The sequence below is a fragment of the Sprattus sprattus genome (assembly GCF_963457725.1).
Source record: "Sprattus sprattus genome assembly, chromosome: 2".
Classification (NCBI taxonomy): Eukaryota; Metazoa; Chordata; class Actinopteri; order Clupeiformes; family Clupeidae; genus Sprattus; species Sprattus sprattus.
This window is the reverse complement of record NC_137921.1, coordinates 40,273,242-40,345,330: the sequence shown is the minus strand read 5'-3', so window position 1 is coordinate 40,345,330 and position 72,089 is coordinate 40,273,242. Positions and strand designations below refer to the sequence as shown.

At 42.4% G+C, this 72,089-nt stretch overlaps 4 protein-coding genes across 8 annotated transcripts; 2 read left to right on the top strand and 2 right to left on the bottom strand.

Moving 5' to 3' along the window:
• Positions 1–15,670: 15,670 nt before the first annotated feature.
• On the bottom strand, positions 15,671–43,401 carry fyco1a (FYVE and coiled-coil domain autophagy adaptor 1a). Of its 4 annotated transcripts, none has more exons than XM_080832846.1 (19): positions 43,360–43,401; positions 42,058–42,167; positions 41,145–41,251; positions 35,529–35,654; positions 34,113–34,219; positions 33,270–33,413; positions 32,992–33,085; positions 30,727–31,785; positions 29,144–29,929; positions 28,402–28,494; positions 26,796–26,914; positions 24,940–25,107; positions 21,984–22,136; positions 21,314–21,516; positions 20,330–20,477; positions 19,659–19,766; positions 18,749–18,959; positions 18,439–18,548; positions 15,671–18,260 (listed from the first exon to the last, which is right to left on the bottom strand). In XM_080832846.1, exons 2-19 carry the CDS (start codon positions 42,116–42,118, stop codon positions 18,182–18,184), a joined length of 3,876 nt encoding a protein of 1,291 aa, XP_080688972.1. In that variant the 5' UTR covers positions 42,119–42,167; positions 43,360–43,401; the 3' UTR covers positions 15,671–18,181. The 4 variants fall into 4 exon arrangements, with proteins under 4 accessions (XP_080688972.1, XP_080688973.1, XP_080688971.1 ...); XM_080832847.1 differs by having other exon boundaries at positions 42,058–42,164; positions 43,360–43,386; XM_080832845.1 differs by lacking the exon at positions 43,360–43,401 and adding an exon at positions 43,271–43,343 and having other exon boundaries at positions 42,058–42,164.
• Positions 43,402–43,757: 356 nt separating this feature from the next.
• Positions 43,758–46,185, top strand: cwc15 (CWC15 spliceosome associated protein homolog). Of its 2 annotated transcripts, none has more exons than XM_080833566.1 (7): positions 43,758–43,829; positions 44,517–44,658; positions 44,883–44,995; positions 45,079–45,176; positions 45,292–45,399; positions 45,575–45,702; positions 45,973–46,185. In XM_080833566.1, exons 2-7 carry the CDS (start codon positions 44,528–44,530, stop codon positions 46,100–46,102), a joined length of 708 nt encoding a protein of 235 aa, XP_080689692.1. In that variant the 5' UTR covers positions 43,758–43,829; positions 44,517–44,527; the 3' UTR covers positions 46,103–46,185. The 2 variants fall into 2 exon arrangements, with proteins under 2 accessions (XP_080689692.1, XP_080689691.1); XM_080833565.1 differs by lacking the exon at positions 43,758–43,829 and adding an exon at positions 44,150–44,218.
• A 4,381-nt stretch (positions 46,186–50,566) lies between these two features.
• On the top strand, positions 50,567–51,568 carry xcr1a.1 (chemokine (C motif) receptor 1a, duplicate 1; the record flags this gene model as incomplete). The annotated part of the gene is made up of 1 exon (XM_080832738.1): positions 50,567–51,568. One exon carries the CDS (start codon positions 50,567–50,569, stop codon positions 51,566–51,568), a length of 1,002 nt encoding a protein of 333 aa, XP_080688864.1.
• A 2,570-nt stretch (positions 51,569–54,138) lies between these two features.
• On the bottom strand, positions 54,139–56,525 carry LOC308382475 (neoverrucotoxin subunit beta-like; the record flags this gene model as incomplete). Its single annotated transcript, XM_080860206.1, has 2 exons — positions 54,139–55,892; positions 56,435–56,525. 2 exons carry the CDS (start codon positions 56,523–56,525, stop codon positions 54,139–54,141), a joined length of 1,845 nt encoding a protein of 614 aa, XP_080716332.1.
• Positions 56,526–72,089: the final 15,564 nt, after the last annotated feature.

Sequence of the window (72,089 nt, the reverse complement as noted above, 5' to 3'; positions counted from 1 at the left end):
TGTTTCAGCCCTGAAAAAATGAGGGTAGGTAGGTAGGGATTATCTTTTTTTTTTTTAACAATTGACCCTTCCGCAAACTCCGCCCCCCTTAGCAACGGTTGCTTTATCAGTCAAGCATTCACGTTTCCCAGGTTCTCAGCATTGGTATGAATGGCGTGGCAACATGTCTTCAACCGTGTCAATTTCAGCTCTACCCAAAGAAATCACAAGCAATTTTTGGAAAAACGGCAAGATCTCAGATCGAAGCAGGCAAAAGGGTCTGCAATATGCTTATGAAGGCTACAACCAGGACATTACATGCCGTGTTTGTAGACAGTCAAATGCTAAGGCTAACAGGTTCATTGCAGTTATATTCATGTGTTCTATTATCTACACAGTCGCCGCTACGCAAACATGTAAGGTGGTAAAACTGACTCGTATTTTACGCAAGGGTTTTCTCACGTTTTCGATGCAGTGGGCAGATTTTAGCGACATAGCGTCTTGGAACAAACGTAGGTGCTTCTGTTTATGTTGCTGACATTCAGCTGATGGGGGGGTCGTCCACATTGTTTGATCCACAGCAGGCATTTCTCTCTCTGGGTCTTGGGTTTCGGGAAGGGATCAAATTTTACCCCTCCCTCCAGCCTTTTTGGATATCGGATGTCAGAATTACACACTCCATAAGCGCAACGTTTCATTTTCTCTTCTCGAGCAGACGTCTCTCTCATAGACTTCCATTCATCGAAATGGCTCGTTTGACTGAGGTCCCGAGCTTAGTAACCGTTGCTATGCTATGATTGATCAGTTACCGTTTTGGGGGAGTGGTCGTGGAAGGGTCAATTGTGACGAACCAAGCCTCCGGTAACCATCTATCCGTGGGTATGGCCACAAGCTCAGAGTCAGAGTAAAGTTTTCCAGGGTTTTTTTGGTTTATTATTTTTCAAAAGTTCAAGTATCCAAAAGTAATTTCACAAACTCATTAATTCCATTCCATCAGGCATTCACAAATCTCACAAAGAACATTCTATTTAAACTTCATGTGCTATAGGCTACCTTTATATCCAGCAGCTGATTATGGCAGATTTCACTAGCTTGGGTCGGACAGTCGCTCCAAGTCTGTTTACTAAACGTTATCACCGTCTGTCTGCACGCTCGCGAGGCTCACTCACTTACGACCAAACAGAGCTGTGAGCTTGCGACCATAGACTCAAACAGGCGGGATTGTAAGGTGTGAATTTGACGATCTCAAAATAAAAACAAAGGCGAATAGGGCTAGTGACGCCACTGTCCACAATGAAGTGCACCTGTTGACATTACAAAATGACGGAAGAAAATGTTATGAACGCCTCAGTCTTCACATATGAAGGAAAAAAACAGCCTGTGTCACTGTGATCTCTCGTCATTTCTGCCGTTCTCATTCTATGCTTGTCAATCTGTTTTGCTATCTTTGTTAATTTATTTTATCCGTAAAGGTGTTGATGTTGTTCAATTTCATATATTAATTTAAAGTTGCCAAATTTCAAGTCATCCATTCTTCAACACTAGCTGCGACCTTTTCTTCAAACCGAAAGTAACGTGTGTACATCGGGCCGAACTCCGCCTTGCGCGATACAGAGAGCAGAGGACACGCGCGATCATCTAGAGACAAAAATGACATCCCGTTGTGTGAATAAGATAAATAACACAAGGCTTTTTATATAGTTTAATAAAAGAACAAACTATATACCTGTTCTATAGGAAAGGTAACCTTAAATGACTTCCGTTGTGATCTGGTGCTTTATAGAAAATAAAATGGAGCAAAATTAACTTGACCTTCCAGGGGGGGCGGGGACACACTGGTTCAGAGATATTTTCTGACTATGGTCTTCCGAAGTCCATAAGAAAACAGCTCGAAAATGAAACTGATTTTTTTTTTTGGAGATCGACAGGGAAACGCGGCCCACCCTAAAAAAAAGTCTAGGGTCGGCAGTTTTTTTTAGGGTCGGTCGGGAACCAGGAAACACATTTTTTTTCCTAGGCCTTAAAAGCCTTTCATAGCAGCACCACATGAGGACTTTCATGCCCAGTGTTTCTGGAGGAAACTGTTAAAGTGGTCCATCAGAAGTCACATACTGTACATCTTTCCCAAATATCTTTATTGATTTACATACTGTACATCTGACGCGTTTTATGTCGGTTCATCCATAACTTTAAAATTACAATTACTGCTCTTATTATGGTAGCCATGTGGTTTAAATAAGTTGGTGGAATAGGAAAAATCGTGGACGTACTGTTTGTTACCAGCAGTGGATACTCCGCTTTTTAGAGCGTGTCAGAGAGTGGACAGTTCCTGTGCATTCCGAATCTGTAGTGGAGGGGTCTTTCAATCCTGCTCTTGTGCGGGATGGTCCCAAGAGAGCACCCGCTCTAGATCAGCATTGCCAGAGACAGACTACTTGCTGTCTTGCTGGATGGGTGGCAGAGCTGTGCTGATGGGAAAAAGAGTAATTCTACCCCATGCTGAGGGATCCTTCCCCCTCCACCCGGCATGCCTGAGGTGTTAGTGTTCTTCACCATTGTCCCATGAGGATTAGTAGGGACTTTTTTAGCAAGAACAACTTGGAGTCACAGATGTAGCCACGCAAAAAGAAGGATATGTTTCAGCTACTTAAATTGGCTCATCGCATTCTTTAATGTATTCACATCCTCTACCCAAAGGTATGACTCCTAATTGAAAGAAGATTTTTTAATCAACCACTGAGGCTAAGTGAAACCAAACTGGGAAGCACAATCTACCCCCATTTGAATAATGAGGCATTTTTGTGATTCAGTGCAGATTAAGCCCTGCATTTAGTTTGTATGGCCCACGCAGTCCTCTCTAAATTGTTTGGTGTGCATCTTTGAGGTGCCAAATGAAAGATTCTAAAGCGGTCAAACCCTGCTGATTAAATAACACTGGATTACCTCCACTGTTGGTAGCGATGGTTTAGCACATACAATAGATGCTTGGAGATTATTCTGGATGCCAGTCTGATCAATGAGCTGCAATTTATGTTTTGTCATTTGTAAGCATAAATACAATGATGTAAAACAGATAAAATATGAAGACTCTTCTTGGACAGTGCGGATGTAAACTAACAGCTACAGTATCTGTGGGATGTTACGTTGTCACAATCTACAAGAGCCGAAAAACAACCTTCATTCAAGTTGCAGCATGATCTTTTCATTTCTTCAAATCAACATTATGCTTTCTGTTTCTCCCTCCTTTATATTTCTATGGGGAATGAATCTCTGTGATGTCTGGTGAGGCATCCATGGAAATGTGTGTTGATGCAGTGTTTAAATAAAGAATACCACGTAGTACCACTCTCTGCAAAAAATGTGGAGCAGTGAATCAGAGAAGAGCAGAGTGAGCCGTGAGACCCTTTACAACGAGCCCATCATTTCCTCCATCAGAGCTCTTATTTCAAAAGAGGGCTGGTGGGTAGCAAGTGGAACACATGTGTAAGAATAAGCAGGAATAAAGGAAGAAGAAAAAGAGAGAGAGAGAGAAATGGGATGAAGCTCTGTTTGCGCTGAGACGACCACTTCAAGCCATACACCTGTCTTTGGCGGAAGCAGGTGGCGACGAGCTGAGGTCGCTGAGGTTGCCACTGGCAGACATAACAGATCCATCCCAGAGGACTGTAAACATCCATTATCTGTGGCCCAACCAATCGTGGACCAAAAAGATTGTTGGACAGATGGGCTCTAGCGTAGCTCACTTCGCCCCCCCTTCCCTGCCCCCCTCCCCCCAACCCCTCTTTAAATAAAAGCGATTTTTGTGCAGTTGCCAAGGTGATGCATTATGGATACACATACACGCAAACACACACACACACACACACACACACACAAACAGGTACCCGTGCACACACAATATAAACATTAGAGCTCAATCAATCCCATGCAGGTAACACATCTCAAAGCACAAGCTCATTCACACAGGTGTGAGGTGGGGGAAACAAAATGTATGTACAGCTGCACAATCTGGAGAGAGGGAAGAGAAAGAATAAAGATGGAATAAAGGAGAGGCTTAAAGGAAGAGGTGAGAGGAGAGCACAGAGAGGATAGTGGGACGGAGTGGGATCTGAGAGGGTCACTACTTTGGGAACCACCAAATCACATGTCAACTGGCTCATTTTGTTTTTATTTATTCATATTATTTATTAACCGCAGTGTTCCTGGATAACACAGATATTTTAAAAACTATCCTGGAATAAGGCCTCTCCCTCTACCGCCCTATAGATGACCAGAAACTCCATCATAAGCTTACGGAGTGATTATGTCTCAATTAACAACTTGAATCGGAATCATCTGCACTAGGCTCATCATGAGCTGTGCACATAGACATGAGTTCTAACATATGTGCAAGAGCATACGTGTAAGAAGATTATGCAATGATTGTGTTTCAGAGAGTTAAACAAGGGGGTTATTCATAACTATCAGGGTGTGCATATGTAGGACCAAATTGGCAATGATTTGCATAGACTCCAAATCTCCACTTTATAGCAAGATTGTTTATGCATAATTGGGCCTGTTTGGTTTGTGAGCGTATAATAAGCCTAATGGATTTTCCCTCATGAAAAAATTTAAATCCTGTACAGAGATTGCTTCAACAGTCTCTCTCTCCCTCTCTCGTTCACACTCTCCCCCATTGTTTTATTAACCACAAAACAAATGTCATGGATTGTTAGTTTGTGAGTTTATTTCTGCTGTGGGAAGAATGTACATGCATTTCATATCCTCATGTTAGAATAGTGCTCCCCAAGGATCTGCAAACATAATCTGGCTTTGAGTTACGGCTGCTCCTCCACAACAGACACACTGGAGTTATATTTGATCACCTAGCCTGTCTCTTTCTCATTACTCATTTCAGACAACATATTTCACTGCACGCTCAATCTTTATATAGCTTGTTGATTAATGTTCACAACTTCACTTGGCCCAACACTAGTATTAAAACATTACAAATCTGCACAAAATAAATAAATGTATTCTATGTGACATAGTTAATGAACGATTCATTAGCAAACACACAGATTAAACAGTGAGTGACAGAAAGGAGCAAATTAAAAACTCACCACTATGTGAAGAACTCACTTCATTATGTATCTATTAATTAGAATACATTATTTTGGAATAGTTTTTAAAATATCTGTGTTATCCAGGAACACTGCGGTTAATAAATAATATGAATAAATAAAAACAAAATGAGCCAGTTGATGTTTGATCTAGAAGAGCAGCTCAATCTGTGCCATACATCTCCACCCATTCCTGAAGATGCTGAAGTGGAGGGTATCTGACACTCAGAGGTGATCGAAAGCTCATCTCACCTGTCACCCCACTCAGAGGTGATCGAAAGCTCATCTCACCTACACCCCAACCGACTCATCAAAGCAGGCTTAATATGAGGAAGTGTTGTGTGTGTGTGTGTGTGTGTGTGTGTGTGTGTGTGTGTGTGTGTGTGTGTGTGTTTGTGTGTGTTTGTGTGTGTGTGTGTGTTCCTGAGACCACAACAGCGCTATTTGACCACACTACTGATGCGCTGTGGGTAATCTTGCTAGGCCTGTTCTCTCAAGAGCATGCACAAGTGTCATTGAGGACCTCTCAGCACTCTGTGTCTCTGGGAGATGATAGGAGCTCACCAAGAGCTCATCATATGGCTCCCATCTTACATATTAACTCTCAGGACTGAGCCGGGCATTAGTGGACCAATGGAGGTCAGGACTTCACCGGGCTGCATGGAGGCCACTGTCCGCATATCATTTAGTAGAGTATTTACCGAGGCATTAACCTTTGTGTAGGCTTCAGCTTTATGATGCAATATTACTGGTAGGATTAATTTTCCTTGCAGGCATTAGTTTGACTGACACAAATGTAGTGTGCCTCCCGACTCAAGTAGCCTACAAAAACGACAGTGCCCATTCCATACGAGGACCCTCCTCATGGTGCAGTAACGACACATCTGTGATGACTAATACTGTAGTAAGGTGCCCAACCATCTCTTTGTGGAGTTACATAGACTGATAGGTAACATTTATAAAGCTTATCAGGGCTCCCGATGTTAACTAAACTCAATCATATTGGTCGGCAGCGCTGCAGTTTAAGGCCAGTAGCTTTCGACGCATGCACTACTACTGTTTTGAGCAGAAGTTTTGAAGTTTAACTAAGCGATAAAATAGTTTGAATAAGGCCAATATAATAAATCGTTTCGACCTGTTCATTATTTCCAGTCAATCTGTGATATTCATTTTCAAGGCATGTAGATATTTTGTCTAGGTAAATGTAGATAAACTAGCCTAGTTAAAGGTCAATTCCGCCTGTCAAAGACGTTGAATTGCTGTCTGTGTGTGTGCGCTAAAAAAACGTAGGTGTTTTTCCAGTCCTGGCTCCGTAAATTGGAAACCACCATGTGATTGGCTATTTATAATACATGGCAGGATTTCCAGTTACAAATCTTCCATGTTTAGCGCTACAGATTGCCCCAGATTCCCCATTACTTTCCTCGTCACTGATGTCTCCTCCCTTATAATGCCTCTCATGCCACTCAATCCCAGTGACGTGAGGTTCGTAGCTGGTGAGGCACAGAAACCGGAAGTGATTACGTCATTTCGATCTCTAGTTGTTAAAAAAAAAATTATGAATATAAACATGTATATACATGTCTATGGCTTAAAAATTGTCATCTGCCCAGAACTGAAAAAAGTTACGTTTTGTTGTCTAATACCATTACTTTAAACGATCGTTTTTTTTTTATTATGATAATTATGCGGCTCAATACTCAACTGACTTGTTAACCATCCTTTTACGAGGCTATAGTACGGTGGCCGAGAGGTGCAAACCAACATTACAAAATCTGAAACAATTTAACAAAGCTTGAGACAAATTAACATTTCGGAAAACATTTTAACATATCATAAAACAAAATAACATTACCACAACACATTAACAAGTCCCGAAACAAATTTACATTTCAGAAAACAAATTAACAAGACGCGAAACACTTTAACAAGTCCCGAAACACATTAACAAGTGGCGAAACACATTAACAAATTACCTTAAACGGAAAGGGAATGTACAAACTCCGGGATTGACGTGGAAGTGATAACGGAAGCGCTCAATTTAAGTTGATGGAGTTTATGGTAAACCAAGATTAACAGCAATATAGTGGGGTTTTGCCAATTAACAAGATTTTGTTTTTCGTGACATGACATCATGACATCATGTCCACGATTACAGCGTACGAGTGTCCCTCATTAAGTCTGGTCAGCTACGCCATTTAAAAACTCCAAAGACCAACCACACCAAAAACAAAATCTTGTTAATTGGCTCACATGTTTGCAACAAAACGGGCAAAACTCGTTGTCCATCTTGGTTTACCATGAACTCCATCAACTTAAATTGAGCGCTTCCGTTATCACTTCACGTCAATCACGGAGTTGGTATATTCCCTTTCCGTTCTTCCACTCCAAGTTAAAGAAATTAAATTCTTTTTTGTATTCTTGATATTTGAAGGAAAACCTTGGGACGCCGCATTTCTTAAGCACGTCCTCACCGCATCCTACTGGCAGACGCAACAGCCTGTCATTATGCTTTTACCCGCCAACGGAGTCTTCTAGCGTGCTTATTGTACATCCCCACATATCCCTTTGAACTGGTTTACCTTGGCTGGCATGTGTGGAAGCAAAGGGTTGCACACCTATCACCAACACCACGCCATACATTTCACTACACACTCATATTTACTGTTGTTCAAAATCTCTGTTTTATTGTTTCAATATTTTTCCATCAAATCACTGTCATTCCGTTCTTCCTATATTAGGAAGTGCGCTCCATTCCGGGGACGCATTTATGGTTTGGGCAGGTTCACTAGGAACGTGGTTTCGCCCTCGCAAAATCAATCAATCAAAGAAGTTATTAGGTTTTCAGTTGTGATTGTGACTTATAACTACCGTCATCAATATTGTGAAGGCCTGGTTGAGTTATCATTACAGTGCATGAAATGCCCTGTATTGTTATTCCTAGGCTTCTTCTTCTTCTTCTTCTTCTTCTTATTCTTGTTACCTTTTTCTGCGATTAATTCAGCCCGAACCGCTTAACGTAGAAACTTCATTCAAACTTTGTCGCGTAGGTCTTGTAAACGACACTTATGCTATGTATTTTTCACTTTTCTAAACTTTATACTTTTTAAGATATTAAAGAAAAACGAATATAAATTTCTCCCATTGACTTACATTGGGCCATTATGACATCATAATAGGGTCTTTAAACTGGCTTGCACCTGTGCTTTACTGACACCTGTGCCAAATCCAATGTCCCTCTCAATTTAACTGTAACTAGGAACATTAAGACACCATCCATTCTTTATTTTTTTTCTCTCCATCTCTCCATCTTTCTCTCTCAGTCAACTTTCTCTCACACTCAATCTCTCTTCTTCACTCCATTTTTATCTCCTTTTTTCAATATTTTCACTCTCTCTTTATCTCTTCATCCAGAGCCACTCTTGTTTGAACACTCTTCTTTCCTTCTTCCACTCTTCTTTCCTTTCTTATTTTCTTCTTCCATTTTTCTTTCCTTCTTCCACTCTTCTTGCCTTTCTTTTTTCCTTCATCCACTCTTCTTTCCTTCTTCCACTTTTCTTTCCTTTCTTCACTCTTCTTTCCTTCTTACACTCTTCTTTCCTTTCTTCTTTCCTTCTTTCACTCTTCTTTCTTTTCTTCTTTCCTTCTTCCACTCTTCTTTCTTTTCTTTTTCCTCTCTTCTCTCCTTTCTTCACTCTTCTTTCCTTCTTCCACTCTTCTTTCTTTTCTTCTTTTCTTTCTTTCACTATTCTTTCCTTTCTTCTTTCATTATTTCACTCTTCTTTCTTTTGTTCTTTCCTTCTTCCACTCTTCTTTCTTTCCTTCTTCCACTCTTCTTTCTTTTCTTCTTTTCTTTCTTTCACTATTCTTTCCTTTCTTCTTTCATTATTTCACTCTTCTTTCTTTTCTTCTTTCCTTCTTCTCTTCTTTCCTTCTTCCACTCTTCCTTCTTTTCTTCTTTCACTCTTCTTTCCTTTCTTCTTTCCTTCTTCCTCTCTTCTCTCCTTTCTTCACTCTTCTTTCCTTTCTTCTTTCCTTCTTCCACTCTTCTTTCCTTTCTTATTTCCTTCTTTCACTTTTCTTTTTCCTTTCTTAACTTTTGCATTTCATGCACTGGTATTTCCTTCAGGAAATGCATTTTCTAGTTATGATTGGTACCATTTTAACTCTGTTTAATGGGCAAAATGTCCCCCTGTGCTGTGAGCCTATGGTGGTATGGGCCAATTAAGGGTAGTTAAGCTACCCGTTAAAAGGGTGTGCGAAGTAGTTGTTGGGAGGCTTCCTGGACGAGAGTTTGTTAGTGAGCTAGTTTATGCTCTTCTCTAGCGGCTTCAGAAGCGTGAAGTTGAGATCAGTGTACTATCGGAATTTAAAAGAGGTGATAATGTATACACATATACAGCTGCTTGTAAATCTCTTTTTGTTCTTATTTATTTCAGTCTTTTTGTTTATATCTTTCATCCCTTTGGATTATGCACTGGGTGGAGGATAAATACGTTTATGAGCTTGTCTCACTGCTGCCTTTTGTGCCTTCACTAAAAGACTCTTGACAAGGATACCCTTTGACAAAACTTTTTTGTGTTGAGCTGACATGATGATGCAACACTTCATATTGCACATCTACCATATGTTGCAAAAATGAGTAACCATTTTGTATGTATTTCATCATATCCCACTGATATTGTTGCCACACAATTACCTTGCAATATCATGATTTTATTTTTAGGTAATATGCCCCATCACCACTAAGGGGGGCTTTGATAGGCAAGCGAAAGGAAGCACCAGACCAAACTCAACACAGAAACTAAGCAACATGTGTTTGTCTGGAGCCCTGCTTACATAAATCCATAAGAAGTCTTTCTTACCAAAGACACAGTACCATACAGATGTGTTCATAATTGTTTTAGGAAAGTACATCAAATTTTACACATTTACACAACATTCTACACATTTTTATAGTTTACGTAGGTATCGCACACAATGCATGTGTGAATTATGGAGTGTGTTAACCTTTTCAAGCCTTATTTTGTTTGAGGTCGCCAAGAAATCAAAGAAGCTCCAACTCGCCTGCATAATACTCAGGGCAATACCGCAAAACGTCAGAGTATTAACAGTCCCAAAATGAATCACTCAAAACACTGTTCTTATCATGTAATTAAATTGTGAGTGTGATTATGAAAACGTGCACAGACACTTATACCATCAATGATGCCACACTCTGGGGAAAGAGATAATTTACCAGCATAGAGATTGCCAATTAAATATTAGCCTACTTCTATACACCCCAGGCTCTTTAGCAAGGAGCATGCAGGTGATGTATCATGTTACAATGCTATGGTTTATCAATGGACTTCCTTCTCTCTCAGTGAGAGAGCAAGCAGAAGAAAGAGAGAGAGACAGAGATGCACAAACATTACTTGTTCAAAGACAGACTGGTAACACATTCATTATTTTGTTAACTACATATTGCCAAATGAGGTCTTCTGTGCTCGTGCCTGATATAGTATCCACTGCACAGACTGACAACCCTTAATGGTCTTTAGAATGGCTGTGACTCAGGTATGTCATCCAAGTTGATCCAGACTATACAGAGCCCAAACTCAGGGTCAAATCACAATTAAACACTACGACCACAACACACTAATTTCAACAACAGGAAACTAGTCATGGGCATGGAAACTATTTCGACCGCAAACAAAAGGAGTGGCAGAATATATATGGACATAACTGAAGATGAGTCTTAATCATATAGGGTGCATAGCAGGAGGCACATCGAAACTTACGCTTATAGTAGCCTGCTGACATTGACATGTCCAAAGCTCAAAATAAATCAATGAAATAAAACGAAAATACAAATTCAAAGACACACCACGTTAGATTAAAACATTGTTTTATCTTTGTAGCGGTATTATGTCAAATCTGTTCAAACAGTAGCCTATATTATGCTCGGAAGTTATCTGAGCAAATTTAAAGATTCTGTGTGTGACTGGCAGAAACTCTTTTTAGAATTAACATAGACATAAATATTAGCACACAAATGCAAGTGAAACAGTCAACTGAGGCTATATGTGGTGATCACAGTAGCACGTGCCTCAAAATTATTATTTATTTTAATCGAAAGCAGAAGCATAGTGATATTATAGCCATCCCACTCTACCATTCAAATGTGTCGTCAATTCATCGCGGTGCTGTAGAAGTAGGCTTGACACTAATCGGTCTGTCATCCAATGTTGTTATTTGGTATTGTACACTTGGGTTAAATGATGTTTAAGAATGTAATTTACAATGTTTTGCTGTTTGTCACAATGTTGTTTTCAAATAGAGGCTCAAATATATTTAGCAAGCTCCATCAAACAAACAAAAAACTTATGAATACAGTCACTCAATGAAGCCGATTAACAAAATGAATGCATTGTACACAGTCTACATCAACTAATCTCCGTGAGAGAAAAGCTGCATCTGTGATATAACTATTTGAATCCATCATGTTCTACAGACATTATTTCTGTATTAACCTATATGATATACCAGGAGAGTATTACCATTAATATTGTACTTGATAACTTCGCGTTACTTACCGCTGTTGTCAGGAAAGCAGCGCTCAGTATAATCTTACAGAGGACCCTCATCTTCACCTCGCGCGGACGCACTGGAGTGACCACTCTCGTGAGAATCCAGTGTCCTCTAAACAGACAAAACAGCTCTTTAATATCGGTCTTGTACGTGGGAAAGCATTTAAGACCGTGACGTACCCAAGGGAGGGTGAGAGAAGCCTTAATACATTCAAGGAGAGATTAATTCCGCAAAAGATAATGAAGTTCGTGTATGTCTTCGTTTGCATCTCGCACAGGTTAAAGGCACCCCATCGCTTCAGTACTTCGCACTTCGAGTGGCTGCCAGAGCTGCGCTGATTGTCTTATTCTGGAATAACAGTGGAAGGATGAAGGAGTTCATTTGATCTAGACAGTATTACCTTTGATATAAGAAAAAACATTGTACATCACAATGCGTTTAAGGTGGACCACGCAATTTGCATGCTGAAGTGACTTTGATCTGCTAGTGTCTCAGCATTCTCCCTCAAAGATCATCATCGGCTGTTTTCAAGTAGATGAAGCAATTTATGCTGGGATGTGGCACCCTAGCAAGTAATCTATAACAAAGGTGATTTCTATAAAAGTTATTTTTTTTTATAGCAACTGACTCCCAGATTCAAAATGAGATATTCCCCGCTGTCCCCACTTTCCAAGGCGTAAACACACAGGCACACACACAATCATACACAAACATCTGCAGGCTTTTGGATAAGAGACATGCTCATACAGCAGGTGCTGACAGACATTTATTTCTTTTACAAAAAGATGATAAAAGTCCCATTACTAGTTTTACCTCCAAGCAATATACTATCCCAATCCAAGGGTGTCAGGGGGACACTGTATTACTGATGGAACATGGAGATACAACACATTCTATTCCGAACCACCATTTTTGATGGCTTCCATATTTCCTATCTCTTTGGCTTGCTCTCAGTGCACACATAGTTATACAGTTGTAATTTTAGAGCACAGTATTGCAAAGCAAAGGGCAGTAATCAGCTGAACCTTATGACCTCACTTAACTGACCTCTAAAAAAAATCCATCTTGGGGTTGTCAGCGGTCAGCCCTTAATTATGGCATTTTCAACCTCAAATGAGGTTATACTGTCACTGTCTTTTGGTCCTCAGCAAAATGGCAAGGCAAAACAGTGCCCTATAATAGCTAACCACAGATGTGTATCTAATCAGATATAAGCGAATAAACTCTGTCAAATCTGTATGGAGATGAAGAGCCCAAATCAATTCAAGTGCTGCATAAGATACCTGACTCTCTTAACAATCTCTTAATCATTACATCAGTACAGGAAATGGCCCACTTAAACCCCTCTGTGACATCCTGACATGGCAGTCTTTGCAGATTGCTGCAGGTTGGTAGGCCATGGGGCCAATGTGAGCTGGGTTGATTTGATTTGTGATGGCACTGCCTGATGTTCCCTCTCATGGCACCAGGACAAGTGGCAGAAGATGGCAGACATCTGTCATTGTATAAAGTAGCCTATAGTCCCTTAATTACACTGCATGTAATGTAAATCAGCAGTAAGGTCGAAGACTAGCAATCTAACTGCAGAAAAGGCATGCAGAATACTTAAATGCCAACAACAGCACAGTTGGCAGTAATAACAGGTATACTAGCAACTCTTATAGCGATATAGTTGGCTATGTTGTGCTGTTAAAGGTTTTTTTTTTTTTTTTTTTAACATTTTCGGACCATGGAGCTGCATAGTTCATAGCCTAGTTGGAACAGTTGGTGTGTTTATCTGTCCTTCACATGAGTATATAAATGTTGATTCAACAGTAATACTGACAGCACAGCTGGACCTTGTTGAGAGAGAGTCTTATGACTGCCGCGCGATAGGTTTAGGTTTAGTCGTAGTTTTTTTTCTTTTCTTTTTCTGTTTGCCGATTTTCTGTCAACGATTTCCGGGACACTGAAACATCCGGGTGCACGGAATTGGGTGGGCATGTAGCCGTACTAGATGAGCGTGGAACCACTGATTTTCGTTTTGATCCGTTGCACCCCCGTCGGACTGGACCCGTTTTAAAGAGGGTGGGGCGATTCAGTTTTCTGTGAATAAGTCGAAAACCGTAGGGCTTAGGAGGACCACATTTTTTTTGTATGTTGGTCTTAAGAGGCCACGTCAACCATTCCACTACACTTATTTCATGTATAGCGCCACCTAGTTACAAATGAAAAAGCAAAAATGGAGTGTTGTAAAACATTTTAATTGTAAGTTGACAAGGTCAGAACTGCACAAAATCGGAGGTGTGGGATAATTATGACACCTTCTGATTGCACGTTAAGTTTCGTGGAATTCCGTTCATGGGGGGCATATATGATTATACACCAACTGGCCTATAGGTGGCGCGACACAGTTTTCTTCGAATATCCCGAGAACGGTTGGGCCTTGGAGGGCCAAATTGTTCTTCTATGTTTGTGTTAAGGGGCCATATCAACCCATACTATAACCAGTCATTACATGTATAGCGCCACCTAGTTACAAATTAAAAAGCGAGGTGTTTTAATCGAATATATGTCAAAGTGCTCAAAAAATGACCAACTTTGCCAGGGACATCAAGCCTGTAACCGTCCATCTTCGGTAGAGTTTTTGTCCATGGATGAAGCAAAATGGCTCTGTAGCGCCCCCTAGAACACTGCAAAAAACCCTGCTCATTGGGGTTATTTTGGCGTAGCTTGACGGAATTCGGTACACATCTTCATCATGCTTGGACGCACTATAAAGTCTCTTGACGCCATGGTGGCAGGTCCACAAGAAGTCAGCAATTTTGAGTGGAAGAGTTTTGAGTTTTGAGTTTGCACACCTCGCATCTGATCGAACTCCTCCGACAAATGTAATGGTAACGCCTTGAAAATGTGGTCAGGTTACTCTTCAGCCATGGGCTGTTATATAAGATTTTCTCATTAGCGGAAGGTGTGGGCGTGGCAGACCCTCAAACTTTGCCAACTTGCCAGTGCTTGCAACAAAACACAAAGTCTCTTATAACTCTTGTGTACATTGTTTGATCCAGAGAAAATGTCTTAGGGTGGACGCTGGATCCAGCCCAAACGCCTACATATGCCTGACTGATATCACCTATAGCGCCACCTGTTGGTGGTTGGAAACTTCACTTTGTTTCCACACCTCTTTATTTGACCTGTTTTAACAAACTACATTGCAAAAGAAAAATATACCAAAACAATCCACAAAAAAGTAGTACACAAAACATTACATAACCAAATCCTCAAAATCTATCACAAATAATTCCTTTAATACATAAAAATGAAACACAAACCAATTTACACACAAAACACACAAACACACTGAGGTCTCGTTCTATATCGTTTAAGATTGTTGTCTCTTTAACATCTCAGCCAGTGCAGTTCAATTGAAAGACTGAACTTTTCTCCTTTCATGCCTCCAGGCTGCTAGTCCATCTGGTTACATGTTGACAAATTATACATCACAGTACCCTGATAGCAAAAGGCCAGTGGACCGCTGTTGGCCCATTGTGGGCAGAGCTGGTGGTCCGCTGGCCTTCTGCTCATCAGTTTTCAGACAGTCCTCTGGTGAGTTACTGACAAATGGCCGATCATTTTGTCAATTGCTTTCATTTATTTTTTCTTTAATACATCTTGTCATTTTCCCCAAACCTTAACATTGTTATAGATGTTACCAGTGAGTAACATTAGTCTGATTTTAAGGCATTTGAGTTTTCAGCAGCTGATATTTTAAATAGACTACGCCAAGGACAGAGATTCCAGGAACTGGCACACAACCACCAGAGGAGTGCTGACCAAAATCCACCAATGGACTGCTATATGCTTGCTATCTGGATAGTCACCCCCTGACCATATTTCATGCTTGGGGGTCTTATTTGCCAATATGGTAGTCACATTATTCCTCTTTAGCCTTCATGCCAGTTTTGTTAGGCAGGACAGGTGAGTAGGACTGCTGTGTATGTAATCGAATTGTGAAAAACTACACAAGACAAATGAAACTGTCTTTACAGAGTTTATTGCTCTGACCAAAAGCAAGATACATGCAGCATGTGACCAGTAACCATTCAACAGTAATGCTGACAGCACAGCTGAACCTTGTTCAGAGAGAGTCTTATTCTATATCATTTTAGATTCAGGGCTTCACTCATTTTCTACACAAAGTGTGGTCCAGAGTCATGAACTACCTCTGGAAGAGAACAGGACCTGCACTTCACATATAATCAGCTTCAGGAGGTTCTGCTTCTCTAAGAGGCTCTGAGACACATTTGTTGACATGGGTGCATGTTCCAGGCACACGGCAATTTCTCATCTAGAGTTGAAGGACTATGCAACACATCTTCAAAAGATTCTTTACTCACAATCAATCAGTAAAAAGCCCTAATGGACACCAACTCCAAAATTGTGAGCAACTGTTATAAAATCATTTATCTCCTTTTTTTTTTTTTTTTTTTTAAAAGAAATGTGTTTCTTTTCAAAAGTGCAAAACTGTGCTGAAAATATATAGTGTTCATATTTTTCTCATCTTTTGTTTCTATCAATTACAAAATAGATGAAAGAGATATAAAACGTTTATATATAAATATAGAACTGTATCTCAATATAAGCAGTACCTACTTAAGTGATTGTGGCTTTTAGAGCATTCATTAGTAATATAAATATTATGATGTTCCCCCTGAATAGAAGTGACTGATTGCATACAGACCTTCACTTGATTCCTATGACAATATGAGTGACATAAATTCATATTACAGATGTAACCAAATAGATTGGTTCCACAAATGGCATAATACTCCACCTGATTCCACTGACCACTCCAGATCATTGTAAAATTATTATAAAACCATTATCTTAATATAAAGGGACTAAAGCAGACCAAACTGGAAACACTAAACTAAAAAAAGACTTATCACCTGGGAACGGTATTTGTCTTGGTGTTGCTTTGCAGCTCTTAAATCTCCTTTCAGCTGAACACATGGGCTTTAGGAGCTAGAACTGGAACTGAGCCCGTTCAGTCTCTGCGTGTCTTTTAAAGCGCAGGTACTTCAAAAGTATTCCATGAGTATGTCTGTCACACACATAACAGTCCCTACCAGGACCTTTATCAGTGTCACAGAGCAGTCACCATTAACTACACTGGTCACCAGTTCTCCCTCAATGAACTCGTACCCATCAGCCACTCAATCCCATCAAAGCCTCCATGTAATCTCCTATTATAGAACCCTAAAAACCACATACAGAACACACCTTGGCTATGGCCTCTCCAGTGAGACCACTGGCCAGAGACTTTTCTTCTGCACAGAGACCTAAAAACCCCTTAAGAATAAAAGCCCTGCCTGACTCGAGAGGGATGTGGTCTCGTTCCCTGAGTTTAGGCATCGCCGCTAAAAATAAATTCCCAAATTGTTTCTGGAGCTTGTGGGGATTTGGCTTGGATTCCTGCAAGCTGATTACCTGTGTCTATGAAAGCCTTTTGGGACTTTTTCATCAATCTCACTTCTGTTTACAAAAAAAACTCTCATACAGGAAGCATACTATAGTGTACATAAGAGAATACATTGTATATGAGCCAAAGGGAGGAGAAGACCCCATGAATAATATTTCGTATTCCATAAACTTGGATAGGCTCCTATTTGTATTTTAGTAGGAGAAATATACTTGGGGTCTAAAAGCTGCCGGTGCATTTTGACAGCCAAATATGACACAAAGTTACTAGTTTTTAAGCACTGTCTGACTGTATATCAGACAAGGTGTGCAACTGCTCCAGTTATTTAGCATTCTTTAGTGATCGCCACTAAAAGGAAAAAAACTTAAAACTTTTCTACACGGATTTGCAATACACATAATCTTTTCCTTTTGTGCTTGTAGTATTTAGGCAACAAACCAGCTGGAGGAAGAGTGGGGTATCTGCCTATGAAATGGGCTTGAACAGTAAATGGCATTAAAAATAACCCACAGACAAAATGCCAGTGTTTGTCTATGACAAAGAAAAAGATCAATATTACAAATCTGAAATATGTTAAAAAACAATGCCAGACCATTAGAAACACGAGTACTATACACACGTACACACACACACACAGACACACACACACACACACACACACACACACCCACACCCTCACACACCCTTTATACTTGGCACAGGGTCACAAGTGTAGGTTAAAAGGATTAAAATTAATTAAAATAAATGTAATATCCACCCATACCCTCCCTGAGTCCCTAGTTCCTTATGATTGACAAAGCGATTTTTACAAAAGATGTCAACTGGTCCATACCACCAGAGGGACTTGATTCTAAATGATCCATGAAGCATTTGGGACGGTGATAACTTAAGAAGTCAGTCATTTCTCAATGGTGGAAGGTCAGAGATATGACAGACAAAACAATTCATGACTATCCTAAGTGTTACAAGGATGTTATACAATCCAGGCCCTTGGCAGTACAGTAACAGTAAGACCTGACAAGCCAGTTTCTGGTCAGCACCCAGTAACTTTTCTAGGTAGAGACCATCATTGTGTGCAGTCACTACCATCATAAATGACGGGCTTCTCCACTGTCAGGTGGTACAGCACCTTCTTTGAGATGAACCTGCAGAAAGAGAAACCACACCCCCACGTCACTACAGCTTCCTGTGCACCTAGTTATGGAGACATACTATACATACTGTTCTATACTTCACCACACAAGACACCCTTCATATGTCTAACACACACACACACACACACACAGATATCTATAAAGGCCCACATAATATAGCAAAGCATACCTTGAGAATGAGTTGTCAAAGACAAGTGTGTAGATCCCAGGGTTCCGCACCTTCAGCTGTCCCTGGATGGTCTCTTTGTGCGAGTTACAGCGAGTCAAAGGAATCAGAACCTGCAAAACACACACACACACACACACACACACACACACACACACACACACGTATATGAACTGACTGTCTGAGTAACACAATAAGTATATGAGTTTTATAATCACAGGGTGTACAAAAACAAAAAGGACCCTGCATTTCTCAGTGGTTCTTTGAAGACACACACACACACACACACACACACACACACACACACACAAACCTTTGATTGCTCCAGGGGTGTGTGTGTGTCCTCTCTGAAGACCACGCTGAAGGAGATACTCTTGGGCTCAGATGAAAACACCCAGCTGATGGTGGGGCCGTGGTCGCCCACGCTGATGGGTACTAGGCTGTAGCTGCTGGCCTTGATTTGGAGCTCTCGTGACGCGTCCCCGAACCCACAGATCTCCTCCAGACTCAGGCAAACTGACTCACTGCCAAAACACCACAGCCATGTTCATCTTCAACATCACTCAACAACAACGGCGATGATCCCTGCCCACTCATCATCACATGTGTAATCAGTGCCATCACATTCACTACGACATTTTCACATAACTGTTATTTTTACTGTGATAACCATTTTTGTCTCCGAAAAACAGATTCATCTGACTAGTGATTACAATAAGCAGATGTTCTACTGTATTCATTACCCTTACACTGCTAATTCAGTGGTTAGCTCTTCCTAAGAGTTTGTCAGTATGGAGTGTCTGTGTGTGTCCATGTTGATCTCTAATTAGTCTTATGCGGTTGGTCATTAGCTGTGTCTAGTCTAACAATGTGTGTGTGTGTGTGTGTGTGTGTGTGTCTGTGTGTGTGTGTGTGTGTGTCTGTGTGTGTGTGACATATGGCCGTAACCTTTACTGACAAACTAACCAAGTACCAGCCCTTGCGTAGCAAAAAAAAATCAATGAGGTTCCAAATGTACGCTGGTTCAGAAATGGCCTTTGATTAGCAGGCCTACCTGAGAAAAAGTTTTCTGTACCCTTAAGTACCAAAGTGTATATTATCTCCAGAAATATTTGAATCCCTTCTGTTGTAAATGTGATTGGCTGATTCAAATAAATAATTAAAGTGTGTGTGTGTGTGTGTGTGTGTGTGTGTGTGTATGTGTGTGTGTGACCAGGCCTCACCTTAACTCTCCTGACTGGAGCAGGTTAATCTCGGCATCCTGCACTGTGGCCACGGCCTCTTCCTGCTCTTCAGGGGTGGTGTCCCCAGTCCTTCTGTCCTCAGCATCCCTAGAGAGGAGAGAGGAGCACATTCACACTGACATCCTAAAGATCCCCCAAGAGAAGAGAAATGGATATTTGTCACGGCTCGTGAGTGCGTGGAGATTGTCAATGAATACATTTACAATCATCTGAGCCTCACTACATGTTCAGACTTGGGCTGTCATTTACAAACACACACTATCGAAAGTGGTCCAGTATTGAGTTACAAGGCTATAACCAGTAACTGCACAATGGCTATACAATGTAATTCCAAGGTGCAAGCATCTGCATAAGTAAACCTCTTGTTTTCGCCAATAACAGGCTTAAAATGTTATTATGAGTTTCTGAAAGCTTATAAGTGAAAAGAATCCCTATAGAGATAGACATGTGTCTGTTTACCTCAATAACTGTAGAAACAGTTTTTGTCAGCATGTTTGTATAGAAGACATTTTTATATGTCTCAGTGTTTCTATACAGAAATATTAATGCATTACAGTATATGTGTATGTGTACGTTTACGTTTGTGATTTCTTGTCTTTGAGTGATGCACGTGTGTATTTTTTTGTGTGTGTGTGTTAGTGTGTGCTCACAGGTCAGTGGGTGCCCTGGCCTCACTATCCCCCTCCTGTGAGCCAGTTGTTGTGTGTGAGAGCGAATCGCTGTCATAGATGCCGTTCACTTCGTCCTCGGTGATGATGTCATATACTGCATCATCCTGTTTGGTAGCCGGATCCGTCACTAGGTAACAACAGACAGGAAGTTAGCAATAACCGAGAAAAGGGAAAAGGTCAAAATTAAGTAACTGAGCACTTCTTAAACTGTTCCATGACTCATCACGTACTGGTACCAATTCAGTGGTTTAAAGAACACCTTTGTGAAAAAGTCCTACTCTACTTCAATGTTTGTCAGAAAATCCCACAAAACATTGGTTGAAGAACAGCTAATTTAAAAAAAAAAAATGTAACATATGTGATGTTATTGTTGTCCTATTGTTCTTTGGTTGGTTTAAGTTAGCCCTTTTTATGTAAAGCCTTTTTTTTGCCGTGTATTTTTTCCTAAATGATGCCTAGTGAACGTCATCTACTTCTTCTTGAACATATTTCAGCTATCATTATGAGCATTCATAATGACTCAAAGATACACTATTTCATCCTTGGCTGTTTGTCTTTTTTTATAATTTTCACACCAGCCCTTTTTATAGACTCTCAAGTTCATTGTAATACAGCTTGACTGGGCAAGCTTGGCGATGTCCCAACGTGCCTTTGCATTGATTTTATTATGGCACATCTCTGGACTATGCCTCTTGAGTTCACACATACACACAGCTTGTGTTAGTGGGTATTATTGGGTTTCTTTACTTCCGGTCTCTGACGTAGCATCCCATTCAGTGCCTGTGGTTGATTAACACAATTGGGGGCAGTTCTCTCATTAAAAATTAGAAGTAATCGACTATTGAATAGCTGATTTCTGGTTGCTAGTTTTAGCGTTCTAATGAGTTTTCCTTTAAAGGTCTTAGTTAGCCATGATAGTTAGTCAGAGTTCACTGACGTAGTGACAATGAAATAGATCCTCACCAGTCACCCTGGGTGTGGGTTTGTAGGGGGCTGGCTGGACGTGTGGATGTGAGGGGTGTGTGTCGAGCTCGGCTGGCGTGAACCTCTCCACCACGGCACTGTGCTCTGTGTAACACTCACGGCAGCAGCGCTCCTTCTTAGTACTGTGCTTAGTCATCACAAAGTTATGACTGCAATAGTAGCAGAAGATGCGCCCACACAACCTACAACACACACACACACACACACACACACACACACACACACACACACACACACACACACACACACACACACACACACACACACACACACACACACACACACACACACACACACACACACACACACACAGCAGTATTACTACCACAACAGTGTCATAAAGAAAACTGGAATACATGAAAGTGATGATTACGAAGATGCAACCTTGTCTGATATCTTCTTCTATCTCATACCTACTCACAGAATTCAACGAGGGCTAGCTAGAAACACTGGGGGCTATCGATGCATGGGCAATGATGTCGGTTTATGTGTGTGTGTGTGTGTGTGTGTGTGTGTGTGTGAGACAAGGGTGTGTAGATTGATGAATGCCCAAATGGGTGCATGTCTCTGATTGTGTATGAGACTTCTTTTCTAATAAATGTATAATGTAAATGTGTACGCATGTGTGTGTTTGTGTGTGTGCGCACACCTGCAGTGGTGACGCCGCAGGTACCAGGTGAACTGGCCCTTGCAGTCCAAGCAGCGAGCGGCCTCCTTGTCCACCAGCCACCACTGCTCTTCAGCCCGCAGCTTCTGCTCGAACTCCAGAGCGTCAGACTTCTGCCACAGCGCATCCTTATCCCTACACATCCAGCAAGGGAGGGAGAGAGAGCGAGAGAGAGAGAGAAAGAAAGAGAGAGAGGAAGAGAAAGAAAGAAAGAAAGAGAGAGAAGGGGGCTTCATATGCATGTCATTTATAATAAAAATCCGCTGTTATTGGTATTTGTTCCAGTTCGAGCTGATTAGTCTGCTGTGGGGTGTTTAGAAAAGAACAGTGCACAACGCATACACACACACTTCAGATGGTTATGACCTTTCTCTCTCTCTCTCTCTCCCTCTCTCTCTCGCTGTGTACACGTGTGTGCCTGTTTGATAAAGGCATCCTTCTGCTTTTTAGAGAATCTGTTTTACATGCACAATACCTGTCTAAACATGGGAGGAATTTACGGAGGATGCGTCAGAATCTATGTCCTCCTGCTGCTGCTTGGGTGCTTACTGCCGGTCATCCGTCATCCTTCTCGTCTGCCAATCTGCCATTCCGTTTCTTTAGATGGACATCCATCTGCCAGTATTCTATTGCTCTCCATCATGCTGTGTTTGCTAGGATAACTGTCCATCTGTCTGTCCTTCTCCCTATGTCAGCCCCTTTTCTCCCCAAGTCCTCATGCCTAACTGTTCACACGTACACGTTCCCCTACCTAATCTTCTCAGGCAGTGGACTGTGTTCCTGCAGACTGGTCTGTCTCACTGTGTCTGTCTACTGAGATATGTGCCTTAAATATATTCTAACACCCGTAGGGAGGTAGTTTTGCAGTGGCTCTGAAGTTGCCCTCTGGGTGTGATTGTTTTTGCTATATTACCGTAAGATTCCGCTCTCATTATGTTGTCTGTGTCTGAGAAATGTCAGCCCCCCCTATGGAGCAAAGTCCAATAGATATGCTCTTGCTCACAAACACACACACACACACACACACACACACACAGCCTACAAACAGAAGTCACAGATTTACAAACACAGATAGATATTTTCACACACGCACAAAATATAGATAAGCCTACATGGTTTCACACACACATAAAGCGACTACTCCCGCTCTGGTATTTGTACCGGCTGTGTCTGTTTCGTGTGACCCATCTCTGTCAGGTTGAATGGAGAGTCAGCTTTGTTCTTGTTTTCTGTCTTGTAAAGCTACTAATAAGCTGAGGAGACTGTAGAGGGTTTTCAATGTGGAGCAGTGGGTGTGGAGTATGCACTTGGAGAGCACTACACTCACACATACACACACAAATCCATAGAGGAACACTCACAAGCACACACATCCATATGTAAATATGTTAAGGTACGTCAGACATTTGCACACACACACACACACACACACACACACACAAACACGAGCAATACACTCACACGTACACACAAATCCACGAAGAAACACACTCAAATGCACACACATTCATATATAAATAATAGTGCTGTCAAATGATTAAAATGTTTAATCACGATTAATCGCATTTATGTCATAGTTAACTCAAAATGAATCACAATTAATCGCAAATTTTCATCTATTCTAAATGTAACTTCATTCATTTTTTTCCTTTTATTAACATGTAAAAGTGGATTGGCTTGCTTTATGCAAATGTTTTATTTTATTGAAAAACAACATTGCCAAACAGGGCGTTACAAAATAAAATTATAAAGTGCACATTTCTGGTAAACATGGACTATAGTGCAGTTAAACCATGGCTTAATATTTCCTTTTTTCAAGTTTGCTGTGAACATAGCAGTCAGGCCTCTTATTTCAGAAACAATGAACCGTAATTGTAAGGTTACCAATAAAAGGTAAGCCTACTACTTCTTTGCTTTCAGCCAGCTACTCAAACAGACAAGCCTGTTGACATTTTCAGACAAACAGTTCAGCTCGCTTTTTTTGCACAACATGCCTACACACTGAAAACAACCTTTCAGAAGGTACAGATGTTGCCGGTGCTGCTAAATACAAGGCAGGCCATTTTGCTGTGTGCCGCTTCATGTGTGGACCACCATTTCTGGGGACAGTCATGCCAGTAAGAGGCTCTGCCTTGTAGCGCTCCAGACATTGCTCAATACTGTCCTCCTCTTCAGATGAATACTCATGTGAAAGCATTAGAGTTGCTTTCTTCGTACTGAGGCTCAGGCGGGACACAAACCAATTTGGTCTTGTCAAGGGGACCATCTTACACATTTTATCATCCATTTCACAGTATCACACTCACCTTTCACTGAAACCGTAACTAACCTACTACTATTGGCCGGCTTTCAAGCCCAAACAGTGTGCCTATTGTTTTGCTTCCGGTCTAGCTAGATCCGGCGTGGTTCTGGCATTTTTCTAAGGTTACTAGTTGTTGTAACAGCATGAGAAAAAAATACACAGTTTGCGAGGCCAAAAAGAACGTCAATCTTGCGTGAAAAAAATTGTCGTCGTTAAAATGGGTTATAACGCGTTTAACTGACAGCACCAATAAATAAGTTCACACACGTCAGACATTTGCACACACACACACACATACACAGACACACTCGTGCACGTGCAGACACACACGTGAGCATTTCACTCATACATACACACACAAATCCATGAAGAAACTCACTCACACTCACATGCAAACACATCAATACATAAAGTTCACATATGTCAGACATTTAATTTGCACACACACACAGACAGACACACTGGTGCAAGTACAGAGAGATACACACACACACACACACACACACACACACACACACACACACACACACACACACACACACACACACACACACTAGTGCATGTGCAGACACACACACACACACCAGTGCATTTGCACACACACACACACACACACGTGAGCACACACACACTTACTTGATGAGCTCTATGAGGCGCTCCTCCAAGTGGTTCTTGGTGTTGGTGAGCTCCAGGATCTGGGCGTCCATGCTGAGGCGCTGGCTCTGGGCCTCGGTCTGGACCTGCTCCAGCCTCTGCTGCAGGTCCCCACACACACCCTGTCCCGCCGCCAGCGCCTGCTCTGCACTGGAGGGGGGATACAGGGAGAGAGAGAGAGGGAGAGAGGGAGAGAGAGAGAGAAAGTGAGGAAGGAAGGAAGAGAGGGAAAAACAAAAAAAGATAATAAGAGGGAGCAGGGGACAGACAGACATAGGGCCCTATCTTGCCGATCAGAAACGCAAGTAGGACGGCGCCAAGCGCAAGTAGCTGTGTGGGCGGCTCTATGGCGCAGTTGCTATTTTAACGGCGGAAAAAACACACTTGCGTCCAGCGCAAGTGTCAAAAGGGTTGGTCCAAATGAGGTTACTCAGCCATAGGTGTGGTTTGGGCGTAATATGCAATAAACCAATCCGAGCGTCATCTCACATTCCCTTTAAGAGCGAGGATCGCATAGTCCATAGTGGCTTGTTATTTTGATGGCGGAATTACCTGGTGGAAGACCGGAAAAGTTCACAGCCGAGGAGACCGACGTGAGATTTACACCAATTTTTTGGCAAGCCATATATAATTACAAGGAAAATAAAGTATTTACCACTTGAGGAAATCATTGTGATATCCATATCCAAGATATTTTAAAAATAGGCATTCATCTAGCGTAGCCTACACATTGACCCAAATGATTCAGGTTAATTGAAGCTGCGTGACATTTGATTTATTGTATGGCTTTGTAAAAAGCCGGGAGATAGATATATATGGGGATGCGAGAAACCCTCCAAAAGTAAGCAAAGTCAAGCAAGCATGTCAAGATATTGCCGTGATTGTTTCTGCAACGGGGCACCCGAAAACGCTATAATGACGTCCGGAGACGTGGGACATCCAAGCTGGAAGGTAACACACGTTCTCGTGGCTTCACGGGAGGTGGATCTGCCTCGACCCAGGATCTGACGGCAGCAGAGGACATCGCCACGTCTACCCTCACGCCTGAGAGCGTGCAGGGATTTGGGGGCATGGAAATCGGCATCCAAGCCAGTGCACCAGCTGACCAAACCCAAGGTACATAAATAAAGTCCACATACACAGAGATGAGTTTACAAGATTTATAATAATACTGGCATTAAATAAATGCAACAAAGCCATACAATAAATCAAATGTCACGCAGCTTCAATTAACCTGAATAATTTGGGTCAATTGTGTACGCTAGATGTATGCCTAGTTTTAAAATGTCTTGGATACGGATATCACAATGATTTCCTCATGTGGTAAATACTTTATTTTCCTTGTAATTATATATGGCTTGCCAAACAATTGGTGTAAATCTCTCGTGAAGACGACAGAAGTAAAGTGTAGCCTATAGGTCCTATACTGTGCGGGCAAGCACATGCGCCCTTAAAATAGCGTTCTGAAAACGCGTTACAGACTTTAGACATTGCGCCTCTGACATTAGACCAGCTTTTTTGTGGTCAATGGCGCACGGCGCACGGCGTTGTTTTGAAACTGCAAAATACCACTTGCGCCAGAGAAACGCCTTCTCTGTTCCGCCCCCGCCCATGTCGACGCAAGTTCATTTCAAAGCGCGCCTCTGGAGGGAAAATCGCGCTGTGCGCCGGGTGCAAGATAGGAATGATACATGCGTCGGTGACAATGTCAATTGCGCTGGGTGCAAGATAGGGCCCATAGAGTGACATGGCTTGAATGCTAATCATTACCTCCCTATTGCCAATTCTGTGTGGGTGTGTGAGAGAGTGTGCTACGTGTGCTGGAGGGGAGTGCCTACCTGTCAAGTTTCTCTCGAAGCTTTAGAATATCTGCCTCGTTTTCACGAATTTCCCTCTCAGCCTTGGTGATGTGAGCATCCTTCTCCTCGATCAGCTGAGAATACTCCTCACTGGCCCCCTTCACAAACACACACACTCTGGACTCAACTTCATTATGATTAATTACCTAGAGGACACAGTATTATTGTATAAATTATAATGTCACATCATGCCACCGTGACCCAGTAAAGTCAACCATTTTGTGTCATTGGAACTTCGGCCCACTTTTTGACATCAATGTTTTGTGTTTGAGAGACAATGTGTGTCTCTTGGTGTGTGTGTCTGCGTGTGCATGTGTGTGTGTGTGTTTGCGTGTTCGGCACAGCATGGCTCCAGGACTAATTATGCATTTCTTCCTCCTGCTCCTTGTGAAACAGTCAACACTCTCTCTCTCCTCTCCTCCACCTAGCGCTGACTCTTTATCTCAAGCTCTATCCCTCTCTCTCTATCCCTCTCTCATCGTTCTTTTTGTTTGACTTTTCCTTCACCCCCTCCCTCTTTCCCAGACCCCTCTGTCACATTCTTTATTATATCACGTTTGCATTCACTCTCCCCTCTCTCCCACTCCTGCTCCATTTTCTCCGGCCCCATACAGTGACCCTTCCTATCCCCTGTCTTTTACTTCTGTCCCTCAGTCTCCTTCTCCGGTTTCCTGCACTGCACTTCGGGCCCCTCTGCAGACATTATGCCTTCGGGGCAGGCACAGACCCTCTCCACTTCTTCAATAGAGAAGATGGCAATCCTGTCAGGAGCGGGAGACGGCGCAGCTCACAGCAAGTCGTTATTTTAACAGTGTAAAGCATGTGCCGTGGCATACCAACATCTGACCCGAGTCCGACCGTCCCACCTCCACACCAATCCCAAGGCAAATCTAGCTCGACACTAATATCAGCTCCCGGGACGTGCACAGGAGGGGGCTAAGGTTGCTCGGGCAACTATCGCTTGCCCTCCTCAACTGAAGTTGCCCCTCCGAAGGAAATATACATTTTTTTAAATAGTATTACGGCTGCAGAACTTTATGTAGGCCTAGATAAAATAATCGCTGAATAAGCGTCCAGGGGGGGGCGGCAGTTAGTGATTGACCCTGACAATTTCACAGTTTCAAGTGATAGAGGCAGAATATGCGTCCAGGGGGCGGGGTGTGGCGGCGGCGGTTAGTGATCGACCCTGACAATTTCAGAGTTTCAAGTGATATAGGGAGAATATACATCTAGGGGTAGGGGGCGTGGCGGCGGCGGTGACAAAAATGAACGTGTTGCCCCTTTTTTCCAGGGCAGAGCAATGGTCCTTCAAAATTCCTGTGCAAGTGCCTGCTCAGTGCATGCAGTGCTCAGTGTGTGCTCAGTGATCATTGGTCCTGACAGCCAACAGATGAGTGGTCTGGAGTCATAATGAATATCATCATGCAGGGTTTATAACTGCTCCAGTTCCAGACAGTGAAAGACAGCGAGGGTCTCATTCTCAGTGCTCTCACTCTCTCTGTGTTTCCTTCCTCTCTCCCACCGAGCCGATTTCTTTCTCTCTGTGTCCCTCTCTGTCTCTCTAAGTGTGGTAGGGGTCACTCACCTCCAGCTCAGACACTTTTTCTGCCAGGCTGGACGCTCTCTTCGCCTCTGTCTTCATCTGAGTCTTCAACCCCTCCAGCTCCTCTTTCAAACTCTGGATGGATACACAAAACAAGACGGACAGCTTTATCCCAACGACCATGTTGTTGAAATACAGTTAGCAGTCAATAAGCCTGGGGGACAAGTCAAACGCAAATCAAGTCTGCCCCATAATCAAAGATATAACCTCCTTTTCTGTCTCATTTTATCTTAAAGTGGAGAATGAATGGCAAATGAATAAATGGAATCTGTCTGCATTTACATAATTATGCATGTTTCTACACTGTGAGAAAACTCCCAATCTCCCATCCAGCAGTGGAGTCTGCTATGCAAGGCCCTAGCTGTGTGTGTAGAGTTCAGTATTTAGCTAAAGGAGGTTGCAACATGCAGCCAGTATAATCTGTATGCAACATGGGAAACCTCCTGATGACCATACGTATGTCTGATCACCGTAAGGCATTCCAGCACCATAGCTTTTCAGCAACACCACAGCTCCAGGCTTCCATCCACAGTACTCACAGAGTTTTCACTTCATGTTTTAATCATGACTTTACACTCTAGCCTGGGTGTGTGGTTAGATGCTCATGCATTTGCTCACGGCTAGACACTCACTAGGGGGTTTAGGTGTGTTTGTTTAGGACTATAATCCCTCTGAACCCTGTGCTGTTCTGTGCTGTGCCATGCTGTGCCGTGCTGTGCTGTACCTGGATCTGGCTCTGCTGGCTCATGACCTCAGAGCTCATTTGGAACTTGAGCGCCTGCATCTCCTCGCGCCCGGCGTCCTGCTGCGTCCTGGCCTGGGACTCTGCCTTCTCCAGCTTCTCCTGCACCTCCAGCAGCGCTTCCGGAAGGTTCTCGGCCTGCTGTAGCTCCTGCCGCAGGCTGGTGTTCTCCTGCCTGAGGGCGGCCAGGCTGGCATTGAGGTGCTCTGCCTCCATCTGGGCCTCCTGCTCGGCCTCGCACCTCCGCTGGCATGCCTCCTCGCGCTCAGCCGTCAGACGGCACAGGTTGATACCCAGCTCGGCCGTCTCGGTGTTGGCGCGGTGCAGGCTCTCACGCGCCTCTGCGTTCTCCACCGCCAGGCGCTCCAGCTGGGCCTTGAGCTCCCGCACCTCTCCGCGCACCTCCTCCACCTCACGGCCCAGTGCCACCTCGCGCTGTGTCCGCTCCTGGAGCTCAGCCACGTGGGCGAGGTTCAGCCGCCCCTCCTGTTCCGTCAAACACTCCGCCCGGGCTGTGAGCTCCTGACGAGCCTCCTCTGCCACGCGCAGCTGGGCACGGGCCTCTTCAGAGTCACGCACTGCGCTTCGCAGCTCCCCCTGCAGGCGGCTCAGGTCCTCGCCCCGCATGCCCAGCTGCTGCTCCAGCAGGCCGGCGTGCGCCTGCGCCTCCCGACGTTCCCGCTGCGCCTCCTCCAGGCAGCGGCGCTGAGCCTCCTCGCTGCCTGCTTGCAGTGCCGCGTTCTCCTCCTCCAAACGCTGCACCCGTGCCTAAAAGAGGACGGATGGAGATGAGGAGAAAGGGGGAGGAATAGGAACAAGGAGAGCAAGAGAGAGATCATACAGAGAGAGAGAGAGAGAGAGAGAGAGAGAGAGAGAGAGAGAGAGAGAGAGAGAGAGAGAGAGGGAGGGAAAGAGAAAGGGAAAAATTAAAAGCAGTAAGACAAAGGAAAGGAAAGACAGAGGAGAAGGAGAGCAAGAGAAAGGTAGAGACATGAAGAGACATAAAGATACAAATGAAGGAGAACAAAGTGAAGCAATGAGAAAGAAGCATTGAAAGAAAGACATGGGAAGTGATCAAGTGAGTGAGGAATCAATGCAGTTGAACTGGAGCATACAGCAGAAGCTACTGGAATAAGATCCTTCCATAGGGCTCTGCATCTCTCTCATGTACTTAACCATGAACATGACACATACTGCATTAGACATATTAGAGCTATTGGAACTGAACAGGCTGTACTGGAGGAGAGTTATGCATGAAATTAGTTCTGTCTGGACCTGGTTAGAGTTTTCAACATATCTGCCATCCTAACATAAGTAAATCTCATGAGAACTTATGGTATGATGGTATACCTCATTCACATTATGTCCTTGCCGGTTCACTGGGTGCGCACTCACAAGTGCAGTCAAACAGAAAATTATATATCTATGCATGTACATGGGTATATGTTTGTCCTGCCAATTAGTATCTGGTGTGTTTATTTTTTGTTGTTTCTCCTGCTTGCCGCCTTCACGCCTCGGTGTTCTGGATCACAATTAAGCGAATGAGCGGGGTCGACCTCACTGACCTCTGCCATCTCCATCTGCGCAGCAGCCCTCTGCTGACGCTCCTCCAGCGCTCGGGCCTCCTCGCGCAGACGCCTCTCCCTCTCCTCTGCGGCGGTGGCGGCATCGGCCATCTTGCTGCGCAGGGAGGCCGCCTCTGCCTCCAGTGCGGCGCGGGCCTCGGTCAGATCCCTCTGGCTCTCCTCCGAGCGCCGCACCGTCTCCAGCAGCCCCTCGTTCAACCCCATCAGGCTGCTGCACTGGGCGCGGTAGTCCTCGGTGCGCCGCGTCTGCTCCCTGGCGGCGGCCTCCAGCTCTGCCACGCTCGCCCTCAGCCCGTCCCTCTCGGCCTCCGTCGCGCCCAGCCGCTCCCTCAGGCCTTCTGCCTCCTTCCTGCGCCCCTCGCTCTCCTCCTGGGCCCCGCTCTTCCCTTCCTCCAGCTGCTCCTTCAGCACGCCCCGATCCTCCTTCAGCTGCCTGCACTCCTCCTGCAAGTCTTGCCTCTTCTTCTCCGCTCGCTCTAGTGCCTCCTGGCCGGCCTTCAGCTCTTGGCCGAGTCTTTCGGCCCTCCTCTGGCTGTCGCTTGCCTCCTCCAGGGCCTGGGCGCGCTCCCGCTGCTCCTCCTTAAGCTCGTCCAGCAGCTGGTGGATCTTCTGGGCCGAGTCGAGGTGCCCAGTGGCGCGCTCACCCTTCTCCTGGATTGCAGAGTCCAGCTGATCCACCAGCTCCCGCCCGCGTCTCTCGGCCGCATCAAGCATTTCCTGCCGGGCCTCCAGCGCTGCACTCAGGGCCTGCATCTGGGTGGCAAGGCCGCGCTCGCGCTCCACCTGCTGGGTCTGGGCCTCCAGCGAGACGTCCAGCTGCCTCTGGAGCTCCAGGACCACGGCGCGCAGCTCCGAGGCCTCCCCGCCCAGCTGGCCCATTTGGCCCAGCAGCTCCTTCTCGCGCAGCTCCGACTGGTCCAGCTCAAGTCGCAGCTCGTCCACCGCGCTCATCACCGACGAGTCGTCGGCCAGGCTCGTGTCAACGGGGAAACCGAGGCCACTGCGGTCCATGTCTGGGCTGCCGAGGAACTCATGGACCTGGAGAGAGAGGGCAACAAAATAGGAGTTCAGAAAATAGAACAAGAGAGGAATAGAAAGAACAGAAAGGAGAAATACAGAAAGTGATAGATAGAATGGGGACAAATGGGAGTGGAAATGAATGGGATTAATGACTGATAGCAGAAGCTTTACAATAGAGGAATCAAAGAAAGTCAGAGTTGTATTAATGTAACGATGAGAATTACTGATATTCCTGAGTCCTTCATTCTATGTCTTTTGGGAGCAAGAGAAGCATAAAGTGTGTATGAGGACTTCTGCTTGGAACACAATTTCTTATGTGTCAATCCAATGCTGCCATCTATAGGGGGGTAATAATTCAATAACTACTGCAACACAAACTTAGCCTGACGATGTCATAATCATAATTCTAGTCAGAATATGAGTCTGATCCTGACCCATTGGGCTGTGATTATGGGGCGTGTTTCAACGAACCAGGAAAGAAAATGCCTCTTCGCTGAATTGGATACCTAGAACCAATCAGAGCAACGTAGTATTACCATCTGATAGATTAAACTTTTACCTGATCCCGTAGGAAGGACGGCAAAAACATCTTTTCAATCGACAAATGCCTTGATCGCGTTTCTCTGTTCCTCTTTCAAAATGAATGCGCTGTCAATAGCTGTTAAAATATGCCTGCTCACGTTACTTAATTACCAGCAAGGCTAGAAGCTACAGTGTGTTTCAATGGGTTTTTGGTGTACGCGTTAGCAACGACCTAACAATAATGGTCTAGAGAGCTTTAGTTAAGACAAACAATACTCTGCAACATTCGTGTTGCACATACACAACTAACCGAGTCAATGTAGACATTAAAAAGTCGTGTAGATAGCTTAATTCAGATAAAATATTCCCCACTAAGCTCCCGAGAAGCGGCCATCTTGGTCGGAGTTCGAATCTACCGGTTAATTCAACTCAAGCGTTGGTTGATCATCTGTCCATCATCGTATAAAGCCCGCCCTTACAGATTGCTTTTTCGACTTTTTCGAAGACTTGAATCTCTCCCAACTCAAAGCCAGACTGAATCTCCCAGACCAAAAATGTTGTGGGCGGAGTTTAGGCTGGTATCCAGGCTAACACAAACTGCAATACAACAACTAAAGTATTTTTAATATGATGTGAGTGTTGAGAGAGTGTACTTGCTTGTGTGTGTGCGTGTGTGTGTGTGAGTGTGTGTGTGTGTATTACCTGTGAATAGGAGCTAGCCAGGCTGTTGATGCTAGAACTACGACTGGGTGGTTTCCACACGTGACTAGGGGAGTTGGTCATGCCAAGAGTCCTCCTACAGGATGACCATGCACACGTTTGCGACGCAGACACACACACACACACACACACACACACACACACACACACACAATCAATATTGAATATTGTCAAGGGAAATGTGTGCAATGCCTGGTGAATGAAAACTCTTATTTTGTGGCTTATTGTGTTACTGTGGCAGGAAAATTCTTTTTGGCTACCTAGCAAAAGTGGGCCAGTCTGAGTCAAGGTCATGACCCCGTGACGCCACATCGAACTGCACGTCATTCAGCTCGTACAGATGATTGATGATGTCAACACTCATGTGAGGCTTCAGGAAGGGGCTGCGGGAGTAGTACCAGTCACTGTAAACACACACACACACACACACACACACACACACACACACACACACAGGGTTGATGATGACTGGAATTGTTCTTGTAACCCGTTTAACCAGAGTTGAATTTGTGAACCCAGGATAGCACAGCAAGGCCTCTGCCACTCTCAGAGGAGAACTTGAAACTCAAATGACCCAGAAAGCAGCACACTTGACATAACAGAAGTTACAGTTATGCCTAAATATTGTTCTCTTTCTCACCCATTCATTTCTACAGGTTGTGTGAACTTTACCATTTCCCTTTAACAGAAGTGAAATACTTGATTGTGGAGAAGAATGCATGGCAAAGCGAAAGGGAACTGCACTTTCACTAACATTTCAGGAACTGGTATTATTTATCCTCACACAGCTGGACACTGCACCTTCTGTTTCTGAGCCTGAGTCAGCCGCTTCTAGCGGGAACTGCAGAATAAGTTACGCCCAGTTTTATTATGTATTGTCTTCTGACTGCTGCAGTACTTTTGGCAGTGAAAACGCTCTTACTGTTGCAAGCTATAGCTAGACACGAAAGGTGTCTCACTGGTGCTTTTGCAGGCGAAACATATAAAGAAAGGGTGTAAAACTAGGACAGGGACAGTGATGGTGGTTGGGGTTTAGTATGCTAATGTGGTGGTGAACTGGATGAGGCCCTGTATTGTTCGGGTGAGATGTGGACATGGCTCACCTAGTGACCCTCTGGTTCATGAGGCACTGCTGTAGTGTGTCAGCCAGACGCTGGTGCACCAGAGAGTAGCGCAGGAAAGCGCGACCCTTCCCCACAGACGTCTTCAGCTGCACACACAAACACACACACACACACACACACACACACACACACACACACACACACACACACACACACACACACACACACACACACACACACACACACACACACACACACACACACACTGTAAGACACAGCTACTTACCACAACCAAATCAGACTGATGACGGAACATGGACCCATTTGTGCAAGTAGTGTAATAATAGGCAAGGCCTACCGCTCCGTATACACGCACTACAAGTGATGTCTGTACAAACAGTGCTGACGTTGCTGACCTCTCTGTTTCTATTCTGCCTTTCCTAGTCAGACCCCAACCCCCCACAAACTCAAGAGACATTCACATGCCCACAACAGGGTTTCTGCAAGTATTTTTCTTTCAGACCCGGTGTCCGGAAATAAAAAATGTTTACCAAACATATTTGAAACTTCCCCTTACACACATTCCAGCAACAGTCTATGTTACAAACGCAAATATAATTTACACCTAGGTTGACGAAAGAATGATAACAACCTCAAATCAGTTGGACTATATACTGAACAGTAATGATCTCAACCTCAACATGGTCCTCTAAATTGTAAACTATGACAAAACATCCATGACCCTTTAAACTCCTGTAGCCTGTTTAAAAAAAAGGCTTGGCCCACATGGCCATCAGGTAAAATGCTATTTCCTCCTTTTTTCATTGTGGCAATATCCTCTGCTGCCGACTTATCAAACGCATCCAATGTGTCTTTTCAGCTTGCAATGCGCATGTGTCACATCATTGTCTCCTCCTCAAGACGAAGCCCCTCTGCCGGCACGTTTGACACAGGCAGAACACAGGCAATTTTAGCCAGTGTAGCTCAGTCAGGGTACAGATCACTGAACGTATACTGTATATAAGCACTTTGCATGCTGTTGCAAAAGTTAAACCCCTATAAACGTGGAGGTCTGTCATCACTGCCACTACATCTCATTTTACAAATGTCAAAACACAAATTTCCTGTTCAGATTAGCCTATGTTATAGCTACAACTTGTATGATCCTTAATAACAGCCATTTTTACCAGCATGTTTTTGATGTTTTTCTTTGTAGTTTTTTTTATCTGCAAAAACAGTTTAACTCTGGCTATCCCTGAAACCATAGTCCACAACCACAAACGCCATCTCATATTGCTAACCTCTCCATTTCCCCTTTTCTAGTAAGACCCACACTTAACCTCCGTTTTCTCATGCCAACAACTGCAAACAGACCCATAAATAGAGATATACATATAGAAACAGCCAAACACGATATTGTAGTTACAGGCCCATGGAAACACACAAGTACACTACCTCAGAGATGGACTTGACAAAGCGAATCCCATCGTTGGCTCCTTTCACCTTGGCTAAGCAGTCACTGAAGTAGTCCCAGTAATCTTTCCTGCTACCTAGCAGGGTGGTCTTCTCCTTCTGATCAAACTGGACTCACAACAGACACACACAGACACACACACACTTACTATAACACAAACATTACAGTTGCAAAACTGTTGCTAATTTGTGCACATTTCAGAAAACCTATTATTAAACCTATTACAAACATTTTTTGACAAACATTATCATTCAACAGCTGATACAAAAATGCAAAGTACTTCAAAAATACTGTTCTTCAGACATACTTCTACATTTTTACTGAATGTTGAACTAAATACTGCGGTTTTCAACTTGCAAGCTGACACCTATAGACTTGTGGTGTTTTAGCATGTTGGGGTTTGGGTGATGCCATTTCAGCTGTGGAGCCAGTGTCAGACCACCTCAGAGTAAGTGTGTAGTGTGTGTTCATCTGTGTATCTGTGTGCATGTGCGTGAGTGTGAGTGAGTCAGAGTGGAACGAGAGAGAGGGAGAAAGGGAGAGAGAGAGAGACAGAGAGAGAGACAGAGAGAGGGAAATGCAAAAGAGAGGTGGTGCACCTCTACCTCATACTCTATTAAAGTGGCATTTGGACACATCCCAACCCAAGGCACTTTTTGGCTGGTTTCTGAGTTTAGTCGGACATGAAGCTCTAAGAAATGCTAATGTGATTGATTCCTAGGTTCTTACATCTCAAAATGATGGGGGAACTTGAGCACGCCGAAGCATTCAAAGTTATATCTGGGGTCTGCAAATCTGCATAGTTTCTTGAACTTTGTGACCTAATTTTAACTTTGATTATGCACTTAGGATTCTGGGCGTGTGTGTGTGTGCGTGTGCGTGTGCGTGTGCGTGTGTGTGTGTGTGTGTGTGTGTGTGTTTGTGTGCACATGTGTGTGCACGTTCTTGCGATCTCAGAGATAATTAAAGCAATCAGAATGCAAACAAGCTCAATTTGGAGCACACTCCCAACTGGGTTGAATGCTTATGTAAATAAGCCATTTCAATATTTGATGTTTCATTGGTTTGCCAAAAAAAAGTAAACATAAACTAAGGGGGTCTCTGAATACTTTCACAGGCCACTGTGTTTTTTCTGCGACAAAATGTTAACATACAATCACGTGTACTTGTGCACATATTTCGCTGTACTGGTGTGCATTTATGGAATAGACAAGTGGACATAAGGTAAATGAGTTAGGGAGACTGGAACTGAAGTGAAGACCGGCCATGTCTTAAAAAGGACTAATCACACTAGTGGGGCAGATAATGGAAAAATTTTGCAAAATGTGATACAAGCACCAAATTTGGCATGGTGGTTCCCAAGGGTCTACTTAACGAATCTGCCTGACGTGCCATTCAAAAATCCAAGATGGCGGTCATTTTTCAAGATGGACGCCAAATGTGTCTGTCGAAAATGGTTTTGCTCATAGATATGCATGTACTTGATGGATTTGAGTGATCTTGGTGTTGAATTGTATGTTTTCTTCCATGCTGAATCTAATTATGTTACCTTCACTAGCATTATAATACTGTAAATGGTAGAAAATTAACACTTTATATAAAAAAAGCAACATAACACATCAAATAATACTCCTAATACTTTATTTACACAAATATAAACACTAAATATACCCATTTTGCATTAAGGTACTTAGCATTTGGATCATGTTATTCAGGACGGAAACTAAATTTGAAAATAATAATAAAAATCCTTAATACTGTAAAAATCGTCCTTCCAAAGCAAACTATTACAGTGGCCCAAACACTGACACCAACGTACATCGCTGTATATGTATCACTACAGCTGACATACACAGCTGCAGAGTGCAGTGCAGGCGAGCACTGAACGAAAGCATTTGCATCTCCGGTTGCAGCCTTTCTTGCAGGAACACTGGGTCAGTTCCTTACAGCTGGCTGCAATAGGTGGAAGCGTTGTCCAACAGATCTGCCATATGTCTCCCTTCTGATTCCATCCCCAGTCGGCAGGACTGGCGACTTCTGAATTGGTTACTGTTGCTTGACCCCATATGATACCAGCCTGGTAAGCAGCACGTTTTGCGTGTTCCATGAGGGCTGCACTGGTTGGTGGGATCGCATCATAGGACCTCTGCTTATGGGCAAAGAGATTCAGCCTTGCCTCGTCAACACCGGTAGCTGCACTTGATCTGTCATACATGACGACAACAAAATTCTCCAGCTTCTGCAGGTCATCTTCAGAAACCTCTGTTGGACAGTTGCTGAGTTTTGTAAAGGTTTTAGAAACCTCATCACAGACTTCCGAAGTCAGCCATGCAGAATTCTTTCCCTTCCCATGGAAAGACGAGACCACGTCACAGCCCGTGAATGCATGGAAATAAAGGATCCCACTGGCACTGACTGGTATCCATTGAGCATTGGCTCCCTGCCCAAAGGCAATCCACATTTTTTCAAGACCAAGCCTCTGCAGGGATGGCAGTGTGAGCCTGGTCTCGTATCAAAGGCAACAGTGATGTCATGCTCACTTGAAAGGTTGGCTCCTCTTCTATGCTGCATGGTGGGCTGCTCATGTGATACTCTCAGTATCACCCACTCTCTCAGTGACAGACACCTCATCAAGCCACCTGTACTCTTCCTTCAGGTGTGGCTGGATTGAATGTAGTGCTTGGCATAATTGGCTTGGCACAGCTGGAGGTTTGGGGTTCTTAGTAAGGTACGCTGGTTTAACATTGGTGAATGCATCAGGAAGCTCAGGAACTTTCTTCACCCTGTAATCTCCACTGAGCTTCACTGGCTCTCGTTCCTCACCAGGATGTTCAGGGCTTGGGTGTTGGAACAGAGACATACTGGTACCATGAAAGGAAGTTTGAGCTTAGTTGCTGTTGGGTTGTGGTCGATGTTGTCCACCGCAGACGTTGTGAACACCTGCTTCCTCAACACTGGTGGACAGACAACTCCATCATCCACGTACTGAGCTACAACAGCTTCTCCAAGCTGGGCTGAGATTTCTAAGACTCCATCATAGGTGATGCTGAGTCCATTGTCATGGAGCATGTCTATGAGCTGCCTCTTCCTTGTTTTTGCAAACACAGACATGCCCATGTACACAACAAATGGTGTCTCCCGGTCCTTGGAATGTCTGTGGACGTGAGATCCGGCCTTGTATTTGGCAAAACAATTGTACTGTAAGAACTGAGCCATTGCAAGGTCAGACTTTGAGGCTCCATGTTGGAGTTGTGACTTGATGTCTGCTCCATGCTCAATCATACAAATAAACTGAAGCAGTGATGATGGGACAGCATCTTCTAGGCAGCCATCATGGAACGTGCCATTCCACTGTGATTTGTGTTGAAGCATTTCACGTCTGATCATCCCAGCAGCCTTTGCAAGATGAACAGCTTCTCCACATTTGCTTGCTTGTGCAAGAATTGACCCTACATCCTTCTTAAAGGCCAGTAGGACATCACGTCCATGATGTTCAGCTTGTAGATCGGGGATGTGTTGAAGCAGCTGGTCCTTCAGTCGGGTAGCATGAACATCATGACTGTCGATGCCAAGCTGCTCCAGCCCCTGCCTGTAGAGCATACATAGGTCGGCAAGTCGGAAGACTGATGGAGCTGAACTCTCACTTGCAGATTTTGTCTCAATGATGTATGTTACCAGTTCAGAGAAGGCAATTGGATATGCATCCCTCTTACCTCCCTCAGAGTTTTCTGCTTCCCTCAGCTCTTCAGCACGCAGATGAGCTCGTTCTCAGTTGTAGAGACCAGCCAAGCATGCACTGTGGTACTTCAGTTCCTGCGCCACCACATCTCCAGCACTCAGTTTGGCAAGCAGCTTTCCATCATTGAGAGTCTTTGCACACTTGTTGACTCTCTTGTTCAGTTTCATGGTCATAGCTTGTCTAAAGTCATCCAGATCTCCCTCCTCCTCACATATAAAACATTCTATCCGTTTGGGGTCTGACAATCTCTGTGGTATTTTGTTGGTGCTGCTGTTCTCATCCATCGCAGGAGACGTTTTCTTTTCTGCCCTTTGTAACTTACTGTTGCTGAACAGAAGCCTGCAACTAGCATGGTACTGTGCTTGATTTTTCCTCAGGGTTGCCTCTTTCCCACTGCCGTCATCAAGCCTTCGTGGGTCCATCTTGATTGGTAGTGCATTCATTGCATGAAATAGAGGAATATTCCTCCCTAAGAGGTTGTATCCATCCTCTACCCTTCGGGCAGGATTTGCAAGCGGAGATGTGAGGCAACTGTGTGACAGAGGCAACACTTGGTCCAGTTGGTCTGCCATGATGCAGTCTCACCTTTGGTATTTGAAGCCATTCTGATGACCAGGGCCAAGGGTTTATCCTTTTACCAACCTGTATCATGGGCACTTTCCTGTATGGGATACAACTAGGTTCATGCATGTCTGCCCTACACCTAGCCCGATCGTTCATCCAATGTCATTTATGTCCCGTGCGATCTGTACACCATCCAGATAACTTTGAAACCCCATTATCCTTGGCTCGGCTCTCCCGCGCTAGCACCTCCTGTCAATTCAGGTGCGGTTGCTTAACAGGTCTGTAGTAATTTTCACCAGTGTGCCATGGTAGTGCCGACAATCACTCCTTTAGAAAAAATGGCTTCATGGATCAATCAGGTCTGGTTTGTTGACTTCATGCACTTTGCATCTGGATCATGGCATACTCCCTCAAACACAGAGCAGTGCCATGTCGTGCACTAGCAACTTCTTGGAGCCATAGAGTTAGGTAAGTACTGAGGACCAGTGCCTGGAGTCCATCAGGAGAATGTGGCTGACTGATGAAACAAAGGTCCTACCTCTACTACTACACCCTATACCCTATGCACTAAATGTAAATACTGTTCTATACATTTAGAAATTACCATCATGCCCATAGTAAAAAAAGGCAAAACACTCATTAGGCAAGCGAAAATGCAGAAAAAGACTGATCTAAATAGCCAAAAAGTGTTAGTTATTCACTTCTTTTTTTTTATAGAAAACATTTGAATCAGCATGCAAGAAAACATAGAAATCCACAGCAAGATCATTTAAATCCATTAAGTACATGGATTTATATGAGCAAAACCATTTTCGGCAGACACATTTGGCGGCCATCTTGGAAAATGTCCGCCATCTTGGATTTTTGAATGGCACGTCAGGCAGATTTTCTAAGTAGACCCTTGGGAACCACTATGCCAAATTTGGTGCTTGTATCACATTTTGCACAATTTCAATGAAAAATGGCTGTTATCTGCCCTACTACACCTGTACATTCATTCATTTTTGCCTTTACTGCAGAAATAGCCAAGTTGTGAAATTGCTAAAACAGAAGTGGTTTTTAGCCTTTTTTGAGTGTCAACTGAAAATTGAATTGTGATGTTTTATTTCGGATTTAAACACCGAAGCCCAATATATACTTTTAAGGATCTGAGGGACTAGCCAATGTGGAGTTACAGGTCTCTACCCATTAGTTTGGACAGGAGCCTTATCCTGTATGAATGGCTGGTTGGAGGCAAAACCAAGCTGGCTACAGAGTGGCAAGACATGCCTATAAGGACTTTAGTGACACTCACCTGGAGCAGGTACTCTAGTTTGTAGGAAAATCTGTGTAGGTTGGAGCTGTCATCACTGATGGGTTCTCCAGTCTCTTTGTACTCCTTTGTCAGCTCAGCAACAGCATCTGGGATCACAGAAATCAGACACATATCTATACATAGAAACAACCGAATCATCAGTTTCCTCCACACCTCATCTACAGTACTGTCATGTCCCAAACTTTATCCCAACTCTCTACACATGCTTGAATTGCCTTTCCGCCTCCTCCCTTTCTCCCCTTCTGACATTTCTGTCCTGTCCTGTCCCTTCATCCTGGTAAACAGCACTGTGGACATAGCGTGCCTCTGAGCCAGCGTAGGAACTGAGCGGAGACAGGGGACGGGTGTCCCCTCAGCAACCTCTCCCTCTGCCTCCGCACGTCCAATCTCTGCTTCCACAGTGCTGGAGCCTCGGAGGGGCGAAGGGAGAGGCTGGACATGTCGGCCCAGCAGCAGTGCAGCACAACCGGCTGCAGCAAACACACTGCAATTCCACGAGATACAAAAAAATAAGTTGAACAAGCGGATCGTTTCACATTAAAATCCGGTGTATGAGGGGATGGACTGATAGGCACGGTCCACTGTTGTCTCTGATCTGCATGCTGTCCCTCTTCCTCGACCTCAAACAAAGGGTTGTGGGTAACCCTTTCTCTATCTCGCAGTCAAACACTCACTCACACACAAATTCGACCATGCGTGTGCAGACTGCCACACATATACATACCTTTCGCATACACACAGTAGGTACAGAGAGGGCTCTCCCTTGTTCTCTCTCTCTCTCTCACACACACACACACACACACACACACACACACACACACACACACACACACACACACACACACACACACACACACACACACACACACACACACACAGACACACAGAGTACCGTGCAGATCTCGGATAATCCTCTGGAGCTGGCTCTCCCCCACAGCTGGACTGGTTGCCATGGCCACACACACCCTGGCAAAAGGGGGTTGGTGGGTCACACCGGTTCTGCTGAGTCAGACAGTCAAAGATATTCAGAGCCATCAGAGACAAAGACACACACAAACACAGACACAGACACAGACACACACACACACACACACACACACACACACACACACACACACACACAAACACACAAACAAACACACATCCACTAGGTGAGCAGACTCATGCACCCTCACACACACGGTGTGTTCATTGACACAAATGTTTAAAGGACAAAACCAACACAAAACTTTGTACACAGTCCAGGCTCTGTAAAAGAGAAACAGACCGAGCCATACAGAGTTCCAGCCAATCAACACCTTGCTTCATAAGAAGGAAAGGGAGGTATGTAACTTGATTGACTGTTGAGCTCATATATCAATAACTTTTTTACCAGCATTACAGACAGTATACATGATCACAACGCACCTCTAGAAAGAGTACAAATTATATAATTTATATGTGATAGTATTCTCTCATGTTCGTATACAGAGGGCCTATTTCAAATTTGGGACTATTGTGTAATGGTCTCCGACGACCTTCCACCGTCTAACTCCTTGGTGAGAAACTGAGTAAGTTCCTTTCTTCCTCACAAAACATTACTTACGTAGCTATAGATCTTCTAATCTAATGAATGTGAAATGCACAGCGTCAGGTATGCAATGCAATTGTTGCTTTTACAGTAGGATGGGTGTGTGTGCATATTCCCCTCAAGTAGGTTTCGACCGCACAGGAAGTGGCGAGACAGTATCTTTCGAATAGACCTGAACCCAATTTATCGTTGTGCGAGAATGTCATGTCAACCAGCTTGCCCAAACCTCAGGCTTAAATAACCATAATGTCGATTACGCAGAGCTGTTACAATGTCATGTTGCATTGTTGTTATTGTTGATGCCGACATTGATTTACCAAGCCTACCGGGATTCACCAACAACAAGGCAATACTTCGCAAGTGTTTAACTACAAAAGCTACGATAAACCAAGATCAGTAGCCTTCTTATAACGTCTGTACTTAAAGGTTTGAATACCTTCCAGCCTACATTAAGGCAAGGCTGCCTGGCCTCCTAGATTTTGAAAAGAAGTTATCAGTAGCTGTTAGGTATTATTTAAGTACATCTGAAACTGACATTTCAAACACAACAGCAGAGTTTCTATGCATGCATCAATCGACTGATACGTTGTGCTACATCAACGCCAAAAATAAACTTAGTCATACTTATTGCCAGATGTCCCACAGCAGTCAACATAGTTTACATTGAAGAACAAACTTGCTAGTTGCGCTTAACAAATTGATTGGCAGTTGTCTGAACGAATCCGATGGGGACATCCATACACGTCACTAGAAAGAAGCAATTCAGTTTCTTACCCTGAGGATATTAAAGACTTAAAAACAATCAGAAACATGTGTATTTTATAACAATATTTTTTGTAACAACACAAACTATTTCAATGCTGGACTCTATTAGGACAACATTCCGGGTGAATCCGCCCCCTTCCTTTTACTCCCTTCTCATTGGATGAATAAGGATTATTACAGTCGATAGTTTGGTTGTAAAGAACTAAGTAAGTAAACATGGGCATCCCGTTTATGGGATCATATGATCAATTGCACGTAATTTCAGGGAAGATCCTTTAAGCACATCTATTCACATCTTCATACCTTGTCCGGCTTGACTTTTTTCCCAGGTAGAGATAAGAATAGGTCGGCTACTTGGTTGACTAAATTATTGATTGATCCGATTATTTTTTGATTGCTTTTTATACTCATATCACAAACACACACGGGTTTATGACTCATTTTGAGTTTGCATAGATTTAGAGCTGAATGTAATAGTGTGGTTATTGGTAGAGTTAAAGTGTGGTTGATACAGGCAGTCTTCTTTAAAATCGGTAAGAGCCAGGAATTTGAATCAGGCTACACTGGACACCTAAATCCACCGCTTGGATTTCTTCGCTCTACGTCTCAACCAATGAGTTGCGAGAATTATTAGGCGACTATTACGATCGCTTATGTAGGACCTTGAACAACATACTTTCTATGGTCGCTTGTTTGAATCTGTGTTAGTGGCTTGTAGGTAAGAATTGGAATGATTAAACACAATTCCCTTACTTTGTCTGTAATGTACGTAGAGTAAGAGTATTGGTGTATTTATATGATGTAAGTAATGAATACTTTCCGCGTCTGATATTCTTCAAAGTCGAATATTTTCACGCGACTTGTGATGAGTTAAGCTGTCCATAGCTAGCTAGCTAGCTAACATCAGTTCGTAATGCAAACCTCTATTGTGGTAACATACCAAGATAGCAAAGTGAGTTCATTTATTATGAGCCTTATCATTGATTGATCTGTTCGGTACCTTTTTCTTTGTTCAGTATACGTAAAGATGACTACCGCGGCTAGGCCAACTTTCGAACCAGCTCGAGGAGGGCGAGGCAAAGGAGAAGGCGACCTGAGTGCATTATCAAAACAGTATTCCAGCCGAGACCTACCGGGTCACACTAAAATCAAGTACAGGTGAGTCTAAAGGTTGCAGCACACTTTCTAAAGTGGTGTGATTTGTAAATTAATATCTTCATATCAGTGAATTGTCATATTGGAGAGTAACAAAAAAGCGATTGTGAAATAAAGCCGGCAAAAGCACTGGGGTGGTGCTTGGTAATGTTTTTACAGGTTATTGTATTTTATAGGTTTAAGGTATATTTTAGATTTTCCCTTTTTTCTGGTCATTGTTTCATCAGGCAACCCACCCAGGATGCTCCCGAGGAGGTGCGTGCCCGTGACTTCCGCCGTGAGCTGGAAGAGCGTGAGCGAGTTGCTGTGAGGGACAAGACTAGGGAGAGGGGACCCAGGGGTAAGTGTTTTAAAAGTATCTTTGTTTGTTTGGATGTTGTAGCAAAGTAACCAAGAAAGTTGTTACTTTTGGCCTTATTGTAGAGCACACCACATCTTCGTCATCGTCCTCTTCCTCTAAAAGGCCCCGTCTCGATCAGATCCCAGCTGCAAACTTGGACGCAGATGACCCACTCACAGATGTAAGTGTGATATTTATGTGATCTCTGAAATATGTTTCTTCTGTTATCTGCTAGAATGTTTGTATGACTTCCAATGGGTGACCTGACCCCTCCTTTTTTGCTTTCATTATTGTAGGACGATGAAAACTCTGATTCCGACTCCGACAGCGATGATGACACTGCTGCCCTGTTAGCTGAACTGGACAAAATTAAGAAGGAGAGGGCAGAAGAGCAGGAGAGAAAGGTAAGCAGTTACAATGTGCCCCCCACCAACAGTCATGTCTTTTAGACTTATCTAGATATTAATCTAGAGCCCTCTGATTAATCTAGTGAGCTTCTCTGCTCACTAATATAAATGATACAGAGGAACAAGATGGAAATCTGTAAAATGTGTAAATCTACTGTTGCCTGTGTTGTAGGAGAGGGAGCAGAAGGCAGAAGAGGAGAGGATCCGAATGGAGAACATCCTGAGCGGAAATCCACTGCTTAACCTGGCAGGGCAGCAACAGGCAGTACAGACCCAGGCGTCCTTCCAAGTGAAGAGGAGGTAATCTTATTGATACTTATTATATGGCCCCTGAGAATGTTGCAAAAATTTCAACTGATTTGAGTAGGCCGACCCTCATCTAACCTAACAGAAAGTCATTGTATCTTGAAGTCAGCAAGTAATGAGTTGCTACGCAACACCTGAAGCTTTACATTTCAATTTGCGTGTTATTTTTTAATAATGACTGCTGGACTGCCCTGAAATTCTGTAGTCATTCTCTAGGTGTGACATGTAAGAGAGGAAGTGCCTCATGGTTTCTTTCATTTTCAGGTGGGATGATGACGTGGTTTTCAAGAACTGTGCCAAAGGAGTCGATGAGGCCCGGAAAGAGAAACGTTTCGTCAATGACACCCTTCGCTCTGAGTTTCACAAAAAGTTTATGGAGAAGTATGTTAAGTAGCAGTTGTCAACGGTGAACATGTGTGTTTTACTTTCTTGTCTGTCTTTGTTCAATTTGCTCAATAAAGTTATTTGTATCTTTCACATATTATGGAAGTGCTTAGAATGTCAGGACTTTCACAGACATCAGACAGCCGTCAGAATAGTGGGAAGTACGTATGTGTGTATTTTCAAGCTTTTTTTGGTGATTGAGTTTCAACATAGTCTAATACAAATGTAATTTAGCTTGCTGCGTAAAATCTCCTGGACTGTTAACAAACCAACATCACTTTTGACCTTTGTACCAGTCAAAAGTTTGGGCAGACCTTCTCATTCAATGGTTTTTCTTTATTTAAATTATTTTCCACATGTCAGATTGATATTGAAGACATGAAAACTATGAAGGAACACATATGGAATTATTTGGTAAACTCAAAAACTAAACAAAACAGAATATTGTTTTATATTTTAGACTCTTCAAAGTAGCCACATTTTGCTTAAGTGACAGCTTTGTACACTCTTGGCATTCTTTCAATCAGCTTCACGAGGGAGTCATGGAATGGTTTTCAATTAACACACCTGTTAAGAGTCAATTTGTGGAATTTCTTGCCTTAATGTGTTTTGAGACCATCAGTTGTGTTGTGCAGAGGCAGGGTTGGTGCACAGTTCTATACTGTGAATAGGCCTATTCGACTACAGTTCTAATTCATATTATGGCAAGAACTACTCAACTAAGTAAAGAGAAACTACAGTCCATAATTACTTTAAGACAGGAAGGTCAGTCAATCTAGATGTTTTTTTAAAGAACTTTGAATGTATTCAAGTGCAGTCGCGAAAACCATCAAACGCTATGATAAAACTGGCTCTCATGAGGACCGCCCCAGGACAGGAAGACTAAGAGTTATCTCTACTGCCGAGGAAAAGTTCATTAGAGTTACCAGCCTCAGAAACCGCAAATTAGGCAGGACCTCATATTAGAGCCCACATAAATGCTTTGCAGAGTTCAAGTAGCAGACACATCTCAACATCAACTGTTCAGAGGAGAGTGCGTGAATCAGGCCTTCATGGTCGAAATGCTTTAAAGAAGCCGCTGCTGAGGAAGAACAACAAGAAGAAGAGATTGCTTGGGCCAAGAAACACAAAGAATAGAGATTAAACCAGTGGAAATCTGTACTTTGGTCTAAAGAGTCCAAATTTAAGATTATTGGTTCCACCCGCTGTGTTTGTAAGATGCAGAAAAGGTGAGCGGATGGTTTATCCATGTGTGGTTCCCACCATGAAGCATGGAAGACGAGGTGCGGGGGTGGTTTGCTGGTGACACTTGGTGATTTATTCAAAATTCATGGCATACTTAACCAGCATGGCTACCACAGCATTCTGCAGCGAAATGCCATCCCATCTGGTTTGCGCTTAGTGGGAGCAGCATTTGTATTTCAACAGGACAATGACCCCACCTGTGAACACCTCCAGGCTATATGAGGGCTATTTGACAAAGAAGGAGAGTGATGGAGTGCTGCGTCAGATGACCTGGCCTCCACAATCACCCAACCTAAACCCATTTGAGAGGGTCTGGGATGAGTTGGACAGCAAAGTGAATGCAAAGTAGCAAACAAGTGCTCAGCACCTCTGAGAAACTCCTTCAAACCTGTAGAAAAACCATTCCAGGTGACTTCCTCTTGAAGCTAATTGAAAGAATTAGTGTGTGCAAAGAGTGTGCAAAGCTGAAATCAATGCAAAAGGTGGCTTGAAGAATCTAAAATATAAAACATATTCTGGTTTGTTGAGCATTTTTTTGTTTAACACATAAATCCATAGGATATGTGTTCCTTCATAGTTTGGATGTCTAATCTGCAATAAAAAACCTTTGAATGAGGTGTGTCCAAACTTTTGACTTTATCTGAAGAGAGTAACGCATCTTCATCAATCACAAGATAAGATATCAACCATACCAAACGTAACCTAGCCTCCAGGCCTCCTTGTTGATCAGGGTTGTAACTTAGAAAAGTAGTATGTAAAACGCAATTGGATCTGTTTGAGTCTCTCAAGTGGCAAGCAATTCATCATACCTCAGCTGTTTCCACCAGCACCAGATTTACACCCACAATGCACCATGTATCAGCTATACATTTCCTGCTTTAAAATTACTTTAAGTAGCAAGGTTTTCTTTACTATTTAAAGGGGAGAGGTGATTTGCATACTTTACCAAGTTCTTTGTCTGAAAAGTACGCTGCCTGATCTAAAGCTTTATGTTTTCATACCGGACATGGGGTTACCACAATAACTGCATATTGGTGTTATGAATCTAAACGGAGTGACGTCGCCGAATCAAATCAAATTATAAATGCGTCTACGACAGTAAGACATTTCAACGTGAAGTGCAAATTAAATAATGTATCACAAACAAGGCAACAGACACAAACTTGCATCTATACTGTGTTATATTTATGAAGGTGAGTGCACAGTAAATTGGGTGTGATAGACAGTATGCAAAAGAGATTAAGGGGAAAAAACTGACAAACAGCCTCGAACCAATTACCCGTCAGCATTTTGCTAATTCAGTTCCGTATTAATGGAAGGGGGAAGAGAAAGACTATCGTAAATCAAGTGGACAGGCACCTGAAAAAGCATATTTCTAACGGGTGGAGTAAGGAAACAAAGGCGAGATAACAACTTGATAATTTCTTCAGTGTATCATTTTCGTGAAAACTAAGGTGAGATAATTATGAATAATCTTTACCATACTATTATAATGCAAAATCATAGTATTCTTTAATATATGTATGTAAGTAAGCTTAGTTTTTGCACAACTGTCAAGGAGAGAGAACAGAGAACTGCTGCCCACGAAATAACAATGCAATTAACAAAATGTGAGAGGCAGCAAATAGTGTGGGATTCTGCTGAAGTCTTGGAAATATTTTTGGTCAATCCCTGAATCAATGGATGGAAATGAAAACTATGTTCTAGATCTGGAGTGGGGTTATTTCAGTTGAACAAAATCAAGCGCAGGCTTAGGCTATAACAAATGTAAAAGCGGTCCTTTAAAAATAGACAAAGGAGATATTGAGGGCGAAAGAGAAAAGGAACTGTAATAGATATTGATTCTGGCCGTATGTGTGTGTGTGTGTGTGTGTGTGTGTGTGTGTGTGTGAGTGTGTGTGTGTGTGTGTGTGTGCATATAGCCAGCCTACAGGATATCATGTCTACAGAAGCATTGCTTTCACCAAAGAATAAACTGGAGACCTAATGATTTTCTAATTCATAATCTCATACCAATAAGATTTTTTTTCTTAAGGTTGTTGGGAGGCTGTGATTATATGGGTTATTCGACACAGAGCCAAGCATGAAAGGGTTTTGCAAAAAATAGTTTGTTGAAAGTTTTTCAGTAAACTAAAACACCTTTGTGCAGTCTGATCCCAAGGCTTACAACAGAGTTGGTTAGGCTGCCAGGAGGACAGTAAAATCACTTTGAAAAGGGATGATTGGGAGCGTATGGACGAAAAAAGGAGCTAAAAAGTTGTGTGTTTATGATGTAAGTTTATGGATACCACTCATAGCTAGCATGCTGTTTAAATTGTGATACCAATATAAATATAGAGATCTGCTTTGACTTTATTAGAAAGAACACAACACTTGATATAACAGGAGCAATGGCTCTATTTGATATAATCCACCCTTATTTTTTTCTTGGTTTTAGACAGTGGGAATTGTAATGTAATTGAGTAATGTAGATTGTAATATTATTAATAAGCTATGTCAACCCTAATGTTCTTGGGGTTGTAGATAGTGCACCCAGCTTGCATGATGTGTTGCTTCCTTCTTTTTTGAGCAGCTATACCAGTATAGTAACTAGGTTGTTACTGTTACTGCACGATTGCAGTCCGCTACACGATGGAAGTCGCGCACATCACGCATGCTCAGAGACAAATGGTTTATGGCAGAACGTCAATATGGGGTTGTCTTAACACATAATGTGGGTAAACTAAATGTAATATTGAATTATTAAAAGTGTGGAGACGGAGTAAGGGTAAAAGGCAAATCATTTGTATTATGAAGAAGTGAGAAAATATAGCAGTAAGTTAAACAAATAAAGCATTGATGTGCTTGCCAATAGAACTTTACAGGGAGAACAAAGGAGGATATCAAGTATATCTTTAACTTCTTTATTATGCAAATACGTGTAGTGACAGTAACCTTCAAGCTAACCTATATGCTAACAGATACCTTTCAGAGACTTTGTAGTCAGGTTTGGGGCAAAGCTATGGAAGCAGTAGGCCCACCGGTCCATTGTACATTATCTCATCATAATTTATTATTTTCTCATCATTATGAGATTTTGACCTCATAATTATGAAATATTACCTTGTAAGATAGTAAGTCATTATTATGAGAGGCTATGCAGTTTGTTTCTGTACATATCATTCCCATTTTGTCTGTATATAACAACTGGCTTTTCGGTCTTGTTGTAGGCCAAGCCCTTTCAGAAACAATGGCGACAAATATGCCATCAAATTACTATGATGTCGACTATCCTAACGATGACTGCAACAAGGAAGAGGTGATTTTCTTTGGTTCCATTGCCACACCGATTATCTTCTTTCTTGTGACGATCCTCAGCCTCTTCGGGAATCTATTGGTGCTTGTGATCGTGATCAAATACGAGAATCTCAAATCCATGACCAACCGCTTTATCTTTAATTTGGCTCTGTCGGATCTTATGTTCACCCTCGGTTTACCTTTCTGGGCATTCTATCATCATAGCCATGAATGGACACTTGGAGATACGACCTGTAAGGTGGTTAATTTTGTTTTTTATGTTGGATTTTACAGTAGCGTCTTGTTTTTGACGGTGATGACACTACAAAGGTACAGGGCAGTAGTGTATCCCCTGTCTGACCGTGGTGAAAATCGTACACATTTCGCGTTTGCTTTGACACTCCTTGTATGGGCACTCAGCGTGGTAGCAGCCATGCCTGCAACATTGCACAACAAAGTTCAAATCCACAACAACGCGTCTCACTGCCAGTATGATGACATAAATTGGAGTAAGGCAGCAACATATCAACAAAATGCATTTTTCTTTATTGCATTTGGAATTATGTGTTTTTGTTACTCCAGGATACTCCAGACTGTCATAAAGTCCCCATCAAGTAAGAAAATAAGGACGGTGAAGCTTATTTTTGTCATTGTGGTTGTGTTTTTGGTAGGATGGGCGCCATACAACATTGTTATATTCCTAAAGTCTTTGGCTGACCTGTATCCTTTTAATGACTGTAATGTGAGCATCAGAGTGGATTATGCCTACTACGTGTGTCGGCTAATAGCCTTCTCGCACTGTTGCCTTAATCCCGTTTTCTACGCCTTCGTTGGAGTGAAGTTTCGAAAGCATCTGAAAGTGATTATCCATAAGATCTCGCCACCACCTCAGGCAAGTTTGGAGTCTCAGCGCACAAGGATGGTAGCTTTGCCATCGCAGGGGTCTATGTACTGATTGCTGTGCCATGCCCTGCCCACATTCATTCACCCACACCAGACTTTGATGATTTACAAAGGATTTACTGGAGCTGGTATTTTCTACAGTGTAACTATTAATAAACTGTTAAATGCCTATGAGTATGCCTACAGTGAATGATACTACTATAGTCATTTGAGGTACACATTTGCTGTTGAAAGACCAAGTCTCATTTGCATAATGAAAATAGGATTTCCAGTGAACTAGACCCACGTACCAGCCGCCATTGTGGTTTGTGGGGAAAGATGTTTTTCTTAATTTTTCTTCAAGAAGAATCAGATCTGATCTGGAAAATGAAACTCAACTAAAAAAAGTTTGCTAAACACCTGAATATTTCCATCATATATAAAATGAAAAAGGGCAGCATGCTCCCACTCTTTGTAGATGACTGTATCAGCCCACACAAAGACAAAAGAAACAAAACATTCTAAACTGGAATCTGAAAAATGTAAACATAATCAGAATAATAACAGATGGTTAATTTGTGACCTACTAAGAGCTAACCTGCAATCTAAAAGTGACAGTGATGTATAACACTGTTTTTATGTATTTTCTTTTCTCATCTCTCATCGTTTATTTCAACTGAGAAGTAAAACAATGACTAGATTTTGTGAAACTGTGAACCATTTTATAATACAAGATAAATGACCAAGTTCATACAGGAAATGGGAGAGACGCCCCTAATTAGTGACAACACAACCTATCCAATCACCTTCGCTCTCATACGCCCGCGCTAGTTTAAATCCTCCGGTCTCCAGGCTCACTCAGTCCTGAGTATGACGCCGCTTATTTGCTCCCTCCTCCTCCCCAGCTCCACCTGTCTAGATCTGCTTATAGTTAAAGGGGGTTTTCGTTAAATCCTGCTTGTATTTATTGTGGCAGTAATTTACAGTGTAAATTGTGTTTAAGCAGCAGTTGCAATGTGCAGCTTTATCTTGTGCAGCAGTTGCAATGTGCAACTTATCTTGCTGCAGCAGTTGCAATGTGCAACTTTATCTTGCAGCAGCAGCTTGAGCAGATCTAGGGCGCCATGACCAAACATACTACCTTGTACTTACATTAATAAAATCTTTTACTTACTCTGAGAGTTTCCTGTCTGAACTGTCAATATCATATGATAAGTCTGTTTAAGCCTATAGTTGCACATCCTATCTCTCATTATGCTTTCTTAAAATTCTAGCAGGAAGAGGAAGTGTTGTCTGTTTAAACTATCAAATATTAAACTATGGGATGAGTTGATAGTGATGTATCTCATGGGTAATACTGAGCAACATATCCAAATAAATCCTGAATGTTAACGGATGGTTTTTGTCTGTGAAACTCTGTTTCTTCTCAGTTTAACACATCAAGTAGATTATATGCAACATGACTGTGTCATGTTGAAATTCTGCTGCCCTGTATGCTGCTGTAACATGGAATCATATCACAACACCTCTGTTACGTTGTATAATAATATCATATATCATTGTCAGTACATCTTATATTTCCTAATTAAATTGTCTATACATTATATGTTTAGGAATTGACATCCACATGTGAAAAGTACACACCAGAATATTTTTATTGTTTTGAATATCTGAATACTCATGTAAAGGTTAAAAAGCAGCAGTGGTCAAAGGTATCATTTGTGTATTACAACAATTACCGTCAGAGGCAGAAGTTAAGAAGGGAACTGAAATGTAGAGCAGAACTGTGCGAGTGTAAAAAGCCTCTACAGTAAATGTATAAAAAGTCTAGCGAGAATTTTCACTTGGCCATATATGAAATCTAAACATGATTAGTTTACCATTCATGTCCACATTCTAGAAATGCACCCCACACAGATCAAAGGTCAAATAAATACATATTTATTTGATCAAATAAGAGAACAAGCAAACAAAGCAAAACAACCTAATGACAGAAGGAAACCATACAAAAAGGCAGTTAATACACCCTGGTGGACAAATAGAGAAGTTCCTCATTTGTAGCTCGTAAAACATTGCAACCCTATTCACAGTGACGGGCACTTAAACCCGGCAATTCAGATATTCATTTAAGTTTATTTTAAAATCTCTCTGAGTTGCAAAAAATGAGTTGACTACTTTCTGCAAATGATTAAGTAAATGGTCTTCAGGGTAACAATTCAACACAAATTCAACATTGTAATTGCATGTAAATTGCTTTGGATTTAACTATGTGCTAAATGTAACCACAAAATATGAATACTGACTCTAGTATGTGAGTGTTTTTCTGAATGAATTGGAAGCGACTGGCAATGGCTCTTTTTCTCTATCCCCCTCATCTTCTCATCAGCATCCCTTTTTAAATCAGACCTGCTCATTCTCACCTGATTCTCTCTCTGACTTTAGCACAGTTTCTCCATCCTATACCAGTCCATACTACATGATTCTATCAGTCTGTGCTCTGAACTGATTTACACATGTTATGTTGTCAATAATAATAATAATAATAATAAAAACAACAACAATAATAATACATACATTAGTATTATTATTGTTGTTATTATTATTATTATTATTATTATTATTTGATTAAAAGTTGTAATAGAACTAATGAAAATACCCTTTTGTTTGGAACTGGGTCACTTTACTGGCAAGACCCACCAGAACATCAGTGACAGCCCTGTACCTGAACAAGTACACCCTGCGTTGGTTCAGGTCTGAGAATGTCCATGTGTTGGGCATGCCCTGGGTCTCCATGCTAGTCCACTTGATGTGCTGTTGTGGACCTGGCGGTTCGTCGGGATTCCCTTCCCTCTCCGCAAGCTCCAGTCGGTAGCGCACCGCCCCGGCCGGTGGCTTGGGAAGCTGGAGGGTGACGGTGCTGCGCTGCAGATCCGTCACCTCGGCAGGCTCAGGGGCATCCAGGCTCAGTGGGAGTATGCGGACACCCCTGTGGAAGAGGTGGATGTCGGCCCCAGGCCGTGAGGCATCGGCTAGGGCGCAGGTGATAGAGCGCACCCCTTCTCCACGGTTGGCCTCCATTAGCTCTGTGAAGATGCGGAGCTGTTCGCGCATCACCTTGGAGATGTTGTTGCAGCAGAACCACGGCTTTTGTTGTTGCAGCAGAACCCCGGGCCCGTCCACTGCTGTGGACCCTGTGACGGGCTCATGGTGGTGGTTCAGGTAGACCCTGAGCTGCTCCAGGTAAGGCTCGTGGAGGTCCACCGAGGTGAAGGAGAAGGAGATGACCGTCTCCTTCTGTGGATCCAGACAGAACTCCTCCAGCTGCTGGGCCGAGCACACAGTGGTCATGCTGCTGAGGCTGCGCACATACAGCCCCAGCACCTTGGCCTCCGAGGATTTATCGTTTAGCCAGTTCTGCATCCGTTGCCTGCTAAACGGTGACGCCAGGTGGGCCTGTAGGGCCTCATCCAGGGCGCTCTCCTCCCGCTCCCCTCCACGCACGGCCCGCAGCAGCTCGGCCAGCTTGCGGCGGAACGAAACCGTGTATTGGTGCAGCAGCTCCTGGACTTTTGTAAGCCGTTCCTGAACGTTGCCTAGCTGGCTCAGGAGTGGGTCCTGCAGCAGGTCCGCACACTGCTTCAGTGCAGTGCCCAGGCCCTCCACGGCTGACTCCACTTCCGAGATGCTCATGCTGCGGATCATGTGCTCCAGGCGGGCGGCGCGGGGCTCCAGGGTGGCCAGCGGCAGCAGCCAGACGCGGATGGGAATGGCCATCTCGCCTTTCTCCCCCAGCATGGTGGGCAGCTCCTTGTACACCTGCACGGCCTCCTCGAAGTTGGTGGGCATCTTCTTGAGCTGGTAGTCGCCGTAGAAGGTGCAGGTGAAGGTCTTCAGTTCTTCCTTTTCATTGGCAGTGAACTTGGCAGCCCCGTCCCAGTCAGCCGACAGCTGGGGCATCTTCTGCAGCACCCCCTGCAGCTTGGCGTCCATCTTTCGCTTGGCCTCAGTCGATCGTGTCTGCTTATCGAACACGAAGAAGGCCTGGGCGCCATAGAGTACTGCCACCACCACGTGTGTGGCAGACTTCTGCTCGAAGACCTGCGGGTACTTTACCTGGCCCAGGTGTGTCATGGTGAGCTGCTCGAAGCGTACAGTCTGGCCATACTGCAAGGTGATGCGACTCTGCAGCAGGGAGCTCGTCTGGTCCTTCAGGTACTGGGCCGAACCCGACACCTCCACCAGGCCGCCCAGAACACTGGCCTTCAGAGAGGAGCTGATATCCAGCTGCTTGGTCTTCTCGCTGATGCTGTCCAAAGTGCTGATGTTGAAGGAGGTGTTTGGTTTGATGTGAGTGTCCAGGTCTGTCTTCAGGGCAACTGAGTCCCACAGAGTGACCCCTAGTATATTGATTTAGGGAAGGAATAACAAGTAATGAAGACCTTATTGAAAATGCTTTAGTACGTCATAATAAAAGCTTTGAAGTATATTGTATTGTTATAAGTACTATTTACCTATCTGTGTCTCTTAACAAGTGTTTCTAACCTCCCCTCCCCCCTTTTTCTTTCCTACTGTGAGGCGCGTTGTGTTACCTTCGTGTATGAAATGCGCCGTACAAATAAAGTTTGATTTGATTTGATTGCACCTGCTCAGCATTCCTGAGACAAAACATTACTGTTTACCAAGTGATTTGCACAGGCCTTATGCAAGCTTTCACAAAACACACCATTCAGAGATAAATATAATATAGAGTAGCCTACATTTTCTTCTGCATGTCAACTGTGATTCTAATTCTGTTCTCTCAACCCTGGTGTCAAGAGGATATTCAACTGTTTCTATGACATTCAGGTTTAACCATAGTTGCCTCTCTTAATTTTAGCAGCATCATGCTGCTCTGCAGAGATAAGAGATTCTACATGCAAGCTCAAAGGCGCTTACTCACCGGGGATGTAAGAGTCATTCCGGCAGTCGTAAAGCATCCCAGCGTACAGGGGCCGGCCCAGAGCTGCCATCTCAATCCACTGTTGGTCCATCTGTTAAACCAGAAGGCTTTTTAAAAGGGTGTTTATGAAAAAGATCTCGGACACATAGACCAAATCAGGTCTGGCTCTGAACTTTGTGATGCCAGTGCAGTTTCAGTGGCTGGAGGAGACAGGGATCTAAAGGTGAATAGTTGGTATGGTTCTCTTATGGTCTACACTGGCAAAAACTTTGGAATAGTATCTAAACTTTCCCCGTTTCATCTACAGTTCACATTTGACAGAAAATAAAATAATGATTGAAATGTAATCAGATTTATCAAAGGTTGTCATATTATCATCCAGTCAGCATATTTATTCAATCATAATAAATTAAACTTAGTTAAAATAGAGAGCTATGACAGCACTTATATAACCATGTCATTGTCAAGGAACAATGAAAGGTAAATATTTATTCAAATTTCATTGATTATATATTTTTCTAGTGCTTCTAAATGCATCCAAATGCAGGGAACAGTTTAAAAGAAATACACACAATTTTTTTGTTCATCATTATATATAACATATTTTTGTTGTTGACCAATCTAGGTAAGTTGTGTCTTGTCTACACTGTCTGGCTCTTTGACGTTTGTAAATTAAAGTACTGCACCTTCTTTTGATTATTCTTGCTCCAAGATAGTCACCTCGTTTTAGCAGGTTGTCCCTTTAGGAGTGGAAATACGCAGTCAACACAGTGTGTACCAGATGAAGACCAACAAAGTCTAAAAAAACATTTCCTCTAAATATATACTCACAGAAAGTTACTAGAAAGTCACAGTGAGACAGCAAATGTATTTCCTAGTGTTAAGCTCCCTTTACTATTTGCGCAACTGCAGAAAACATTCTTGTATATGCTTGCACTGTTCAAAGCTACTCTGAGTAAAGGGAATTCACAAAGCTTCTGGTTTTTCAGTCTGATTACTAGTGCTAATGTAGATTCTCTGAAGAAACAAAATATCTCTGAGACTCTCATGGTCTCTGTAATCAGGAAATAAATACATCAAAAAATAATTTAAAATAGATGCATTAACCATTCATGAACCTTTCCAAGAACAGGACATACCTCTCTCACTGCTTCTTCCGCTTTTGTGGACAGTGGGGTCTGGTCACCACCAGAGGGCAATACTGCTGAAAACAAATGTTTTGTTTCTCTCAGTAATTGGGTAAGTTCACAATTAAGAATGGCAAAGATATTTAAGCCTGCCATGAAGATGTTCAGCAAGTTTATGTATCCTGCTAATAAAAACAGGCTTTGCATTCTCCTACCAGAACTAACTTAACCCACCAGAAATATGTTGCTGTAATAACACAAAGCTTTTTATTCAGTTTTAGTTCTTGAAAGTGGAACCAACCCTTAAAAGGAATCGTTTGCCTACCTGCATGATGTGGACATGACTTTCAATGTTTTATGAGACTGTAAGTTCCAACAAATGTGTCATGTACACCAAAGATCCTCATATAATCATGGCCTGTCTGTTCAATTTAAAAATTCACAAATTACCAGCAAAGGCTTTGCAACGGTGCAATAATGTCTGTGTTTCTGTCAGAAAACACAGTCTGTCACAGAGGAATCAAATGATACAAAAAGTGATCAGAAAAGACTACTGTATTATAATGCAGACAAGATGCAATGTGGTCACAGAATACAAAATCATGTTGTGCATCAAAGGCACACTCCTTGATTTTAGTCCATAACAGTCATAACAATCGAATTGTCTTAAGGATGAACCTCAACAGTTAAGTCTCCGTATACGGTTGTCAACTTACATCTTTGCTGGCTTTACACTGGGATATCTAACCCCTTACTCATGTTGGGTCAGCTGCTTGACCAAGAGGAGTCATCTTCCGTAACATATCATGCACAATGAGAAGTTAGGTTTGTTGAATGTTAAATACAGTCTGAGTACACAACACCCTTACTTTATCATTATGGAAGACTGAATGTGACTGAGTGTTAATAAAACATCAGATGGTGCTTTTCTATGAGGGAGGGAGAGAGAGATCTATTGATGCTTTATCTGGCAGAGTTACTGTGCTTGTTACTAGCCTACCAGGCGGGGAAAAGGTCTGTAAACACTTGTGTCAAATACTATCAATGACGTAAAATTAAACAGCAAAAAGTATTGTCCACGACCTCAATCACAATCAAATACTAAACTTACCAAAGTAAGTTTTACTACCACAGCCTTCAACTACTGGGCCTCGTTTCCCGAACGCGCACTTAGCCTAAAAAGCACTTGAAATCGCTCGTAAGAGGATTCCTACGTTGCAGACGGGTTTCCCAACGCCACACTTAGCTTAAGTGTATCTTTCGTTGAGAAGAATTCTACTTGTGGTCAGGACCAGTAGTAACTTCACACTTAGCGATTTAATCCACAAGGGGCGTCGTTCGACCGTCGTTCGGAAGAAAGGGGAATTAAAAAAAAAAAACATGGCTACTTGAAGCGAGGAATATTTTACATTAATAAAGCTATCTACACAACTTTTTATATGTTTATAATGACTCGGTTTGATCTGAAATGTGCTACGCGACCAATGCAGAGTATGTCGGTCTTAACTGAAGCTTTCAAACAGTAGTTTTATGGCACAATTAGCGCTTATGCCACCACTCCATTGGCTTATATGGTAGCTTTATAGCTATATGGTTGTATACATATATATTTGCAACTATGTTCTTCATTGAAACTTTTTTTTAAATCGCTAGTTTCATAGCTCATACAGTCACGCATGACGTACGCTTCAACCCCCTCGACACCTTATCCAGGGGTGTCGTTCGGCCTATTGTAGAAGAAATCCAAACGATGTTTCTGTGTATAGCACATCATGAGAATGTCATTGTTTCACCTGCCTATTCCCATCAAAATAGAAATAAAGAATATTGAGTATTTGAAAATAAAGATTAGGCTATACAAAACTAGTGCAGTGCCCGTAGGAATTATGCATTCTGTAGTGTTAGCAGACGTAGGGCTGTTGGGTAGTGTAATGGCAAGACATATTTGCACTCCACATAGGGACAGGTTACACTGAAGTATTATTGTGATGCATGTTTCCTTTTCATTAAGGAATGTGTTAATGGTAGCCTTTTAGGAGAGTTACCAACAAATAAAGTTTGAGATTATGTAGTGGATGCAGTTGAATATACTGTAGATGTCAACGTTGCTGTCTAAACTATAAACTAAATGTCATAAAGAAAGACATTATTTAAAATGAAGTTATGGTTGAAATAGGATCACTTCTTTATTGTAAGGGTAAGTGTAGGGTAAGAATGGTCATGCAGTTGGACTCAAATGTAGGTTAATTTTATTAAATGTATGTAGCCTACTGTACTGTATGACTTCGATGATGCTAGCTTTGACAGCCCACTCTCAGACAGATCGTAATAAATGTCCTTACAATGGGAACACAGTTTAAATAGGCTACTTTGCTGGAGATGGCGTTACTATCCCCGCCCCGAATTCAGTGCACAATGCACGTTCGATGCACGCATAGGCTAGCTAATTTCACAGCAATTAACGTAAACAGGTTAACCTGACGTAAACAGCTCCTAAGAGCTACTTAAGAACTCGTGCACGTTGCGCTCGTGCACCTGACTTTAAGTTGATGGTTGGGAAACGCACGTACATAGAAAGTGTTACTTAGTGTACGATGTCGCGAAAATCCACGTAGGCCGTTAAGATACGTCGTTATCGGGAAACGAGACCCTGGGCCCAGTTTCCCGAACGCGCACTTAGCCTAAAAAGCACTTGAAATCGCTCGTAAGAGGATTCCTACGTTCCAGACGGGTTTCCTAACGCCACACTTAGCTTAAGTGTATCTTTCGTTGAGAGGAATTCTACGTGTGGTCAGGACCAGTAGTAACTTCACACTTAGCGATTTAATCCACCAGGGGCGTCGTTCGACCATCGTTCGGAAGAAAGGGGAATTAAAAAAAAAAAAACATGGCTACTTGAAGCGAGGAATATTTTACATTAATAAAGCTATCTACACAACTTTTTATATGTTTATAATGACTCGGTTTGATCGGAAATGTGCTACGCGACCAATGCAGAGTATGCAGGTCTTTACTGAAGCTTTCAAACAGTAGTTTGATGGCACATTTAGCGCTTATGCCACCACTCCATTGGCTTATATGGTAGCTTTATAGCTAGGTGGTTGTTTCGTGCCCTACACAGTTGTATACATATATATTTGCACGATGTATATTTTGCAACGATGTTTCTGTGTATAGCACATCATGAGAATGTCATTGTTTCACCTGCCTATTCCCATCAAAATAGAAAAAAAGAATATTGAGTATTTGAAAATAAAGATTAGGCTATACAAAACTAGTGCAGTGCCCATAGGAATTATGCATTCTGTAGTGTAAGCAGACGTAGAGCTGTTGGGTAGTGTAATGGCAAGACATATTTGCACTCCACATAGGTACAGGTTACACTGAAGTATTATTGTGATGCATGTTTCCTTTTCATTAAGAAATGTGTTAATGGTAGCCTTTTTGAATTTGTTACCAACAAATAAAGTTTGAGACTATGTAGTGGATGCAGTTGAATATTTTACATTAATAAAGCTATCTACACAACTTTTTATATGTTTATAATGACTCGGTTTGATCGGAAATGTGCTACGCGACCAATGCAGAGTATGCAGGTCTTTACTGAAGCTTTCAAACAGTAGTTTGATGGCACATTTAGCGCTTATGCCACCACTCCATTGGCTTATATGGTAGCTTTATAGCTAGGTGGTTGTTTCGTGCCCTACACAGTTGTATACATACAGCCACGGAAAAAATTAAGAGACCACTTCAAAATTATCAGTTTCTCTGGTTTTACTATTTATTTGTATGTGTTAAAGTAAAATGTACATTTTTGTTTTATTCTATAACCTATTGGCAACATTCCTACCAAATTTCAAATAAAAATATTGTCATTTAGATCATTTATTTGCAGAAAAATGACAATTGGTCAAAATAGCAAAAAAGATGCAGTGTCTTCAGATCTCGAATAATGCCAAGAAAACAAGCTCATATTAATTTTTAAACTACACAATACTAATGCTTTAACTTAGGAAGAGTTCAGAAATCAATATTTGGTGGAATAACCTTGATTTAAAATCACAACTTTCATGTGTCTTGGCATGCTCTCCACCAGTCTTTCACATTGCCGTTGGGTGACTTTATGCTACTCCTGGCGCAAGAATTCAAGCAGCTCGGCTTCTTTTCATGGCTTGTGACCATCCATCTTCCTCTTGATCACATTTCAGAGGTTTTTTATGGGATTCAGGTCTCGAAATTGGGCTGGCCATGACAGGGTCCTGATCTGGTGGTACTCCATCCACACCCTTACTGGCCTTGCTGTGTGGCATGGAGCATTGCCCTGTTGGAAAAAACACTTCTCAGAGTTGGGGAACATTGTCAGAGCAAAAGGAAGCAAGTTTTTCTTCCGGGACAACGTTGTACTTTGCCTGGCTGAGGTTTGTAAAAGACCATAAGGATTGAACCAAAGCGGACTGGAGGGTCTTCTAGTTCGTCTTCTCTGATGAGTCCAATTTTCAGCTTTGCCCAACACATGGTCGTCTGATGGTTAGACGGAGACCTGGAGAGGCCTACAAGCCACAGAGTCTTGCACCTACTGTGAAATTGGACTCATCAGAGAAGACGAACTTAGAAGAACCTCCAGTCCGCTTTTTTCAATCCTTATGGTCTTTTACAAACCTCAGCCAGGCAAAGTACAACGTTGCCCCGGAAGAAAAACTTGCTTCCTTTTGCTCTGACAATGTTCCCCAACTCTGAGAAGTGTTTTTTCCAACAGGGCAATGCTACTACATAATCTCAAACTTTATTTGTTGGTAACTCTCCAAAAAGGCTACCATTAACACATTTCTTAATGAAAAGGAAACATGCATCACAATAATACTTCAGTGTAACCTGTACCTATGTGGAGTGCAAATATGTCTTGCCATTACACTACCCAACAGCCCGTCTGCTAACACTACAGAATGCATAATTCCTACGGGCACTGCACTAGTTTTGTATAGCCTAATCTTTATTTTCAAATACTCAATATTCTTTATTTCTATTTTGATGGGAATAGGCAGGTGAAACAATGACATTCTCATGATGTGCTATACACAGAAACATCGTTTGGATTTCTTCTACAATAGGCCGAACGACACCCCTGGTGGATTAAATCGCTAAGTGTGAAGTTACTACTGGTCCTGACCACACGTAGAATTCTTCTCAACGAAAGATACACTTAAGCTAAGTGTGGCGTTGGGAAACCCGTCTGCAACGTAGGAATCCTCGATTTCAAGTGCTTTTTAGGCTAAGTGCGCGTTCGGGAAACGAGGCCCTGGACAATAACATGAAATATTAGTGAATAATATGTAAGAAAGCTGAGTATTTTAATTTGAGGTAAAATATGTTATACTGCATTTGTTAACATTTGTATGCCCCGCAATCACTATTGTAAAGATGGAAAGAAATTCACAGATATGAAGTTTCCTGGTCAATAAGTCATGAGCGAAACGTTGTTAACACACACACGAACGTGTCTATACATGTCTATGGCCTACACCACCAGCATTACCTGGCTCGTTGTACTACAATAGTATCGCAAAGTTTGCGCATGCGGACTCACATCAGGCGGGTCCTCACATTTGGCAGCGACAGCCGCCCTCGGGGAAATCCAAGTCTACCATTTACTCTTTACTCCATACCCGTGTCTGCGGTCATAGACTCTCAACAGAAACCCTTTATTAAGGCACGGAAGCTCGAAAAGGTAATGAAGTAACTTTAAATTTCGATAATGTTATCCTAGGATTGTAAACTTGTCTACTTTTGGTGACGTCTTCTCAATGGTTAAGTGGATAGTTTTCATCATTCACCTGTTCGTCATGACTCATGTTTCTATATTTGAACAGCTAATATATTTCGCCACTGCCGATTTCAGATTTCGATTGTAGGCCTATGCCATAGGCTATATAAGCAAACAACTGGTCAACAAAAAACTGTAGTTCACTAAATGTGTCCATTTTACAGTGACTTCTGCACTTCACGATTAACTAAACTGTAATTAGGCTACTTATGCATCACAGAGTGCAATACAATGCCATACTCAATGTGGCTTCCTCGCGTCAGTGTTACATTTTCCATATATGGTATTGACTGTATTGTTGCTTATTTACTGTTTACTGCGACTATCTAGTAGGGGCGGACTGGTCTGTCGGACCATTTAATACACGGCGCGCTGCCCACTCAATACACGGCGCGTTGCCCACTCAATGCATTGCACAGTGGCCTACTTGAAAAAAATACCCATACACTTATTGACATTATTTTTGGATGATTACAAAGAAATTACTTAATATATGTTTAAAAAAAAAATAATACATTTGAAACCACCAATTTGCCTGGATGGACACATGGAATAGAATGATGAATGAGGAATTATTCAACAATTAAACCTTAAAATAACTGGCCTTATTTCTGTTGTCGACTCGAAATCATAAACATCCCTGCCAATGTTATTTATGAATTAATTTGACGTATGCTGTAACTTTATTGGTGTCATCCCTTGTGGGCTTTAATCATGCTTCTTAATAATAATCACAATAATTATAGATCATAATCGTAATGATTCCCCTTAAAATTTGTTCAGTTTGTTTTGCAATTCTGTGTGTAAATTTGTGTTCGCTTGTCAGTTTTGAGAAAGGCATGAAGTCGTCTGTGTCCTGTGTGACTCATAGGACTATTTATTTTCTTTATTTTCTCAGATGTTGAAAGCTGGACTATTCCTGAGCTTTCTGCTGCTGGGAAAAGTGTCTTGTTACTCTGAAGGAGATAGGCTTGGGCCATTTTGTGAAAATATGGACTTCGATCATACCTTTGGAGCACCTGGAGATGGGCCGTGGCCATTCCAAATTAAAATTGTACATAATGGGAGGGAATTTTTTGATTATGTCCATCTTAATGCAGGTGATGAGGTGGAAGGTAAGGCTGTAACAACAACAACGTTTAGTAACATTCAGATTATGCTTTATGATTAACAAATGAGTATACATACCTTTAGCCTATTGCCCCCCGGCTGTTTTTACTTGGACTGCACACAGTGAAAACTTACTTACAGCTGCTAATTGTGTAGTATTCTTCATTTGCGCTCTCACTTCTGCTCACTTTTGCAGTGGCTCTGATCTCAGATATTGGTATTAGAGGATTCATGATGGATGGACGGGATGAGGCAGGAAATCCTGCAGGTTTTTTTGTAAGTTTAGAGCAACCAGACCTACACATTTGGTTGGATTGCAAGGGCCGTCCGGTACGTTTCTTTATGTGTTTTAATTGCAATTGAATAGTAGTACGATTTTTTAAAGCAATAAAGTAGGCATTATATTCTATTTTAGGTTTAACAGCCATAAGTCTAGCAAAATACCCTAAAATTTGGTTTTCTCTCTGCATGAAGAACACAACTATGACCCAACGTGATAATCAGGCACAAACACGCATAGCTGGCCGATGGACAACACTCAGCCCTGGGTTATTCACTTTCAAGTAATGTACAATATATGTCTCAGAATATTTCAAGAATGGTTAATATGCTTTGCGTTTATTTTCATTCTTGAGTCCAGTCAATTTTTCAGGATTTTTCGGATTCTCTTCCTCCCTCCTTCCTTCTCTCATCTGTTTATTTTTTTGCCAATCAACTGCTGATTGCTAGTGGGTTTTTTTACCTCATCGATTATAATAGGTAAATTGATCAATTTAAGACCAATAAGCTGAATAAATTGTGACTGATAAAGCTTTGAATAACAGCATGCTGAAGTGAAAATTATGTGTCATCAAAGTCACTCAGTGAGCAAGCAGGAAGATTATAATAAAATGTTCCAAATTAAAGGTAGGGGAGAACGGGATTAGTTGACACACTTTTTTCCTCTAGTGTGAATTGCTCATCATCAAAACATCTTTCAATAGTCATTCCTACATTAAATTGAAGCTTAAGGTGTTGGCTTGAAATGTGTATCCCTCTCATTTTCCAACTCATTGTAACAAAGAGGTAATTAACTAACAATGACACTCTGAAACATTGTGACAACAAACCCTATCATGGGAACGGTTGTCACACACTATGGGTTGTTTGTCACAAGGTTATTTTAATGGGAAAAATCTTAAAAAGAAGGCAAGAAGGCAAAACTAAATTTTACAGGTGTAATTGCATTGACAAGTTGTCAAATACATTAATGCATCTTAACACAAAATGAGCAAGGAACATGAACAGGAAACACATCTTTAGGCCAGCCTATACAACAACATGAAGAACAAAACAAACTAGAAAATGCATTTCCTGAAGGAAATACCAGTGCATGAAATGCAAAAGTTAGGAAAGGAAGAAGAAAAGAAAGAAGGAAAGAAGAAAGGAAAGAAGAGTGGAAGAAGGAAAGAAAGAAGAGTGAAGAAAGGAAAGAAGAGTGAAAGAAGGAAATAATAGTTGAAGAAGGAAAGAAGAAAGGAGAGTGAAGAAAGGATAGAAAAGTGAAAGAAGGAAAGATGAGTGGAAGAAGGAAAGAAGAGTGAAAGAGAAAAAGAGAGTGAAAATATTGAAAAAAGGAGATAAAAATAGAGTGAAGAAGAGAGATTGAGTGTGAGAGAAAGTAGACTGAGAGAGAAAGATGGAGAGAAAAAAAATTGAGAATGGATGGTGTCTTAATGTTCCTAGTTACAGTTAAATTGAGAGGGACAGAGAGAGAAGAGGTTCCTTTGATTTGGCGCAGCTGTCAGTAAAGCACAGGTGCAAGCCAGTTTAAAGACCCTATTATGATGTCATAATGGCCCAATGTAAGTCAATGGGAGAAATTTATATTCGTTTTTCTTTAATATCTTAAAAAGTATAAAGTTTAGAAAAGTGAAAAATATATAGCATAAGTGTCGTTTACAAGACCTACGCGACAAAGTTTGAATGAAGTTTCTACGTTAAGCGGTTCGGGCTGAATTAATCGCAGAAAAAGGTAACAAGAAGAAGAAGAAGAAGAAGAAGAAGCCTAGGAATAACAATACAGGGCATTTCATGCACTGTAATAACCCATGTGACAACCATCCCCAAAGAAAACGTGACAACCAACCCCACCTGGAATTTCTTGCTAGGATCAAGGCTAACAACCATCTAACAACTAGTGACCTAGCAAACAACAATCTAAACTATAGCTTTCCCATCACAGTTTTTAAGGGTAACAATTGTTTTGTTATAAACCCATTGTGTAAAAGCCTAGAAGAAAAACCTGAGGAGCTAACTACTTTCAATTTGACTGGTGACTGGAGTTCAGCTCTCTTACTCCAGAAAAGACTGTATAGGTGAGCTCTGATCCCAATTCTAGACATTTCCATACCAAAATTCTGGAGACAGCTTCTTTTGGTGGCGAGATATAATGAGTGTGACAACCAACCCGTGTGACAACTTACCCCGTTCTCCCCTACAGTCCTTCAATTTGGTGTTATTCTCCTCACATACCTCTTGCTGTCTATCTAGTGTGTGCGCTCAAACTATCTCCTGTGTTGTGTGTGCACAGTGCAGGTGGCTCGGACTGAGCAATACACTATTCCGCCCAATCAGCATGTTGCTTCAGGAGCACAGAAGGGATTTCTTTGGCTGTTAAACTCAAATAAGAACGTTTCACCAGAATTCAGGGCTGTGGCTTTAATACTCTTTTTAGATAATTTATTTGTTCTAGTCGTTAGATGCGGAATAAGCAGGTCAACGTAACTGCCAGCTTGTCACTGCTACAAAATGTATCCCTTCAGGCTGAGACAGGACTTCCATAGCCCACTTTGCATCAGGGTCCTGACCAGCCTGACGGGCTTTGTTTTGGAAGAATGAACACCTGGCTTTGCATCATCCCTTACATACTGCACTTATAGTAGTATACCTATATGCTGACAATAACATTTAGAAAGTGGACCATAATAAGTTTTATTTCTTAATTTTTTCATGATTACTTTCAGTGCTGCAGTTGTTGCACAAGGGGGAAAGTATTGGAAAAGAAAGACCATTGTCTTACCCAGCACAACTCCAGGTACCGTAATAACAGAACAGACCACTCCTTCCAGTACATGTACTCATGTCCTTAGCAAACGCATCCTTCTAAATTACGGCTGCTGACACAGTAAGCACATCAACACCCACAAGCCCCACAGATTAGAGTATTTTATGTTTTTTTTTTTTTTTTTTATCTTTTGTTGATTGCACCTGTGAGGTAACGACAGTTTATGCACACGTCTCTTCTACCACAGCTACAACAACCAGGTCTATGACAGAAAAACCCACAACTCAGACCACAACTTCATTAACAACACCTACAAAAGGTTTTATCACAATCTTCTTTGATAATATAAATAACTATCTGGAAGTCAAGGTGAGAGAAGATGTTTTATATTCAGTGATTAGATGGAAAACTGACCTTTTATGCATAGGTGTGTACATGCTTTCCCATATACCGTCTGTTCTCAACTATTAACCACACCATAAACAGTATAAACCCTGTTTCAGTATTTTATGTAATTTTTTTAAAACAAATCCGTGTGTTGTCCACACCTGTGTGTTGACCACAGTTTATACACGCGTCTCTTCCACCACAGCTACAACAACCACATCTAAGACAGAAAACCCCACAACTCAGCCCACAACTTCATCAACAACACCTACAAAAGGTATTATTACAATCTTTTTTATAATATAAATAACCATCTGGAAGTTCAGTCAAGGTAAGAGAGGTTGCTTTATATTCAGTGATTAAATGGGAAATGGACCTTTTATGCATAGGTGTGTACATGCTTTCCCAACTTGTGACTCCCCAGGTTCCTTAAATAATCATATTTCAGAGAAAAAAAATGGCGGCGTAGAGGGAGGTCGCATTGAAACAGCTCCTACACTAAATCCTATATCCTAATTTAACTTCCAACAACAACAACAAAGAAATAACTCTCATCTTTTAATAACACAATCCTAACACTATTGAACCGAATATGCCGGGGGATAAACCTGAAACAGCCGCGAAGGACGATAAAAAGCAAAAAGGCAAAAAGCTTGCAGCAACGACCACCGCCAAAGACAGTGCTAGTGACAGTCCGTCTGTAGCTAATACCGATGTGCCGCCAGCTTGGTTTCACGAAGAAATGGAAAAAGGATTCAACAAAATCCATTCATTGCTAGACCAAAAGCTGAACACTTTAGTGGTCTCAGTGGAAAAACTTCTTAGTGAAAACCGTGCTCTTGGGCAGCGTGTCAATGTGGTTGAAGAGGAGCAAGCTAGCTATACAGAAAGCCTGAACGTCTTCCAACAAGACTTTGTTAATTAATTAAAAAAAGACGCAGGAAGAAATTAGCGGTTTGGAAGAACATCTCGACGACCTGGAGAACAGGGCCTCGTTTCCCGATAACGACGTATCTTAACGGCCTACGTGGATTTTGGCAACATCGTAGACTCATCATTGCCGTAAGTGCGGCGTCGGGAAACCGCTCTGCAATATCCCTCTTACGACCGATTTCAAGTCCTTTTTAGCGTTCGGGAAACTAGGCCCAGAGCTAGAAGACAGAACCTGAGGCTAATTGGCTTCCCAGAGGGGGTGGAGGGGAAGAACACCGGTGCCTTCCTTCAAGAGTGGCTTCCGAAAATACTTGAGCTAGAATCAGGGGACACTATTGAAATCGAGCGGGCTCACTGTTCACTCCAACGCTCCCCTGGTGAAGGCGGACGACCCAGGGCTCTAGTGATCCGGCTACTTCGCTTCACAGACGTGACCAAAATCCTCGACGCAGCACGGAAGAAAAGAACTCTCCGGTACGGTAACTCCGACATTATGATCTTCAGGGACATGTCCACGTCTCTTTACAGGAAAAGGAAAGCCTTCTTGCCCATCAAGAAAATGCTACACGCTAAGGACATTTCCTTCAGGCTGCTTCATCCCACCAACATGGTTATCGATCTCCCTGAGGGCAGACGCACGTTAACATCCCCGGTGTCGGCAGAACACTATCTGAAGGAACACCACCCGGACACTTTCAATTGAACTCGCGGCTGTCAAAGCCTCTTCAGCAAAGTGAGCAAATGTCTTATGCCTGACGGGCTTGATATCACTGATTTATTTTAAATGTACATTTAAGCGTTCTATTTTCTAATACTATCTGTGATATTATTGCCCTCATACTGTTTGATTTTCATAGTAGGCTGCTCCAAACCTTGTTTAAGGGACGGGGAAATAGTTTGTTCATCTTAGAGATAGCAGTAGCCTAATGAGCCTAGTTTTTAAATCTGCTTTGAAAAGGTTTTATAACACAGAGTTGTTGTTGCTTTTATTCTTATTTTGAACATCTTCAGGTTGATGTAGGTAGTTTGGTTACACTTGCTGATATTTAAATATGGTAGTACTACGCACGGTAGAGGTTAAGGCTGAATTTAGACGGAGCCTAGTTTCACTGAATGTGGATAATTTTTCACACCTATCGAATCTTTTAATTTCCTAAAGACAGAGCCTGGTAACGAGAGATTTGCGTAAAAACGGAGCCACCAGATTGTGTTGAACGGGCTGTAGTACATACCCCACACCTGTGGGTGGCGCTTTAGCGCTTTATTTACACAACTGAAAAAACGTGAAAAACCTAGAAGAAGAGACTGAACAGCACAAGGTAAAGTAGCACAGCACACGGTTAAACACATTACACAAGACATTCAAGCTCCAATTAGCAACATTACATTATGGTGGTTAATAAAATCAGTGGTCAGACTAAAGGATATGCGAAAATGAATTCTATTTTCTATTGATAATAAAGAATTTGGAACAGTACAACATGACATGTCTGTCATCCCATTTCCCATGAGGCTTTGCTCCGACCATTTTACATACATTTATTAATAAAAAAGCAAATTAAATCGCTGGCCAATTTAATTTGTGGTCATGAAAGTTATGTTACGTCTGAATAAAAAGAATTAGATCAAGATAGGAGGCTAATCAAATATCAGTAGGCTGGGTTAATGACAGTGAATTCGAGGCCCACCACGAGTGAGATTTTGAGGGAGAACAGGTGATATATATAGTGGTTGGAGATTGCAAAATGATCACGTGGGGCAATGATGTCATCATGTTGCGTGAATCCGTGCAGACGAACACCAGCCCCCGTACCGTTTCTAATCTACTCACTTTCCACCCCTGACTTGGATCGTTGCGGATAGAGAGTGCTCGTCTAAATGACAGGGCTATCTGTATTAGCTATCTGTATCAGATTGACAATGTATTGCCATGTAAACGACCTCTCAGGTAGGCTGTTTTTTGGGGGGGGGTGGGCAGTTGGGTTTTCTGGGAGATAGGGTGGGAGACGAGCAGGGCATATATTTTACTTAGTTCTTCAGATAGAGTAACAGACAGGATATTAACTTTATTTCTAAATAAGTTGTCAGACATTGCTGATTTATGCTTTCAACTAACATACTATGGCTTTGGCTGCCGGGACCTGTTAACAGTACTGCAGGGCTCTCAAGTTTTGAAGACAGGCAAGAGTGACATATTGTCGAGCTCTCCCGCATTTAATATTAAGGGCTGCCTAATATTCGTTAGAATAACAGGCTATATATATTTTGTATAGGCTATTAACGAAGTTCGGAGTCAAAGCTATGGTGAAAAGGCAGGCTGTAGCTCAAAACTCTGTTGGTTTGAAACACTCATTAAAAGTTGATGCTCGTTATCTTGGAAATATTCTCTAACTGCAGTCAAGTTGTCATTGCTTGTGTCAAACTATTGTGAATTTGTTGTTACATTAAAACAGGAGACAACTTACTCTTTGTAGAGATTGATGCTCGGAGCTCCAGTGGTTTCCTCTCAGGTGAAAGAAAGGTGAATCGGAGATCAGACGCGCGCAATTCTAGGATGCTTTATTTTCATTGGTTGTTGGATTAAATCTTACCCAGATACAGAAGATAAGTTTTTTCTGATTGGCTATTGTGTAGCCCTTTTTTTTTGTATTGGCTGATAAGTGGCACCTCACGGCAGAACGCCACGGGATTCGGGGAGACGTGCGTGATTCCTCCATGGTGAGGGCAACGCAGCGCAGCCAGGTCATGTTTACGTGATGCGGCCGGCACATTAAATATACTAGAGGTTTTTTTTCAGCGTGAGAAATACGATGTGTGGCGGGAGTGCGTGACTTAAGACCTAAATGAGTGATTGTCACGCTCAATGCGTGACACTTGAGAGCCCTGGTACTGATAGGCCTACTGATCTCATGAGTGAGGTTATAACTTATACGTTTTTGAGCTGGAACACCAATGGTCTCAACCAACCAACTAAGCGGCGTAAAGTTTTGAGCTTCCTTAGAAGACATGCTATTGATGTAGCTTATCTCCAGGAGTCCCATCTAACTGATATGGATCATGACAAACTGGGGAAACAATGGCAGGGGCAAATATTCTACTCTTCATTTACTTCTCAATCGAGGGGCGTAGTTATTCTTATAAGGAAAGGGATTCCCTTTCAGGCAGAGCAGGTAGAAAAGGACAGAGGGGGTAGATATGTTATGGTTAGTGGGTTCATTGGGGAACAGAGGG

Coding starts and splice junctions, on each gene's coding strand:
- cwc15 (XM_080833566.1), top strand. CDS start 44,528: ATGACTACCGCGGCTAGGCCAACTTTCGAACCAGCTCGAGGAGGGCGA. Junction 45,177..45,291: donor CAGATGACCCACTCACAGAT/GTAAGTGTGATA, acceptor TCATTATTGTAG/GACGATGAAAACTCTGATTC. Junction 45,400..45,574: donor CAGAAGAGCAGGAGAGAAAG/GTAAGCAGTTAC, acceptor CCTGTGTTGTAG/GAGAGGGAGCAGAAGGCAGA.
- fyco1a (XM_080832845.1), bottom strand. CDS start 43,302: ATGCATAGAAACTCTGCTGTTGTGTTTGAAAT. Junction 26,915..28,401: donor AAAAAGTGTCTGAGCTGGAG/GTGAGTGACCCC, acceptor GTGTTTGTGAAG/GGGGCCAGTGAGGAGTATTC. Junction 18,261..18,438: donor TTTGACAACTCATTCTCAAG/GTATGCTTTGCT, acceptor CTCTTTCTGCAG/GTTCATCTCAAAGAAGGTGC.